A 72,089-nucleotide genomic window follows, 5' to 3' on the forward strand; every position below is an offset into this window, starting at 1 on the left:
ACATGTAGAATCAGTCTCGAGGAGAAAAAACAGTGCAGAAAGCACCGTGCCTTGGCTGTCCCCTCACAGGAGACTTTCTGCTATGCCTTTTGCAGCCACACTGCCTGTCCCACATTGGACTCATCAGCCATCAGCGTGCTTGCAGCAAGTGTGGGGAGAGCCCTTCTTGAAGCTTCGTTCACGGAGCCAAGCAATGGGTGATGGTGAGCTAAGTTCTAAAGCAGCCTCAATGTCTTCTATTTTGACAGTGAAATGACATCACATTCTGCATCTCCAGATGGCTGTGGCAAAAATTCTTCCTTTAAGATGGACCTGGATCTTGAAAAAAGACTTAGAAAAGGACAGGACTGCCCCTATACCAGAGCATCAAGACAGAGCCTTCCTTATCTGTTGTTAATAACTTGTGATTAGAGGATTATTGCTTCAGAATTAAATATTTATAATCAGATAGCTAAGGTAGACAGCCCAGTAAAAATTAGGTTCATTTGCTTTTCTATCTTAATGAGGCCTGCTGTTTCACTGCCATTCCAAAGGGTAGTTCCAAATTTTGGTCAGTTGGCCAGGTGGCTTCTTCACTACACAGTACCATTTTCTCTGGTGGTTATTCTGCACCTTTAAGCCTGTGAGTAGCCATTCTAGATTGACAACCTCAGTACATCTCAGTTAAAAAAACCATAACAAACAAACCTTGAAATTGCCTTAGTTATTTCCAAGAAGCTTGCCAGTGGTATGCTCAGGTAGTTTACAGAAAAGCAGGTTATCTACAGAAATCAAATTTCTGTCTTTGCCAGCACTGCATACTTTCCTTTATTCTGACGCAAGTGGACAAAGTAATCAAAATCTCTTTACAATCTAGAACCTGTGCTGAATGAAAAAAAAAAAAAAAAAAAAGAAAAATAGTTTTTAACCCACGGAGGAGCATCTCAGCAGAATGCATGAAGCAAAAAATGGTTTTCAGGGTACGACTGCATGCATGACATATTTTCTTCAGATTCTTCCTCTTTTCCCCCTTCCCCTTCCCCATAAAACTGTATTCCATAAAAGTCTCAAGCTATTCACACCCCCCTTTTCCATATTATCCTGCAAGAGTATGACTGGTAAGTAATTTTAGTTAGCTGCAATTTTGTAGTTTGCAAGAGTGCTTGTTGAATGAAAATTAAGAATTCTGAACATGTTAATTTGGGCCACTTACCAGCATAATTTAATTATTATGTTGTAAATAATTTAATTAGGTTTAAATATGAGAACTTCCAAGTATTAAACTAATTTAGTGGAAGCTAAAATGCTACGAATCTTCTCCACTGTGTGTTGCTAGCCTTGTAATACCAAGTTAAAGACTGGGATAATGATGTTTGTGTTTACAGCATTAGAGAGTGTTGCCCAACCTAAGCAGCAATTAATCTTCATTTTCTTCTGTCCTCAGTAAAACCTATCACACTATGTTTATTACATATTATGAGCATGCTCTTGGTTAAGTCTTACTTTCATTCTTTTGGAATGAACTCTTATTTGCCATTCATCATCAGCAGACAGTCCATTTCTTTCCCTCTGCCATCAGAAATTCTGCATCAGGTTAGAGTTCCCATGTGACTTTTCAGAAAACTGAAAAGTTTTTTTTCAGAAAACTCACTATCTGCCTGCTTCTGATTAGACAATGCATGGAACCTCACCAGGAAGGGAAGTTATATTTGTGTCAGGTAATATGAATACCCATTTTAAGGCAGGAAACTGAGAATAAGTAAAGAAACCCAGACAATAATTAAAATTCACAGCAAGACAGTTTCAATCTTCTATAATGAAATGTGTGGTAATGCAGCAAAATGTTAGTTGGAAAACTTGCTGTTGCTATCCTTTTTACATTTTTTAACATAACCATTGAATCATTACAGATTTCTTCTCTAGGGCTTCCTGTTATTAGTTTTGATTTTATTATTACATCTTAGATTACTTTGGTTTCTGATTCATCAAGTTAATTGAGTTAGGCATCTTTCGCAAATTAAAAATGGCTAGAAGTTAGTAACAGCGTTGTAAAATCAAATTAAATATAACTTTCATGGGAAGCATGACATCTCATATTCCCAGTGCATAAATCCACAGGTAAAAGTCTTTGTGAATTTAAGGAAACCCACAGCCCCATTCAAAGGTGCATATTTGGGATGTATTGCTAGTTAGTGCAGCAGGACCAATCATCATCACCACAAAATCCAGTTGTGTGAAGTGTCCAAGGATCCTACCTTTTCCTTCTCATCCTTATGAGGATTAGCTGCCCTGTCACTGAGCAATCTTCTATACAAGCATAAGAGAACCCTGGCCCTTTCCTCTTCCAAAACAGTGGCTGCTTACATGAAATCACTTTCATTAACATAAATATTACTGTAAAGCTGTGCTGTAAAGTTTATTATCAAAAATATGCCTCTCAAATATCAGGTCTTGGTGTAACATTCTTAAAAAATAACAGAAGAAGTTTGCTTATATTGAAGTAAATGCATAAATGTTCACGTTTGTTGCCAACATCAGCTTTGAGCCAATTAGTCTTCAGAACGGAAACCTGAGAAACAGTGTAGCACCTAAGTGTTCAGAAAGGACTGCAGAAGTCACATCCCATTGAATCTAAATAAATTTAAGGACTAACTGCACAGGGGTTGGGTGGGGTGGGCAGGGCCCAAAGTATGTAGATGTTTTTAATTATAAGGTTACAAAAACATTTACACAAATTGCGTACAAGTTACTTTACACAAATCATAGCTGATTTCAGGAAAAAAAAACCCAAAACAACAAAAAACCAAGCAGAAATACGTAATTAACATCTAAGTAGAATAGGGAAGTGCAAAGTAGATGCCATCTTACATTGCTGAGACCCCAGTTGCTTTCTGTTGTGCATACACAGTCTGTTGTGCATACACAGCTATGTATCATTCATATCCTGCTCTGAACTCTGAATTCGTAAGAGGAATCAAGGAATTCATAGGACTGTAAACTCTTAAAAAAAAAAAAAAAAAGGAAGAGGAGAGCCTGAAAAAGGCCGAACCACTGCTTAATCATCTAGTAACTTTCCCAGGATGCCAACCCTGAAATGAACTAAAATTGTAAGGTACTGATATTGGCAGAGAAGAGTTAATTGATGTAACATGCAAGGCAGGAGCTTACTGACAAAGAAACTTGAGATAAAGTGTAAAATAAAATGTTCCTTAACATGAAAAAAAGAAGTTAAACTCTTTTACTACCCAGTGCTTGAGGCTGCAAGAATATACCTGTCATTTTCTTGAACAATTCTTACTTCTCCTTTTAGATCTTAATGACCTTAAATTAACAGATTAACATCTGCTTTTTGGATTTGATTCTCTTGATAAAGCAAAGTCTTGAACTGTCCCTGTTGGGCAGAGGTATACAATATAAATCTTCACTGGGACCAGTCTTTCAGGAAACAGGATACCATAAACAGGACACTGAACTAAGGGATCCAAAGAGGCCTGGCTATTCATCCCAACTGCATGGTGCCATGCTCGAAGATTCACAGTACACATCTGATGAGCTTGGTGCCAAAATTGTATTTTGAGATATTCGTATAACACTTTCCACTTTTATTATCAGAAGAGGTACGAATAAAGAAATTCTATATTGAAAGCAGGCCTTAATAATTTGACAACATGAAAATGCAGTTTACATGTGCTAATTTTAACAACTTACATGACTTGAAAAGACCTGCAGCATGGTGATGTTACTTTCTCTGCTCATCACCTCTAATTTGTATCAACCTTCCTATTTTTATCATCAATAAAACGTGTTCAGCTGATTTTTGGATTTCATTAACTGAAAGGAAGCAAATGTATCACTGAACTGCTAAATGATTATGTGGCTCCCCACTGCTGAAATATTCAGTGTGCTCTGCAACAGACTACTTCACAGCCTTGCATAATCCCTTAGTGGGGAGTTTTTGGTGTTTGGTAAAATACACCTTAAGCAGTATGTTTTACCCTAGCCAAGTTACATCTTATCAGCATTCATATTTACTTGGAAAAAAAGAGTAACGATTTGGCTTTGCAAGCAGCAAATATTTCAAAGAGCAAGTCTAATACCAGTATAATACAAGTATATATGGCTCAACATTAAAATAATAAACTCTTTTTAATTAGAAAACTGAAAAAAATGCTTCTCAATCTGAAGTCATGTCACTACATTTTGCTCACGAGAACACAGTTTACAGTCATAAGTTGCACATAAAGGGTTTATTTTAAATGTTTTAAGGATAGAGTTACATCATAATTATAAAAATTACTTACAGAATTAAGGAACAGATTTAAACTGTTTATACTTCTAAATGCAGAGAACAGGGAACTGTCTACATTGTTCAAAATAAAATAAAAATAATGAAACCAAGCTCTAAAGATGAAGTCATTACCTAATTTTAAAATGTGAACACGAAGACCTTTGAACTATACACATACCAAGAACCATCCAAATTGCACTAATGATGTAAAATACAAAAAGCACAGCATTTTCAAGGAACCAGAAACTGTTTGCATCATAATTCTCTTCCCTGAAGCAACTAGTCAATTCTATCTGAAGAGAAAGCCTCCATTTTAAAATAATTCACTTAAAGAGGGCTTCTACTTGTTGCAATAAAAAGGGTTTTCCCCATAGTCTACTCCAACATAGTTTAGGGTTTGGCACTCAAAAGAAAGAAGAAAAAATGTAGTGTTTTGCAATCAACTGCAATTTTATTTTTTCATTAACAGAATACATGGTCCCTTCAAATGCTGCGTGACACATACAACTGGAAAATTACCTTCTGTTGGCACTATGCTTGTCTCACCGGTGCATTTAATCCTACTAACAACCATTAAAACAGCACGATAAGCAAATTCACAAAAAACTGAACACAAAATAAAAACAGAACAAAACAGAAACCTAAACATTTTAACATGCAACTTTAGTTTGTTACACTGAACGTTCTAACCCCTCTAAGCATGCAAAAAAGGATGGTCTGCATTTAAGGTGGTTTTTTTTTTTTCCTTTTAAAAAGTTTTACATGGCAGCCTGACATCACACACACACACAGTATACAACAATACTACAGCAGTAAATGTGAAAGGCTAATAACTTTTATACAAAGATCCATGGCTTGTGCCATCACAAGCCCTGTGTGATTTTGGAAAGCAATGTTGAACCCCTATAACAAGGAACCAACATTTAGTTACCAGGGTAACGCAAGCACTGCATGCAGATCTGAAACATGAGCCTAAAAACAAAGCCCAAAGCAGATGGGCAGGGAGTGGAATTAGTCTCAAGCCTCAAAAAGGTGGTTTAAGCTATCAAGAAAAAAAGAAAAAAAAAAAAAAAAAAAAAAAAGGAAAAAAAAAAGGAAAAAAAAAATGGAAAAAAAAGATGAAATACACAACTGACAACTGGTACATCTTAAAACAACCATAAAATTTACAGTTTATAGATTATACTCTAATTGGCAGAATATGTGGTGTATTCAAGAGGCTTGCAGAAAACCCACAAATGCAAGCCTAATGCTAAAAATGTTCCAGTAGACCTAAACCTCAGATACTTCCTCAGATACACAGCCCAAAGTTCAGTGTACTAGGTTATTCATGTATCTTGTGTATAATCAATACACTCAATCATTCTTGTGCCACAAATATCAACTTGGGCTCATGGAGCCAGGCTCAGCTTTGAGATTTACATGCAGGACTCTTAAGAGTCAATAGGAAACACATAACAGATCTGCATGATGAAAACACTGTTGCAAATCTGCTCACTTTGTTCTAAATATAAGGAACGCTTACGACCGGGTACTTAGTGCTTAAGGACTGCATTGAGAAGCTATTCACTGAAAGACAATAGCCTGCCTTTGGTTGCCCATGATGAAATACTGGACATAATACAATATAGTAGCAATGGAAAAATAATTAAGGAACCACATTTCTATGGAGAGCATTTATTACCATTCAACAGCATAATGAGGCACAAGCCTTAAGGCTGGAATATTAAATCAGGCAAAAATATGGACTTTAAGGGGCTTAAACCACTGAGTCTTCAATATCAAGAATACCCAAAATAGAGGTCATGTAGACCTCTGATCTCTGATTAACAGCCACCTCTCCTGCATCCTTCCACTAATGGCAAAAGGTTGGACATCAGAGTATTTGTTCCTTTCATCAACAGAGTTGACTGTCTTCACATACTGCATTTCTGTGAAGCAGTTCTTCAAAACCTACAGAGCACTGCCTTAATGTAACGTGACAATTTTGTTGCTGTACTGGTCATTGTTGCAATTCTGACACTTTTGAAAGCTGCCAAGCTTAAAAAACCCTAACCTTCATTTAGAACTATCTTGTAAGATTAAAATTGTGAAAGGATTTTGCTGTTGTGGACTGCTATTTACATCCACAGTCCAATGCAGATGACTGAACCACTGAGACTGCCTATAGCTTCCATTAGATAGCACACCACTGCATGCAGAACTCTAGTGTTCATAGAATGAAATTCACATTAAAAGTATACCTCAAAGCAAGTACAATGTACACCACAAAAGGCAACAACAGGTTTAAGCTGTAGACTTGTCCAGACACTCCTTATGTGAAAAAGCCAGAAAAGGAACAAGTTGGGAAGATGCCTTCTTGATCCCAAATGATTAAAACCAAACCAGACCATCAAAAGATTGCAACAGACTGAGCAGAAGGCAACAAATGCTTCTCCTTCCCTAAAGTAAGTCTTCAATGTAAAAGGACATTCCCTCCCACTCCCCTGGCACGGGACTGAGTTTACCATGTAAAATATTTAACAACTGTTAGGCTTTTAAGTCCGCACACAAACATTGAGGTTGCTAGGTTCTGATATTAAATGAAAGATTACTGATTGCCAATGTGTAGTCTAAAATCTTCTGAAGTAGCGCATAGACTGTTAAAGTTGTGGCACCAAGCACTTGGGTTTTGCCAAGAAGTGTGTATAACAAACAAATAAAGTTCAACGTTTAGGATTGAAGGCAGCCTTGTTGCATGTGTTTTACTGGTTTCTATGACTTGTAGATACGGGCCATTAACCTGCATTTTCTCATAATGTGGTTATACACATTAAATATATTTTGATAGCTTAAAGCCTTTTCACTAAAAGGTGCTTAAAGTCGAACACTTCATATCCTACTGCCCTGTGACTAGTAAAAATGCACAAGTACTTCTATGTACTGCAAGTTCTTGAAAAGCTCAGTCTGAAATGAAGTATAGAAACAGCAGATTGATGTTACTTGGGTTAGGCACTCCACAGTGCTGCACAAACTGTTTAAAACCTTTCAGAAAAGTTACTTCTGTCCCAACCCTGAAAACAAGGGCTGCCAGTAGCCAAGAAATTAAACGTTACAAAAGAAGGCATATCAAAATATCAAACTGCAATTGCATGTGGCAGTTGAACAAGTGAGTGTAAGGTTGAAGAAAAAAGTTTAAATCTATGAAAAAATTTAGATTAATGGTTATAATACTAGATCAACTTTACACAGCTTGAATTTGCAGCTGTTCTTTGCTTTTAACTCCCTCCTGCCCAAATATACCAACTTCCTTCAAGAAAAGGAGTTTTCTTACACAAAATGTGTCATGTTTGTATTATTCTGAACAGAACAGTTTTGCTGGCAGAGATTGTGGGTTCGCAGGGACATTTAAGCTTTCATTAAACTGGAAAGCAGTCAAGTCTTTGTCTCTACAAATTTTACATTTAACAGTTCCACAAATTTGGCAAAAGTTCACGATGATATCTAGGATGTCTTCACCAAATCGTAGACATAAATATGGAAATCATCATCAAACTTGATGAAATAGACAGATGGTTTGGCTTCAACTTGATGAATGACCATGCCAGTCCTTTTTGAGCCATCTTCTTTGGCATATTCCACTTGTTTGCCTACCAGGCTGTCCACAACTTCACCTGGTTCCCGTTCTGCAGGAGGTGAATCATCTGTAACACAGAAACAGTGTGCTTTGGTAGACTTTCATGGAACTTTTCAATATGGAAGACAGCTTCAGAGTTGTCTTTGAAACTCACATGGAAAACTGGAAGCTTTAAATACAGATTATGTAGAAAATTAGTTTTATGTAGAAAACTATCACCTAATTTGCCACGCTTCTAGAAAGTACAGTTGCAGAAAAATTTTCAAGTAATGCTGTCTTCAGTCTTATTGATGAGAACAGCACTTTGATTAGCAAGAGAAACAAATCTTTTGATGGGAACTTTTACACAGAAATTACAGAAAATGACTGTGAATAAATGAATTTAAGCCACCAGGTCTCCTTACCAGAAAGGCAGCCAAAGCAAACCTCCCTTTTCCCAAATAAATGATTTTAAATTTCAGTGCAGGTATGCCACTTCAACAAAAACTTCCCATCTAAAATGTCAGCAAGTGTAAAGTCCTTATTAAAAGGGTCTTTTGATTCAATATTGTAATTATGCTGTTGGTAAAGTATAACCATATCATTATCTTTGTCCACCAAAAGAGCTTACCATACCTTCTTTCTCAGCTTGTGCTCATTTTGGAGTAGTTTAGATGAAATTCTGTTTTGTATTTCAGTAGGAAATTTTCTTAGTAATGGTCACACATGATGTGGCTTTTGTTCTAGAAATCCTAAGCCTTTAAATTAGTGTCTTTTTTACCAGTTTCCATTAAAAATCCCTTCCAGGTTTCATTCATTCTATTTTCAGATTTGTTAGTTGTGAAAGAACTCCCAAAGGAGAAAAGAAAAACAACAGGGAATTAATGGACTGGCCAGTGCTTAAGATTCTTGCACAAACTGAAGAGAAATGTTTCTTTTTGTTTTGTCCTATAAATACAGCCGCAGATATTATTTTCTTAATATCAATTTTATGTAAGAGTCTTCCTTTGGAAAATTGCAAGTTAAACTTGTATTTTCTTTTACAAAGTGTTGACAAAATTTTAGTATTGGACCCAGCAATACATCTTCCCCTCACAAGGAAAAGCTTAAAAGAAATTAAATTTTTGTTTCCTCATATATGCAAAGCTTGTCTTTGAGAAGTGAGAGTTCCCTAGAAACTTTAGTTCTAAAAGGCTGACAAGTTGTACCAAAGTTACAGACATATTTCCAGGTATTCTAAAAGCTGGTTTGAAAAAAAACTACGTTTAACATCTACTCATTGACTTAAAAACCTAATTCCAAGGATATGGAAAGCATTCAGATTCAGGGAAGGTAGCAAATACTTAGTGCTTTGAAAGCAGGTAATTAGTAGATCAGTCTTGTGGTGAGCACAGAAGAAAAAGTGAATTAAAACCCAATCAGTACTTCAACAGCAAGTTGAAAGAACAGAAAGTACTTTAGCAGTAAGCACTTTCCCCCACTCACACCCCTAATAGGGTGGAAGAAAGCAAAGCAGACCTAAAATACATTCCACATCCTTTTTAACAGTTAAGAAAACAGATTATTTGAAGGTCTAAATCTGGAAGAGTTTACTTCATTTCTTTAGGAAGTGGAAGGCCACTTTCTTCCTCTAACATCTGTGTCTCATTCTTTACAAATAGCTGACATTTTGCTTTTTGTTAGACTAAGGGAAAAATATATAAACACAGATGACTACTACATACACTATGCAAGTAAGTGCCACTTGTCCATTTAGCCAGAAGAGTAGTTGCAGTAATAGATCTGAAGCAAGACAATCTCAAACTCAACAAATTGTAACTTATATTTACATAAAGCACCACCTAGCCAACCTCTTCAGTTATCCAATTCCTTATTTTCTTCAAAGCCCAGATTACCTCTATCAGACTAGTGTGTTTCAGATACACAGGAGAAATATAACTTTTTTTACAATCTCTTTTCCCCTTTTTTTGTATTGGCTATCCAAATCTCTTGAAAAATATTGCTTCTGTGAAATCCTTCTAAATTAATAGGAAAAGCCCTGATGACTTTCGCTTCCTGAAGGGAGGAAAAAAATACTTCTCCTAATCTGACAAAATACTTTTCTTGTTAGTATGATGCAACGTTGAAATAGACTTCAAAATATTAGTGCTTCTTTCCTACAAAACTTAATAAATTTTTTCAAACTAAAGACATCTAGCCCAGCAAAATTAGTGACTTTATTAGTTAGTAACAAAATGCTATCCGACAAGAACTGCTTCAGAAACACAAATCAAGAACCGTCTCAATGAGCTGTGATACTTCCACAAGAACAGTGAACTTCTGTTTTCTTCAGCTTCTGTTAAAAGATACAAGCATAAACTATTCCACAGTACTATGCATAATTTCATCAGAATTAGTAATAATTACAGAAAAATTATTTCAGCAGTTAACACGAATGTTCTTTGTTGTGCCATAACTTTTGTTACCTATGATACTTAAAATAAAGGGGAATAACAAAACAATCTTTGTCAGCTTTTCTTTCCATACATAAAACACAGCCAAACATTAATATAAAAAGCTGACACTTTCCAGAAGAAAAAAAATAACTGTCCTACTTACTTGAATCAGGCATAATGCGAAGGTCACCTTCTTTATAATCATCTAAGAGTTGGTACATATACAAGACGGGATCCTTCTCATAGGTAATATAAAACCATGTGTTCATAATAGGAGCTCGAGCCAAAACCATCCCCCTCCATTCATCTTTTGAGCCATCCTCTGTCTCAAACATATGTTCCACAGCTTTACCAATCATTGTGTCTGCCAGGTGGGCATCACTAATTCGAGATGAAGCTGAAATGATAGCATTTCTTAAGTTTATTCTAAAATACAGATATAGGTCTTTGTGAAAAATAATCTTTACTCTGATTTGTAAACAAATCTGACTGGAGGTTAGCCAATTCAAATGTGAAACAAACATTGCCAGTTCCAGGGACTTTACTAGTGAAGAACTGCAGAATGTTGTTAAAATAACAACACATCATTGTGCTCCTTATGATTAAACAATCATAGTGTAAGGTAAAGGCAGATCAGTTGAAGTCACAGAAGTGAAGATTCTGTATTTTAACTAAATACTGGAGGGAGAGAGGCAGGCCGGGTACAAGAGGAAGAGAGGCCAGTAACAGGACAATTCTGTGAAATTGATGAAACTTTGGGGCTTAGTGCCAAATAATGGTGAGGAAAAGTCCTTGTTATTTCATTTAAAAAGTCTTTTTCCCCATTATTAAAAGTACTTAGGGCAAGTACATGAAGAAAAACATGACATTATTACTGTCAGACATGCAAAAGAGCCAGCAAAAGATGGCCTAGTTTAAATTTTAACAAAAACATCCATGTTAACTTTACAGATCAAACTTATCCGTAAGACTAAACATAAACTACAGAACATACTGCCTACTGCTTGAAGACAGAATATGGCACTGCATTTGCTGATATTATCAAATCTTTGTAGAACAAAAAAATAAATAAAACAAATAGAACATTTAAGTTCTTAAAGAACATTTAATTGTAAATGTTGGCTTAAATGTATGTGAATTCAGGAGAAAAAATCAACACCTCTTACCAACTCTGTCTGGAAGAACTTCAAGCGCTGAAACTCTTTCATCTTTGTGCAGTTCTAGTCCATACACACAGTCAAATCCATCATATTTGATAAGATAAAGAGAAGGATTTACAGGAACTTGATCAAGAACTGTGCCCTTCCACTGTGTTACAGGTCCACTCCCCTCTTTCCATCCATGCTGTATTCTGCAGCCTACAATATTTCTTCGTGGCTGAGTAATAGGTTTGCTTGGTCCCACATTGTTTCTATGCTTTCTGTACACAGATACAAACATAATATTAAACAGGTACAAAAATGGCAATGTATTTTATAGCTTAGTGCACCTTACTCAAATTATGTATAGCACTGTATAGGAAAAAAGAAAATTACACTGCAAATGAGTGGAACATTCTTCTTTGCTTAAAATAGGCCAGTTTTCTACTGGTCATTTCTATAACTAGTTTGCTTAAGCCGAAAGAGCTAGACTAACTGTAAATCTCACTCAAGTTTCAAAGTACTTACTTGCCAGTATTAAATCCTTTGTTACCTTGTTGCTCTCTGCATAACACTAAAAAGAGCTATATCCCAGGAGGATGTAGTAAGTGGCTAACTAAAATTCTTCCAAGATATTTGTTTTCCCCAGCCTGTGTTTTCAGCTGAAGGAGATCTGGCTTCCTTTTCCATTTACAGATATTTTTGACTCTAAGACACATGGGAGCAACATTTCCCTAGCACTCCTTTTAAATATAGCAAGAAATAATTGTAAGTAATGGTAATGGCAATAGAAGGGTACTCCTTAAACGAGAAAAACGAGAATTAAATATACTTTTTTGTCCTTACTCTGTTTGAATGAAAGATGCATGGAAATTACAGCTGGTGAATAACAGCTATTGTTCCGATCAATGGTCATGAATGCTACTTGAAAGTTTCAAATGAAATACAAGTTTTGTTCTATTCAGTTATTAAACACAAATTACAAATTCTTAATTCAAATGGAAGAAACTAAGGAACATTATAACAGTATACTGGTGACAGAATTAATGTATTTTAGCATGTTAAGATGAACATATACATTCCTAAAAATATTAAATGGTTGCTTCATTGAAATTGTAACGAATGCCAACTAAATGTGAAATTAATTTTTGTGTCACTCCTTGCAGCATATTTTAAATTGCAGTAAAATTTGCACAACAGTATCACGCTTAAGAAAAACACCTAAAAGGAGCACCCGTTACAGAAAACAATACTCTTCCACAGATTACAGACAGTGACCAAAGAGAAACATCTCCAGAAATGATGAATGGTCTCAGAGGACTCCCTGTGTGATCCAAAAAAGACAATCATACCACTGCAATCCTAGAAGCAGTCTTTGAGAATAATCCACTCACTACATGACACTGGAATGCATAAAGGTGAAGAAGTAATTCTAACTAAAAAATAGACGCACAATTCCTTCAGCAGCTTGTCACACCTCTGGACTTTCATTCACCATGAAGATCTTAGCAGAGGGTTTTGACAAATTTCACTGTTGCTACCATTTGGCCTTTTCAGCAAGATCAAATTGCAGGTTTTGTATTCCTAACTGTGATAACACAGACTACAATAAGATCTCCAACTTCTTCCATGTAAAAGTCACTCTCCCACAAAGTTGTTACTAATTTTATGAAGAAACAAGAACAAATTCTGGTTCTACTCCAAATTCAAAATTCCCAATTCCAAATTCTACTTCTTGCTCAAATACCATTCTTCAAATTTTAATGGTCTCAGTAACGGTTTACTTTTACAAAAATGAGATCAGAGATGCGGTTCTCAGCACAATAAAAACGTGTTCCTTTTGCGTGCAAATAATTTGTTTAGTCCTAATGAATCATAGTACCACTCTAAAGCAGAATAAAAATAACTAAAGAAAGTTAAAAGAGATAAAACGATAAAACAGTTTTAGAATTTGTCTATGCTATTGATCATCATATTACTAAAAGAGGTAGAAATAACACTAAAAAGTTATCTATGCATAGGTAACTATCCATGGAAAACTATCCATGTTTAACGTAACAATGTTATTTTCTGCCTATGAAGCATAATCCACTTTAATGGGAACTGGAGTTACTTAGTCTGAAGAAGGGAAAGCACTGGGGAGATCTTACTGCTCTCTCCAGCTACCTGAAGGGATGTCGTGAAATGGCTGGTGCTGGTCTCTTCTCCCACTTTTAACAGCAATAGGATGAGAGGAAATGGGTTTTTATGTGCCAGGGGAGGTTTCGGTTGGATATTAGAAAAAATCTCTTTACTGAAAGTGGTGAGGAATTGGAATAGGCTTCCCAGGGAGGTGGCGGAGTTGCCATCTCTGGGGCGCTCAAGAAGGATTTAGATGTGGTGCTTCAGGATATGGTTTAGTGGTTGTTTGAATTGGAGCTGTTAGCAAAAAGCTTAGCACTCATTTTTGAACATTATGATGGGAAAAAGCTTCATAACTGAATTCAAACTGGTAAGTACCTTTAAAATGCCTCAGGGAGCAAAATACATTACAAATCAAGTATTCACCAGGTATACTTGCCATTCAAATTTGGGTTTGAAGATTGTACTACTGAACACCCATTCATGCTAATTTGTAATGGCTCATACTGTAAGAAATTAGATTTTCAAACTAGGAAGTTGCAAAGAAGACCTACTTGTAACTGCATCTGAACATGGAGTAAGAAAGGAAGTGTAAGTTTTGAGCTATCAGTAAATAGTAACTACAAATACACTTCCACTGAAGACAATCAAGTAACCACACAAACCTCTCCTCTCCTCAACAATGTGTTATTTCTGTGATACATCAAGAAATACAAATGCACATAATCTTCTATGACACTAAATCCAGAAGGAACAGTACTATTTTTTCCTTATGTTTCATTAGTATTATTTTTATAATTCCACAGATATTTTCTTTTGAAGATTGGGTAAAATATTCCTAGAAAGGCGGAGTGAGGAAACCCAGAAAATAGCAAGTCCTAGAAATAGCTCCTCACATATCAGACACATCCTCATTGTAACAGGCCCTTCAGTCCCCAGAAGTTTCAGGTCTGTTTCCTTATCCTGAAGGCAGTAAGCTGGTAAGTAAAACCTAGTTATGTGATAAGTTTTATTAAAAGCAGATACTTTAAAATCTTGAAAAGATTCTTCTGCTTTGTGTAGTCCTTAAAAAGTTTCTTAAGTCCTATTTATTCACACAAACTTCTTTGGCAGCTGCTACCAGGGAAACCAATGTGGTGCCAAACAGCACAGGAATAGTAGCAGAAAAAGCCTGTGCTTTCAGAGTTGTGCTTAAGATACAAATTAGCATTTATAAAAAGGAAAAATGGCAGCTGCCAGTAACCTATCATGTACAGTTATCCATTTAGGTTTGGTTGTTAATTTGCTGGAGTTTTTTTCCGACTTTCTAAGCTCAGAAAACCACCACATGGTAGAATTAAGGAAAAAAAAAAAGGGTGAAAGAAAATCATACCCTTCAGCTGTGAAAAAAGGTACAACTGTGATAAACAGAAGGAAAACTATGAAACAGTATAAATGCAGTACAGCTCCAATGATAGGTCAGTTTCAAGTCTTCTGTGGTGCTAAGCAGGAAGTTATTTTTATTAACACTTCATTAGAATTGTGATGTTATTACAGACTACCATTAATAGCACAATGGTAGTGAGAAATTTTTAAACTACTTTCTAACGACTTCCACAATATTCAGACTGTGAAGCAAAAGTTTTAATGTACTCTGCAATCCTTTGCAAGCTATCATTAAGTTGTGAAATTCATCTTCAGATGCTGCAGGAATCAAAATTACAAGTCAGCTTTAAGTGGGATCTGAATTTTAAAATGCTAAAGTTCACTTATAGTTAAACTGCAGATACAACCTGTGCCTCAGTCCCTGAATTGCCAACTAACAAGATTTATGAAGAAAGGATTGTTTTATACTGCTGCTTGGTACTCTTTCCTTATGCATCAAGGGTAGAAAGAACGAGATCCAAGAGATTGCTGACTGATATGATGTTGGTGATCAGATTCATATTGGCTGAGATCATCCCTACATCACTTTGAAGAACTGTCCTATAAGCATGGAATAATTTCCAAAAGGGTCAACAGTTAAATACCAAATGCTGGTAAAGAAGAATTCAGGAGACTCATCCACACTATCATTCTATCACATCCTCAATCACTGAGTCATGCCCAGTTCCATCCTCTTGGTTCCTTCCTCTGCCAGAAATCTTCTAAAGCTAGTATAAAATCTCCTCAATGACCTTGAAGTGCCTGTAGGCTTGTTCCTCTTTTTCTTTAAATGAGGACTAATTAAAAAAACTTAATCAGTGATATTAGTGATATCAGTAAATATTAGTAACTCACAGTCTACCATAACAGCTCAGAGTAGTATCAGCATATATTATTACAATCATTCATATCCTGCTCATTTATGGTAAACTAAAAATAAAAACCAATTCCCTACTATTTTGTCTCACTTTTGGACAGGTCAGTGATCAGCACACAGGAAAACATCTCGGTTTGGTACAAAACTGCTTTACTACATAATTAATAAACCACTGAACTCAGTTAATTAACATAAAACTAAGGTGGATGCTTAAATTAAATGCCTCAAAATCATGAAGCTTACAATTAAAATGTCTAACATCCCATAAATACCTTTATGCTAACAAGTTACAGCCTGTTTAGGTATTTAAATAAGTGTATATCGACACAACAATAAAGACAAATCTAGCCACCCTCAAGTACAAAAGGCAACCCACCTCTGATAGTCTTCCCATCATACACTCCTTTCTCTGAGCGGTTGAAAGAGAACAAGAGAAATTAAGTTTTAACCAACTCTACCTGCCCCTAAACAAATAAATGTTTCTCTTTGCCTTGTATGAAGATAGACAAGAATGGATTATGATGAGCTGGTGGAAGGGATTAGAGTAATTTTACATCAAGTGTTGTTTCTAGGGAAAGTTAACACTGTTAGCAGCGATTAACTATGTTAATCGTGGAAAACAGACTTGCCAAACAAATTGCTTTTCATTGATGCACCACTATAGGAGTTAAAATACATGTAGTAACATTTCAAACTTACCCAGCTCAGATTTCTCCCACCAGAGATGTATCCAGATATGGTATCTTAACTGTTGGACACTAAGACCAATTACACCCAGAACATTACCTCCCTTTTCACACAGCTACTCACCTATGTTCAGCTACTAGTATTTAAAAACATAGTAGAGGGAAAAATATATGCCATGAACGTGAAGGACAAGTAGGTATGCTTTACATACAAACAGCGGCCTCCTTACAGAAGTATGTCAGTGTATTCTGTATTTCAGAAAACTGGAAAGTCCTTTTCAAGACTACAGTTGTAAGGAATGCAAGATTAGGCAATTTCTAAGACAAGTCCAAGACTAGGTTACTTGTAAGCACATTTGGCAGTTTTTATTGGCCTGGTGATAATACATGAACTCTGTGCCAGGGAACAGAGATCATTCAGTACAAGGGGCTCATTTCTGGGTTGCAACTCCTCTCTGAATTCTAAAAAAGAATCACAAAGTTGTATCCAAGGACCATTTCACATTGGCAGCCAAAACTGTGTTTAAAATTTTGTGGGGAGTATTCTTTACAAGAATTAAAAGTCTGATACTACGCACATATACAGACTGAGTATTATTCCACATTATTTTCAAGAACTAAGAGAGTGGAACAATACAAACATAATTCTAGAACAGTACTTTCAGTTACTGAGAGCTATACTTCAGTAAAAATACTAAGAACTTACTTGTGGGAAGTTCTTTTCTTCATCATGCTGGCAGACACTCCTGCATGACCTACAATATAAATGATGTTCAAATTATTGAAAAATAAAGTGTGTATACAATGCCAAAAACCCCATCTTAGATAAAAGTCCTTCTTTTTAATGTCAAAACATAAAGATTCCAAACATTTCATGACTGATGATGAATGAACTGCTGAAATGGAATATGGCTCTGCAGAGACAGACAGAAACTACATGCTCATGAAGCTCAGGGATAAAGATAGGGAGTGACCACAACAATTAAAAACAAAGCTGAACTTAAAAAAGACCTGTGTAGTCTTTGTTCTAGGAAAATGTATATAACAGTTGAGATGATCAATCAGCTATGACAGCTAAGTGAATCAACTGGTTGTGTAATTTTCATCCCTGAGTTAATCAAACAGGTGTAATACAGGTCTTCCTTAATTAGCCAGACCAGCACTGGGGAAGTACATACACATCTCTGCCTCATGTAGTGCTTAAAACCCCCCAAAATAAACAGAATAATGCTTTGGGAAGAAAAATATACTCAATTGTGTTCAACCCATGTATTCTTTCCCAGCAACTAGAGACATCCAGTGTGTGATGATAAAGCATGTTAGAGATACCAGATACTACCGAATAATATTTGTAGTGAGAGGCAACTGTGTACTGAAATTATTACATTCTGCTAACTACTAGTGACTTTACAGCTGTAACACTTTGCTAAATGAAAAACGAGTGCAATGTAACAAAACAAAACAAAAACAACCTTAAAAAAACCCTACATGACAAAAATAAACCCTCCTTTTTTGCATTATGCAAACGAACCCAGTCAGAGTGGTGGATTCTTGATACTACCAGGCATTGTGGCCATGATAGTCTGTGATATGGTAGGGTGAATGTTATTTGTCAATTATGTGCCTAAAGTTAAGTAATACTGGAAACTCTGATTGAGTACTTTAGTAACAAATAAGAGGTGACCTGTGCTGTAAGTAAAAAGGTAATAGAAAGACAAGTAATCTGCACAGGCCCTTTACTACTTACAAAGCGTAAAAACATTGTGAGTGCTAACACAGGCATTCAAAGGTAGTTAGTGAATTTGGAAAAGAAGAATGGAGAATATTTTTTTATTATTAGAACACTGAACTGATCCCAGTGATATTCAGGGATGAATATAAAAATGGAAACCTTCTATCAAGTTGGAAAGAGTCAAGGAGAGAGCAAAGGCTACCTGCAACAGCAGTGACTTGTGAGCAGCAGTGAAGAAGTCAGCAAAGTAGGCACAAAAGAACAAGACGATAGAAAAAACAGTTTCAAAAAATAACATGATGTATAAAAGCTAATGCGCACAGCTAGAAAAAAGTAAGCTCTTATAATGAAAAATGCAGCCTCAGATCACAGCCAATGCCCACAGATGTACGGATCACTTACTGAGATCAACTCAAATAGATCGTGCTAATCTGAGAGCTGCTGTGTATGCTGACCATGGTATGTGGCAAGATACCTGGCTTGATCCCAGTTATCCCAGTCTTTTTCATTGCAGTGGTTTTGGCTGAGATAGAGTCAAATTTCTTCATAGTAATTAGTATGAAAATATGTTTTGGATTTGTGCTGAAAAGTACTGATAATGCAAGAAATGCTTTTGTTACTGCTCACCAGTGCTTACACATTCAAGGCCTTTTCTGCTCCTTATCCCACTACACCAGCAAGTAGGTTGGTGTGTAGGCAAGCAGCTAAAAAGGCACCCAATTAGAACAGCTGATTCCAGAAGACCAAAGGGATATCCCATACTACATGACATCATGTTCAGCAACACGGCAGTGAGGCTGCTGCTATGGGACTGGTTGGGCATCTGCCAGTTGATAGTGAGCAATTGTTCTCATTCGCATTACTTCTCTTTGTCGGGTTATATTTTCCTCTCATTGTTTCCCTCTTTTTCTTACTATCATATTTTTATTGTATCTCTAACTGTTAAACTGGCTTTTGTCTCAACTTAAAAGGTTTTTTTCTCACTTTTACCCTTTCAATTCTCCCCTATCCCACCTGGTTCGGGGGTGGGGATGTCTGGTTGTGTGGTGTCTGGTTGCTGGCCAACCAGACACCAGGGTAAAACCACATTCAAGAATAACAGAATGGTAGGGGCTAGAAAGGACCTCTGGAGATCATAGAGTTCAATCCCCCTGCCACATCAGCATCACCTAGGGCAGGTCACACAGAAACACATCCAGACAGGCTTTAAACATCTCCAGAGAAAAAGATTCCACCACTTCCCTGGACAGCCTATGCCAGTGCTTAGTCAGCCTTAAGGTATAAAAGTTTTTCTTCATATTGGGGTGGAACATCCTTTGTTTCAGTTTATGTCTGTTGCTCCACGTTGTATCACAGGGTACCAATGAAAAGAGACCAGCCCCTTCTTCTTCACACCTACACTTTAGATATTGATGCAATGTAATTTCAAATTATTTCAATTGGTATTAAAACACTAATCCCTCCTTGTCTGAAATAACTAAAAGACTCTGGTCAGAGTGCTGGACTAACAGGTGTGGAACTAATATCCTGTGTATGTAAAAAAATACCCAGAATGTCAAATACAGTTGGTTAAATTAACATTTACAGAGAAATAGTTAAGTGCTCTACAGGTCTAAATAAACCAGTTCTTTCAAATTTAACACTATTAGCATGTTCTAAGCACAGCTTTGAAAACAGCCAATAGCAATTGCACCACACAAGAATCAAGCTAGAAATACTAGAAGTACCATTAACCTTTAAAGTATTCATAAATACTTTAAACTTTCCATTTTCATAAGAAAAATCCAAGACTACACAAAGTTGTAGAAATTGCAGAACTAAAATAATATTTATTTTATAATAAAGCATCTTACATTTGCAACACTTAAGCTCATGACAAATCTTTGGACACCTGCATTTCCAGCTGTAATGACATTTGAAATTTCTGGGTTTCAAAAATGGAGCTTTACAAGCCTACCATTACAACAAAGATCCTACAGGCAATTTTTGACTGTTGTAATAAGAAATAATTAAACTGTCTGTTTCTTCAAAATATTAGCTGGAAATTAAAGGACTGTATCATGACAAGCTTGTTTAGAAAACAGAAGACTTGGACACTTGACTATGACCACTAAACAAGCTTGATCATAATGTCAGCTACCTCTTCTGTAAATGAGGTGGCTGCATTTTATGAATACATATATTTGATTAAAAGACTGATGGTTTATTTGAAAAAATTCTTAGAAAGATACATCATTAAGAAGAGGAACTGCATTATCAGTACATGAACCAACACTACTGGCGTATGAGACTTAAGTTTTTGGTTAAATTGATTCCAGTAGTTAAAAACACTTTAGAAATAACATTCAGACATTCTGCAGAACGGTTCAGCAAAAAACTTCCTTTCTGTTCTCTGTTCAAGGGTTCTGAACCTGTGCATAAGACAAGAGGTCCTAAGCATTAGTCTTTCCAAGTGAAGAACAGGAATGCTGGAGGTTCACAGACACAAGGTTTGCTACAGAAGCTAAAATTAACGCAATGCAGACCTCTGGGAATCAGTGTTTGCCCTGTTCATCAGTTTCTCACCTTGGGAACCTTTTATTTTTCATTGGATTCAACTTACTCATTTATGCAGTGAAACCAAAGGCCATGAAGATGACTAAGCAATGCTCATATTCTTACGTCAATCAGTACCTGAACCTAATACACAAAGGTATGCTATTTGTATACTTAATACAATTATAACAAGATTTCAAGGAGTTACAAAGGCAAGCATTGTAAGATCCTAGGACAAACTCATTTTCTCACTGACTATAAGCCTATAATGTCAGAATACATCTTTGTTTTCTGCATGCCCTGAATTCAGTAACAACTCACCAAAATGCAGACGCCTTTAAAAAAAAAACAAAAAACCAAAACAAGTCAGGTTAAGCTATTGAATTGTGTAGCACTTCAGCCAGACTTCCAGAGATATTGCAGCTAGAGTTTACTAAATCATCAACACTGCTGTCACCTACAGCAGCTCTAAATACGGGGTCAGAATAGTGCAGAATCCTTACTTTAACTTACTTTCAACATATTCTAGTAACAAGGTGAAAATCAGAACTATCTGATAAATCTGCCTGCCAGGTTCTTTCTTGGTCCAGGAAAATTCCTTCAACAATAGCTTTTCCACTGCTACTGGAAAGCTGCAAGAAATATAGAAGCTACTTGCAGAGCCAAAGTTCAGCAACATCCAGAGTTTGGTGATGCATCCAACTTCTATAACAGAATGGTGCACATGCACTGTCCCTCACCATGTTAAATGGGTAACTAAGGAGTGACAATTAGTGGCCTGGAAAGGACTGTTAGACAGGGTTCACTACAAGGTGCAGTCTTGCATGAATTGTCAATTGGACAGATAACAGGATGTGATCATCATGGTAAACTGCCCTTACTCAGTTTTAGCCCTGACCCTCTCTACATCAATCAAGGACAACAGGCAACATTGTAACTGAATCTCAACTTCTACAATGTGAATACTGTCTGCTTTGTCAGTATGGTGTGCTAGTTTTTTGGCACTAGTCTGCTGGCAACCAAACTTGTGCAAAGTTGTAATAAACTGTGTATCTGGTTTGTGTGGACTAGACTTTGCACACTGCCTAAAAAGCTTATTTTGGAACAACTAGACACACAAATTTCACTGCCTCATCCCCTTTCATTCGTCAAAATGCAAAATTGTGTCCAGCTAAAATAACAGTATATGATACCATAAAATTTGGTTAATAAAAGAACGCCCTAACTTGTCAAAGTTTTAGAAGGCAAGGCACTCTTTATTACAGTGGGAATTACACAAGAGAGTTCTTGAAGTTGTGCATGCCATAAATTACATTAGGCAAGACTTATATTGTCCTACTAGATACACGTATGTATGAAACTTTGTAATATACATCAGATTTCATAGAACTCATTGTAATATTTGCATTCTTAGGTGGGGAGGTCTTCGGTGATCTTCCAGGAAGTCACTCTGAGATGCCCTTTTGATTAATCCCTTCTCAGTTACTCCCTTCTCTGACACATGCAAAATGTTGGGAGCGATGTCCAGTTGGTCTCAGACAATTTCCACCTGCAAGACCCCTAGCTCCTTGAGCATCTCTTCACATGCAGAAGGCCTGCCTGGTGACTGCCTAGCTGGGCCAAAATCCACATTCTATTATGTAGTGTCAGAAAAGAAAGTCTTCAGGTGCTACTGGATGGCTCCCAGCACAGCTGGACTCACAAGGATTACTGTTATCTCAATCTATAGGATGTTCCTGCTGCTGATAGTCATTTACCAAAGAATGCAGAAGTTATACAAAGCACATTGTTTCACAAAGCAGAATTTCATTTCAGTACATTCATACTAAACATACAATAAAACAACCTGGTCAGCTAGCATTCAGCTAGCTGTACATAAAATCTGTACATAAATGCGTAATTCCAATAAAAACACATGAGGTTTAATTCTATCTTAGTATACACTCTATAAAATTCAATAAAGAATATTCTACAGCAATCAGTAACACACCAGAACTGTTTCAAACTGCTTTCTAGCCAATTTATAATCAAAAGCATATAGATCAAAGAAATGCTTTAAAGTAACTCCTAGAATTATTACAGGTATGACTTATAAAAAGTCATATAAAGCAAATAACATCTTCATACCTTAGGAAACTAGCTCTGCACTTAAGACCATCATTACCTAATGCTGTAACCCTCAAAGATGCATCAGTGAGATGTACACACTCTCATCTGTTTAACACCACCATGTGATCATTTCCCCAGCAGAAGCTTTACCCTGTCCAGCAATGACAAAACCAGTATGTTTCAACTGACACAAGCACCAGTAGTAAAAATATAAAACATGTGCTGAAATCCCAGCCCCTATCACCCAGAAGAACAGCTACAAACCCCAAACAACTCTATACTTATAATCTCATTCTTGCAAAGTATCAGCTGATCCATGCCAAGATAAAATGCTTGTTTCAAGCAGCTAAAGTGAGGTAGTCTTCGAATGGCTGCTAAGACTCTTCATTCCATCAAAGTGGTAAAGCCCATTCTAACCAATGCACAATAAAAGCAACTTACAATGTTCAGTTTTTCTTTTTCCCTACAGGAAACCCCTACAGGATTGGAAGTATTTAGCTTTTTTGCAAGGTTAAAGAAAGTAAGGCCACCACAAAACGAGACTTGAAACCTCTTTATAGTAAGCTCAGCAGAAAGACTCTTTCCCAGTTGAGAATTGCCAAGACCTTGTAGAGTTTCTTTACAGATACTTGTTTCTAAATGCATGACATTTTAATGAGTGATATATATGATGTCATACTATTGTATCTTAGAACCTTGACTTAAAACCTTTTTTTAGAGAAAATATTTTTTTAATGAATATTTAACATATTTATTGCTGACCAACTTCACCTAATGATTGCAGAACCTAACAAAGCAGTAGCCTTATATAAATTTTCCTGAAAATTCAAGTACTATGTAAAGTGTTTTGGGACAAAAGCCTAATTAGCCTTAGCCATTCTCTGTCAAGTGCCCAGTTCCAAGGAGATAGGTAGTAAGAAAAATCTCAGACATTTCAAGGGTGTATCTTCATGCAAATCTTTCAAGAGACAAAAGAACATTTGCATACCAAGCATTTTTTGGGTCTAGCCCAGATAGGCCAAAAAGGTCATTGTGACTCCAAAAATGTTAATCCTAATTAAAGAACAATAAAGAAGAGTTACTTCACTCTATACAATATAAATGCCATTGACTAAATGGGATTAAATCCACAATCTTTACCTGCTTTCAACTATGGAAAGTAAGAACTATAACTCTCCATGAAATTTTGTGCAACACTTGAATTACTAAACTGCTAACAACTAAATTGCTCTGAACATACAAATAAAAATACTGAAGAAAAATAAAAATAAATGGATTAGTTTCAGTTGTCTTTGTTATTATAAGAAGCAAAGACTCAAACTTTGATGGATTTGAGGAATGAGAAAGTATTTGTCTCAATCACTTACCTCAGAGCACAGAACCACATTTTGGTAACAGGGAGTGAACACAAACTCCAGCTCCCAGTCAAAAGCAACAGAATTAAGCCTTTAATAATTGTCACATGGTCTATGTTTTTGAGGGGCAATTAATTCTGCTCATAACAGATCCTTAGATCCTTAAAATTTAACAGCAAAAAGTACTTTACTCTTGACAGACAAGGAGAGAGAAAGACACATTGTAACATTGTTTCAGGACATTGAGTCCTAGGGAAGCAGCATTTCAACTGGAGTGTATAGGAGTAAAGAAAGTTACTGGCACAGTTTTTATTAACGTCACATGAGCTCACACCCTGCATTCAAGACAGGAAAATCAGATAGGCTCTTCAGAAACATGCCACCAGCTCATCTTACTTCTCTGATATCCCTGTGTTTATAACAAACAGCAAAAACGTGACATTTTAGTTCTGACATTGTACTTCAGAATCTTCTGTGGAACCAGCAGGCACTTCCTGAGATCACAGGAATTATTCTGCATCTGGAGGCTATTTCAGAATAACTTTCAGGGACCATTTAATATGGCGACATGTTTATCCATACCTCGTACTACCCTACCTCAACTTAGAAGTATTGGGGCAATCTTTTAATGTATCTTCTTTCATTTTCTAAGAAACATAATATTTTCAAACGACCTCATAAAGACACTATATGTCTTTATGTACAGCTGACCATGCAGCTGTTTGGTGGGATTCTGTACTGGCAGGTAACTGCTACAAAGAACTCTAGAATACCATTGCCTTTCACTTCACAGCACTGAACAGGTGAACACTAGACTAAAAAAAGGTCAGTTATTAACACAAGGGTGATCACAATGTAGTTTACAACAATTATAGTATACATAATATTAAAAAATCAAAACAAAACTGTATTGCCCTGTGCTGGACACAGACACAGAACTAGAATCAAAAGACAGACACACTGACATGCATGGGAGCACCTGGCTGGACTACCGAAACTATATCCCAGAAAATGACCCTATACTTTGACAACTCAGAGGCTGTAGCTATGCATTTTTGTGAAGTCTAGTTTTCCTTCTTCTCTGCATCTTCAATCTTACCCTTTATTTCTCAGGGTGGAACTATGAAGTATGATTTCCATATTTCAAAGAGCCTAGATATTTAAATCAAATGTACTTCTTTGTTTACACCTGCTTCACAGTAAATGAAAGCATTTCCTCTGTTGGCATACATACAGGACTGAAGAAAATTCCTGTTTTGACACAAGCATTCGTTACACCTGTAGTGTCACCAATGAGTCTCTACAAAGGGATGAAATAAAAATCAAATACGAAACGTTTTGGTAATGCACTGAATTTAACAGTTATTACATTGGCCTATATGAACACCTAACACAAGCACTAACTTTTCTATACCTACAGATAGCTTTTGTAGCCAGTACATGACCCAAGAGTCAGGTAGGATTCTAGGTTTTTATTATTTCCATAGCTGAAATGTATAGTTGGTAAACTAGTTCCATGCTCTTACCATGTCTTTTAACTAGGAGGAAAAATGAATAATAGAAAAAAATATACCAAAGCTGCATTATTTACAGTGATGATATAACTAATAATGATGTAACACATGACAGCAATTTTATAGGCAAGCCTTTAAAAAACTTGTTTTTCACTTGAACTACACATGTTCATGTAGCTTTTTGGAATTGTCAACCAACTTTAAAAAAAAAGATATGTCTAAGTAAGCAATGCCAAAGTAATATACTTGCATCAGCAACACTGAGAATCACCGCAAATCCCATTTAAAAGTTACTTAATGTACAAGATTTTCTTTTACAGCTGTTGTGCTGAAGCACAGAACAGAAAAATCACCCCTTCTGCTGGGAGAAGGAGACTTCCACAGGAACAGTCTGCTTGAAGTTTGTCAAACCTGACTTTGAACATTGCCAGTTACGGGGTATCTGGAACTTTTTGGGCAACTTGTTCCAATGTCTCATCACCCTTGCAAAAAAACTCATTCCATTCAACCTAAACCTAACCTCTTTCCATTACCCTTTGGCCTGTAACTACAGGCCCTGGCAAAAAGTCTCTTTCCCATCTTTCTCATAAGCACCCTCTCACAAATGGAAAGGCTGCAACAGGTCTCTTCAGAGCTCTCTCTTCCCCCAGCTGAACACTCTATGCCTTTCTTCACAGGAGAAGTGTTTCAACCTTCTGATAAGTTTTTGCAGCCCTCCTCTGGATCCACTCCAGCAGATAAATCTCTTTCCTGTGCTGAGGATCAGCTACTTGTTAAGTATTCTATGTGGGATCTCAGCAGAGTAGAGAGTAAGAATCATGTCCCTTGATGTGATAGCCACCCTTTGATGCAGTCCAGTATACAGCTGGCTTTCTGGGCTGCAAGCTCACATCCAGTTTTTTCATTCACCAGTACCCCGAAGTAATTTTTACAGTCTCTATGGATATTGAGGATTCCCCCAGACCAGGTGTACGACCCTGCTCTTGGCCTTGTTGAATTTCATGTGGTTTGCACAAGATCTACTCCTCAAGCCTGCAAAGGTCCCCCTGAATGACATCCTTTCCCTTCAGGCAATCAACTGCACCTCTGAGTTTGGAGCCATCTGCTAATCTGCTGAGAGTGCTCTCAATCCTACTGTTTCTGTCACTGATGAAGGTACTAAATAAATAGTACTTGTCCCATAGCAGTTTCTCCAGGTGGACACCGAGCTACAGTTCATCGATCAAGTCTGAGCCTCTCCAATTATGTAGCTAACAAGTGTCATACACTTATTGCCATTACTAATTATTTCAAATAAAGTAACTGTCAAGTTCAGCCAACACTTAACTACGCTAAATCCTTAACTTTCCTAAGTAAAACACTCCCACCCAAACCCAACCCAAAGTATCACCAAGACCAGTTTCAAAGCCTACGAAAGGTCACAAGGATCACTGACATGTAGTTAATTCTAATGCACAGAACATTGCCAGTATTGCAGAAGTAAATCATCCCTCCCTAGCAAATAAACTTTTAACATAAAACTGAGGAAGACTATCTCTTCACCTGTTTGTAACTAAGTTCTCCTACTAAAAAGAAGACAGCTGTCACCTGAACCACTATGTCCCTTTACCTGGTTGAATTTTTTTGATAGCTTTCTCTCCTAGAGACACTTCTAAAAAATTAAAAACCATCCCAAACAGCTAACTTTCTATAATAGTACTTTACATCACATTGCAAAGCCATCACTTTTCCAGCCATCAAAAAAACCCACCAAACTTCACAAACTCTGATGAACTCAATTACTCTTCTTTGATCTTTTTTTTGAAAGGAGGAATTCAAACCACTATCAGTCAAATTACTATTGTGATAAACAAACTTTGTCCTTTTTGCTCAATAGCTGCCTTTAGAAGTCGCACACCCAAACTCAATTGCAGAGTGCCTAACTACAGCTGCCTGCCGCACTCTTTCTTAATGCATATCTACAATCAAGAAAAATATCTGATAATTCCATATCTCCTCTTACCTCTGGCCTCCTGGCACTCCTGCCTGCCTTCCTCTTCACTGGGACACATTGACATTGGTCCTTGGCATGTATCACTGAATGTGGACCAGCTTTTCTGAGCACCCTTCCTGTCTGGGAAGGGGTTTTTTCCCATTTTCTCTTACCAAGCAGATCTCTGAAGAGAAAAATGTCTGCCCTTTTAAAATTAAGTGCTGTCAGCTGACTTTGCACTTTTCTCACTGCCATAAAGTCTTGAATTCTACAGCCTCATGTTCACTGCAGCCTCGTCTCCCATTAAGTTTTATGTTGCTCACCAGCCCATCTCTGTTGGTGAGTGTGAGGTTTAGCAAAGCACCTTTTCTGGTTGGTTCCTCTACCATTTGGAGGAAGAAATCATCATCAATGCACTCCAGGAAATTCCTGGAGAGCTGGTGCTCTGCTCTGTTGTCTGTCCACCAGATGTTGGGGTGATTAAAGTCCCCCATAAGAACCAAAGCTTACAAGTATGAAGCAGCTTTCATCTGTCTTAAGAGGGCCTCATTCACCTGCTCATCCTGGTTGGGTGGCCTGTAGCAGACTCACACTGTGATATTGCTTGCCCCTGACTTCCCTTTAATCCTGACCAACCCGGTCTCTGTCAGTTTCTTACACATCCCCTAGTGGAGCTCCATGGACACCAGCTGGTCACTGATGTAGAGGGAGACATGTCCTCCTCTTTTGTCCTTCCTAAACAGTTTATACTTGGCCATTGCCACTCTTCAGTCATAGAAGCTGTCCCATCACATCTCCATGATACCAGTAACATCACAGCCCTGCAGGCAGACATCCGCAACTGATCTTTATTGCCCATGGTTAAGAATTCACCCAGAGGCATCTGAGATGTGCCCCCTTCAAAGCAGCCTTACTGGCAGGGCTATCAGTACATACACTTTTTTGCCCTGTCCTTGTTCTCTTCCAGGCCCATGGCATCTGTTACTAGGTCTGTCCTCAACACAGTGGGTATGGAGTGAATTGAGGAATCCCTACCCCAGCACCCCTAGTTTTAAGCCCTCTCAACTAAACTGGACTGCCTCTGGCCCAAGGCTCTAGTCCAGGCAGAAGATGAAGCCAGTCTAGCTTAATTTATACAAGACCAAATATCAATTTACAGAACAGTTCTTCATTGCTCACTTGATGCTTCTTTTGCCTCATTGATAATAACCCTTACTACAGAGCACACAAGACTAAGATCCATTATTCTTTCAAGATGCAAAACTTTGAGTATGCCTTATTAAATGTAAGAGGATGAATGCTTACTCATATGTTTCATTTCTTTGAGTAAGAAATCTGCATTTAAAAAACTTCAATTAACCTACTTCAGTTTAGAAAGCACACAAAGTATGAACAATATCTGCATTTTTGTAGTTTTAAAGGGATTCTCTTTGACAGTTATTAGGCTGATCACATTTAATTAAACCATGAAGAGTTTCACTCTAAGGTTATACTTACTAGTGAGTAAATTTGTTTAGTTTCCACTACTTTTGAAATGAACAAGAAACTCTGACCTTAATGTATCAGTGTAGTTTACATTTATTTTGTTCCTTTTTTAAATTCATTTACATGCCTACTATTAAACACTACTTATGTTCATCTGTACTGCTAAATTTATTTCTACCTTTTCAATTATTCACCTTCTGTAACAGAAATAAATATTTTAAAACAGCAGCGATAACAATTTCATAAAGCCACTAACATATCTAAAAAAAATTCCGTAAAGCAGGAACACTTCTTACCCAGTGAAACAAAAGACAAACAAACACACAAAAAACAAACCCAAAATCACCCACAAAAACACCTTACCTGCATCAGCTCTGGACCGCTGACCTGGTGATTTTCCAAATGGGGTCTTCATTCATCTGTGTTTATGTGAGCAGCAAAGCTGCTGGACTAGGGTGAAAATCCAGTTCTTCCCAACACCCAGGGTATCTTCTTACTTTTGGAAGAAGACAGCTAACCTATTAATCCACCATTCAAACGTGAATTTTTCCTTCCTCAAATGTAGAAGATGCACAATTATAGTAGTCTGAAAAACAAAACAGGTAAAGTATGAATAGTTTGATTTGCGACTTGGTTAACATAAGCATTAATTACCTTTTTTTTAATTATAATATACTCAACAGGAAGTTCCTTCATGCTCTGTTACGCCAGCAGCAGAGGGCATACAGACAAGAACTCAGCAAAATAAACACTAGGGATGCTACTTTTCCCCCATTAACACAGTCCAGTTCCATATGATACCAAAGTCAAATGCATACAGAAAGGAAAGCCACTGAACTCAGTACAGGGAAGAATGGTTACTTAGAAGAAACCATACTACTTCCACCAGAGGTGAAGCACAAATCAACTATTGCCTTTTACTAGAAACAAAATGCTCTCACACCCACAGAGCGGAGTAACTTTGCTTCACAGAAGCTAAAGAAAAGACTGTTGAAAAAATCCACCATATAAAAGGTATCAAAAGCACTGATTCCACTGCAATGACTGCTCAAGCCACCAACTTGTTGAGGAAGTCATAGAAGATCTGCAGAAGTTCTGGTAACTCTCTACACCTAATATCACCACAGATTCCTAAAACTTCTAGTCATTAAATTCTTCTACATGACAGAGGTAACTGAAGACAACTTTTTGAAGTATTTTTCTGGATTTAATTAGAGATGTGTGATTACCTGAAAATCTGAAGTATTACAGTTTAACTTATTTCAGACTAACGTTTTTGAACATGAAACATGTATCCAGGCTAATCCATTACTTCAATGTTGCACATAGCTAAGACAAGTGAGGCCACATCATCCTTTTAGCGTCATTTCCTTAAGAAATGTCATTGCTGGAATCATGTTCTCTGCAATCTGTTAAATGACATGCTGGTCTTCTCTCGTTTATTTCAGGTTTGGAACCTGCTGTCTATTTTCATGCAGCAGATAAAAGCAGAGGAATGTCTATAACTAGTGGTCCAACTGAGAGAAAAAGTGTACCTTATGCTTGTGCCTTACTGAACAAAGGAACATACAAGGACATGCCTTGAGATTTAGTAAAATTGCTATGCATAAAAATGCATTTACACCTAACAACACTTGCCAATTCTTCTATCAATCGCATCCATCAACTTCCCGCACATTAGCAGCACACAGATGAATAGTACTCCTAAGGAAAAACAACAACAGGGAGACAAACATTCAGTAATTTGCAGTTTTTGGAAAGACCCATACTATGTTTGTAAGAGCTAACTTAAGACATGCACAGATAGAAATCTGTAAAAATTTGTGAAGTTAAACTCAGATTTGTTTACAGAGGCTTACTAGTTTTACCACATTTCACCTCTTCCTGAAATCTGCTAGTGTCCACACAACAGTGCTGAGTTGTATCAGGGCAACAACAGTCAACTTTTAAAAAGCACTTAGCAATGCAATAGGAAGCAATTAGCTTGCCTATCTACTTTACTAGAACTCAGCATAAGAACTCTTTTTTTCTACTAAAACTGAAATATTTTACTATAGATTAAAATGGACTTCTACATCCTAACCCTAACCAGATTCTGAGTATTGCTGTGATATGCTACCGTACTGTCCTCTGCAGTAGTATACCAGAGAGATCTATTAGTTGAGCATCAGATGTAATCTAGTACAATAATCTTCTGCTCAAAACCTGCCCAACAAAACCAACAAAAAACTCCCAAACCTGCAAAAAAAACCAAACCAGCATCCTCCCTCAGCCAAAAACTGTGGCAACCCTTCAAAGGTTTAGAAACTAGCATATCATCTTGCAGTAAGCCACTGACCTGTTATTCAAGAATGTGTAAATATTTCATAAAACCTGTATTACATAATTTTCCCCATCCCAAAATTTCTAATTCATGGCAAAAAAAAAGAGTAATATATGATATTATAATGTCACCGGTTGTTAAGTAGCTATGTTCACAAAGATAGCTAACATCACAAAAGCTATGGTTTTCTAACAGTTAACTTTTCTTACAGCATGTCGCCAGTCATCACTATGCCACAAATTTGGTCATACCTCTTAAAAAAAAAAAAAAAAAGAAAATTACTTCCTAATCCTTTTAGTCACAGTTCATTTTCTAACACTTTCTTACGTCAAAACCTGACAAGCCTCAAAGAATGTCATATTCCACACAGAAGCAGAAAAGTTCATCTTGCTACATACTCAGTAGCAAAAAGCTATACTGTTAAGGAAAAGCAAAAGCTACTTATTTGGATGTATTTAAGATGATGCACAGAACAATAAACTTTTCAAAGTATTTCTTTCTGCTGACAGCAGCAGATACAGCAAAAACTACAGAAGCAGCTTTTCTGTATCCAAGCTGACATATTAAAAACAAGTTACACTAGTCTTTACAGAATGCCAGTAACCTTTGGAGAAGTGCCACTGTTGACCAATTAGGCACTGATTCCTTTAACACCTGACAGTATCTGTCACCAGGATACTGCTGCAAGTTTCACTTAAGGACACACATTCTTTTCACTTATCATTACTGCAACTACCCACCAGCCCAGGTGATTTGCTTGTTTGTTTCTACAAATGTTCACAGGTAACAGTACACTTTTAAAAAAAACCAAAAGAACAAACAAACCAATTTGAAAATTAGATTATTCCTTTGTCCATTAGTGTTTTAGTTATTTTGAGAGTTTCACAAAAGCATAGGACTAAAACCACAAGCCCTACAACTTACGAATCATACCTGTTTTAATAGGAATAGTGTAAACATACTATCAGAATGCAGAGGAAGACACAATCCTAAGACAGAAAAAATAAAGTTTTGTTAAAAAAATGTTTTTTTCAGTATAATAGCAAAAAGAGAAAACAACCCAGCATGAGCACATCCTGCAGTTTTCATAGAATCATAGAATCATAGAATTGGCTGGGTTGGAAGGGACCTCAGAGATCATCGAGTCCAACCCTTGAACCACTGTTGCGGTTGCTAGACCATGGCACTGAGTACCACATCCAGTCTTTTTTTAAATATCTCCAGGGACGGAGAATCCACCACTTCCCTGGGCAGCCCATTCCAATGACGGATCACTCTTTCCGTAAAGAAATTCTTTCTAATATCTAACCTAAACTTCCCCTGGCACAACTTAAGTCCATGCCCTCTTGTCTTGTTGAAAGTTGTTTGGTAAAAGAGCCCAACCCCCACCTGGCTACACCCTCCTTTCAGGTAGTTGTAGAGAGCGATGAGGTCTCCCCTGAGCCGCCTCTTCTTTAGGCTGAACAACCCCAGTTCTCTCAGCCTCTCCTCGTAGGGTCTATGCTCGAGTCCCTTCACCAGCCTGGTTGCCCTCCTTTGGACCTGCTCCAGAACCTCGATATCCTTCCTGAACTGGGGGGCCCAGAACTGGACATAGTACTCAAGGTGTGGCCTCACGAGGGCTGAGTACAGGGGCAGAATCACTTCCTTGGACCTGCTGGCAATGCTGTTCCGGATACAGGCCAGGATGCCATTGGCTTTCTTGGCCACCTGGGCACACTGCTGGCTCATGTTCAGCTTCTTGTCGATCCAGACTCCCAGGTCCTTTTCTGCCTGGCTGCTCTCCAGCCACTCTGTCCCCAGCCTGTATCTCTGCATGGGGTTGTTGTGACCAAAGTGCAGGACCCGGCACTTGGCCGTGTTAAACCTCATCCCATTGGAATCAGCCCAACTCTCCAGTCTCTCCAGGTCCCTCTGCAGAGCCCTCCTGCCTTCTAGTTGATCAACACTCCCCCCCAGCTTAGTGTCGTCTGCGAATTTGCTGATGATGGACTCAATCCCCTCATCTAAATCATCAATGAAGATGTTGAACAGAACTGGGCCCAACACTGATCCCTGGGGGACACCACTAGTGACCGGCCGCCAACTGGATGCAGCCCCGTTCAGCACCACTCTCTGGGCCCGGCCCTCCAGCCAGTTCCTAACCCAGCACAGGGTTTCTTTGTAAACCAGCTTCGCCCTTGCAACAAACTTAGTTGTTTGGAAACGTTACAATGTTTTTATATCAGATTTTAAATAATGAAAGTAAGTGCAGCCATCTAAAATAATCATCTATCTTTTCAGTTTCACTTAACTTTGATGCTTACTTTCCATCAAATTATAAGCATTTCATTGTAACACACAGCACAATGCTGTTTACTACATTCTAGTGAAAGCTACTATCCATGGAAGAGGATGCTAGTAGCACAAAACCATAGCTATGATAATTAATAGGTTTAAGTTAAATGCTTCACTCCTAAACAGCATATATAATCTTGTTATGGTAAACACAGAAAGAATTGTATCAAAACAATTGCTGACATTACTTTAGGGGTTACAATTTGGAAGAGGCAGAGTGAGAGCATGTGTTGCTGGTATTTGACACAAAACTCTCAATTCTGGTTATACACCCTCTCATGCTAACTACAGGTCTGCACCTTCCTTCTCAGCTTTCAGACAAACCAGTGAGCAAGCCTTCTGGCACCACCTGGCGGACTCAAGCATTTTCGCTTTGATATCTGAAACATTGCTCAAAGTTTGCACTACTAGCTGTACAGCAGAGGACCAGCATAACACACAGGACTGTTCAATGGAAGGAGTCATTTCGAAATAAAATGGATCACAGAATGGTAGGGGTTGTAAGGGACCTCTTAGAATCAGAGTCCCTCTGCCAAAGCAACAGGATCTAAGGCAGGTAACACAAAAATACATCCAGACAAATCTTGAAAGTCACTACAGAGAGACTCCACAACCTCTCTGGGCAGCTTGTTCAAGTGTTCTGTCAGCCTCATATTGGAAAAGTTTTTCCTCATATTGAGGTGGAACTTCCTGTGTTCCAGTTTATATCTGGTGCCCTTCATCCTATGACAGGGAATCACTGAAAAGACTGGCCCCTTCTTGACACTCACCCTTCAGGTATTTGTGAACATTAGTAAGATTCCCTCTCTGTCTTCTCTTCTCCAGACTAAACAGCCCCAGGTCTCTCTGCGTTTCCTCATATGACAGATGTTCCAGTCATCTGATCATGCTCATAGCCCTCCACTGGACTCTCTCTACTATATCCCTGTCCCACTTGAACTGGGGAGCCCAGAATTGAACATAATACACCAGATGTGGTCTCACTAAGGCAGAGTAAGAGAGACGAGACCCTTGATCTGCTGGACACTCTCTTCTTAATGCACCTGAGGATGCCATTGACCTTCCTGGCCACAAGGGCACACTGCTGTCCCATAAAGAACTTGCTGTCCCCCAGTACTCTAAGGTCCTTCTCCCCTTATCTGTTCTGGTTCATGGTATCCTTCCTCCCCAGGTGCAGAACTCTACACTTTTATCCTTGTTGAATCTCATTAGGTTGCCCTTTGCCCAGCTCTCCAGTCTGTGTAGATCTCACTAAATGGCAGCACAGCCTTCTGGTATATCAGCAAATCCTCCCAGTTTTGTGTATCAACAGGCTTGCTGAGGATATACTATGTCCCCTCATAGAGATCAATGATGATGTTGCTGAATAAGACTGCACCCAGTACTAACTCCTGGGACCACCAGGAGTCTCTAACCAGACTCTGCACTGTTGATCACGACCCTCGGAGCTCTATTGTTTAATCAGTTCTCAGTCCATCTCGTTTTCCATTCTTCAAACCAACACTTTCTGAGCTTTCTGGGCAACAGTGTCAAAAGCCTTGCTAAAATCAAAGCAGAAAACATCCACTGCTCTCCATGCATATACCCATACAGTCACACCATCATAGAAGTCGAACATTCTTTCCCATGTAATCTCGTGAATCCATGCTGGCTACTCCTGACCTTTTTTTCCATGTGTTTAGAGATTACCTGGAAAATGAACTTCGCCATCATCTCTCCAGGGATGTGGGTGAGGCTAACTGATCTGCAGCTGCTACATCTTTCTTCTTGCCCTTTTTAAAGGCTGGATTGACAGTGTCTTCCCTGCAGGCCTCAGACATCTCTCCTCTTTTCCACGATTTTTCAAAAATGATGGGAGAGTGGTAGAGCAACAATACTACCACGCTCTCTCAGCAATCATGGGTGCATCCCATTGGGGCCCATTGCTTGGTTTATATTCAGTCTACCCAAATGATCTCTAACCCAATCCTCTGGCTTGTGAAGTCTTCCTTCCCTCAGCATTTCTCTCTTATTTCCAGGGCCTGGGATTCCCAAAGGCTGGTCGTAGCATCACAGCCTGAAGCAAAGAAGGCATTCACTAGTTCTGCCTTCCCTGAATACTCTGGTACCAGGGCTCCCATCTCATTCAGCACCAGGCCCACATTACCCCTATTCGTCCTTCCTTTTACTGCTGCTGTACAAAGAAGCCATTCTTAATCTCTTTTACGTTCCTTGCTACATTTAATTCTAAGAGGGTTTTGGACATCCTTGTTACTTTCCTCCATATCCTGACAGTATTCAGGGTATCATCAGGGGATAACCAAGGGAAAAGAAACTCTGGTAAGTAGCATTTTGATTTCTATTGCTTGGAACTTTTGGTGTATGCTTCAGCTGAAGCACTACTATGGTTTCAGCATTTACAGATTGGATGAACCATGTATGCTATCTGAACTCCATAATTCTTACCGTATCAACAGAAAGGATCATTGCATGCACATCTTCTGCAGCCCTCTCCCTAAATACACTTTTAATGTTAAAACATATAAATAAAAATAAAATAAAAATATGTTCCCTAATAACAAGTTTCTAATACTACTTTTTTTTCTTTTCTTTTTCCCTAATAAAGCCCAAACTCTTTACTATGGTATAAGAACTCAAACACTCAAATCCTAAATTTGTTTTGAAGTATCCCACAGGCTCAGCCAGCATATTGGTTATGAGAACATTTGTTTATTCTGTCACTGAGATCTTGTGCTGATAGTAATATCTGGTGACTGTAACATATGTAAACTCTGAATATAAGTGATTGACAGATGAGAACCATGAAGAGAAATACATTTCAACTATAGATTTGAGCTGAAATACCCCAAATCAAATAAGTACTACCAGTTCTCCTCTATGACTGCCTCTGAACTTTACCCATAGATGTGCTGGTTGTCTACAACCATAGAGATTCTAGCAGCACTGGCATGCAACTGTGTGTGCATATATGCAATCATAAAAACGCAAATGCACGTTGGATGTGACTCTGAGGAACCTGATCTCGTAAAATATCCCTGCTTATTGCAGTAGGGCTGGAGCAGATGATCTTTAAAGGTCCCTTCCAAGACAAAGCACTCCGTGATTCTATACAGATGTACAAAGACAAAATTTTAAGATACCCTCACACTACAATGTTATAGGGTGTCACAGTTTAACACTGGCCCGGCAATTAAACCGAATAACAGATGCTCTCTATTAATCTCTCTCTCCTCCTTGATAAAGAAAGGAGTGAGAATAAGGGATAGAGACTTATGGGTTGGAAACTAAACCACACAACTTTAATGAAACAGTAATGATAAATAAGAAAAATTACTAAATATATACAAATATACAGGAAAATGGAAACCACATTCCTCCACCCTTTTTCCCCCAATAACTCTCACGTCACCACCGAGGCTGCAGGGCAGCCCTGGGAAAGTCCAGGCTGGACTCCTGGAGTCAGCAGCAGTTGGGAACTGGAGGCAGGAACACACAGGTATGGGCTGGCACGGATCAGGAGCACAGGCAGAGGAATGGACAGAATCCTTCCAGGATACCGGGTGAAGGAAGGGAATCAGGAAATCAGGAAATCCGGCTTGGCCCTCAAATTTATACTGAGTATGACGTGTATGGGATGGAATACTCTGTTTGGTCAACTCTGGCATCTATCTTGTCCGTTCCTCCCCAAAGGAAGGCTGCAGGGGGGACCTCTTTACTCCTTCTGGAGGGTAAAAGTTTTCCTCAGAGCTGAGCAGTGTCCTTGGCTCTGCATACCAGTCTCTAGCAGTAACTATAAACATCAAGTGTTATCAGTTCTAGAAGCAGACACTGTCTGAGAAACCTGCTGTTAATTTCAGCAAGTGCAACTACTTAAAGAGACTCAGCTAAAAGCAAAAGTACAAGACAGAAAATCACCTTTATCCTGGCTCAAACCAGAACAAGGGATACAACTGTATGTTATCCATCAGAAAGCTGGAATAATCTGAAATTTGTGGTAACTCTCTTGTTGATTGGGTGTCTTGCTCAAGTGACTGTTGTTGAGAGTAGGACTGAAATACTGTACAGTTTCTGCTAAAGACAAAGTAGCACACATGTTCACTCAAATTCTAAGGGCAGACTATGATAATTCATGATGATTCTGAGATTCGTCATAAAATGTATTGCAATACTTAAGCAACAAAAAGCATCATCTGAAAGAACACACAAACTAAACACATAGCTAAGAAGCACTGTACAGTTCAGTATATCCTGAAAAAAATATTTGAACCTTATTTAAAAATTACATTAAAGTATAATTCAGAAACTAAACACTGGAAATAATCAAAGTTAAATTCAACTTTTTTGCATATAGCCACTGCTTGCTAAGTTAAAAAAGGCTTCCAAATTACATTCAAGTTTTTTTGAAAGTTTTTATTCTACATGGCATTTAAGTACATGCATAAGAATTGTAAGAGAGGTCAGCTAAGCCTCTTCTTAGTGAGGACTATTTATCAGAAGTAACTTTTAGCCAACACCTCTGAAAAACTCTGCATTTCAGTTAGTAACAAAGCCTCTAAAGAAAAAAGCATAAAACAGCACAGAATACTAAGAAAAGAAAGTTTCATGTTCTACTTCAGCAGCAGCACAAAAAATGACATTACTGAATTACGCTTTCAATCTTAACTAACTCATATGATGGACAGAAAGAAAATATACATGGTGATTTACAAAGCAAGGCTTCCAAACACCAGTAATTATTTGCTAAGTATACATGAAAAAGAACTGCTCAGTGCTAATCTGTTCAGAGCTCAAGCTTTTCATTAGCAGTTCAGCAGGCATTTTTTCCAAAAAGCAGAATACTGTCTGTATCAAAGATATGTATATATGCTTAATAGTCTTCAGTTTCACCTCTATAATCAAGAAGGTCACAGCTGCTTTTTGCAAAAAAAAAAAAGTAACATTATTTTTCCTAGTTGTATCATCATTAAGACAATTAAGCTATTCTGACTGAAGTTTTAGTAGAATTTCACTACAACGAGCTTAAAGAATCACAAAGAACATCCAGAATAAGAGATGCTGAAGTTGTGCAAACACAACCCATAGAGTTATTCAGGTTGGAAAATGCCTTCAAGACCTTGACGACCACCTGTTAACCTAGCACTGCCAAGTCCACCACTACATCAGAAACTACATCCTTAAGCACATCTATGCATCTTTTAAATAACTTGATTACTTGACTGCATCCCTGGTTTCAGTGCCAGACAAGCCTACCAATGTAGAAATTTTTCCTAATACCCAATCTAAGCCACCCCCAGTGCAGCCTGAGTCTATTTCCTTTTGCCCTATCACTTGTTACTTTGGAAAGGAGACCAAGATCCACCTCCTTTCACAAAACTGTAGAGCCATAAAGTCTCCCCTCAGCCTCCTTTTCTCACAACCAAACATCACCACTGTCCTCAGACACTCCTCATAAGGCATGTACTCTAGAACTTTTATGAGCCTTTGCTGCCCTCCTATGTACACACTCCAATGCTTCAACTTCCTGCATGTAGTAGGGGCCCAGAACTCACAGTACTTGAGGTGCAGCATCACTAGTCCCAGCTAAAGGGGTACAATCAATTCCTTAGTCCCACTGACCACACTGTTTCTGATACAAGTCAGGATGCTATTTGTCTTCTTGGCCACCTTTGCAAGAAAGCCCAATCTGAACACAAAGTAGCTTTGTTATGGTTTGAGGGGGCACAGGACAATTATATAGTATTAATACAAAGACCTAGAGAGATGGTATTGTTTAGAAGCCTAAGGGACTCGGGGATATAACAGAGGGGTGAGTATTCCCTCCCATTTTCTGTCATACGCTATGAAATCCAGTAGGCAGAACATCCACCCTTTCCCATTCATCCTTCCTTCCTTCCTCCCTCCATTTGCTTTTTTGACAGACATTCTTAGAGAGAGGCTTGTGCTCTTTAGTCTTCAGCTCACCACATGCTCTGCAGGATCTTACGCCATCAGTTGCTACAAAGAGTGCTACAAAGAGTGCTGGCCCCTTTTACTGAGTCTGTTCTGCCACAAGGGACTTCTGGACACTTATAGCAATGACCACTGGAATATGGTTTTGTATGTACTTGTACAGTTTTCATTACTATCCCACGTCTTAATAGTCATTCCATTGTCTAGTGAACATGCTCAAGTTTTAACCTCCAACCTTGAAGTCTCTTCCTTACTCCTCACTCCCCTTTTCATCTTGCCCTGGGAGGGAGAGGGGGAGCAGCTCAGTTCTGTTCTTTTAGTTTGCCCTGACCAGCTTCCAGAGTAAATAGAACCACAGTCAGACTCACAGCACCAGTCACAAAATTCTTGTCTTCTTTAGAAGCATTTCCCAACCGTATTATCATCCCAGCAGTCCAAAATGCAGAAGTCCAAAAGAGAACAATTTTTATTCCCTACTCTGAAACCAATGTATTGTGAGCAGCTCCTACACATTCTTTCCACCGTTTTATTAGAAGATAGGTGTTTCTCCACAAAGTTTTAGAACCAGTGGTCCCTTTCCACCTTTCAACTAATGGTCTCTCATTTACAATTAAATTATTTAGGCCATCCAAATTACTGAAAACCCTATAGCAGAAACTCAGTTCTTCAGCTGGTACCTTAATGAAAATCTAAATATGAGTAAGCTTTCTAAAATATTGGCAGCTCTTAGTTCATAACTCACTCCAGTGAAGAACTGAATCTTCATTAACAAACAACATCTGACAGAAAACTTCTGACTGATAGTTGTCAAGTCATAAATAATTTCCACTTGAGTCAATCAGCCAGCAGCAAAATGCAGGGTACATAAGTAAACAAGTAGACTGCAGTTTCTTATTTTTCTAGCAGTAAAACAGGTAAGCTGCCCAAACCATTGTCTCAGTACTTTAAATGCAAAATGTTTTCAATTACAATACACAAAACTCAACAGCTCATGTACTTGATCTTATATTACAAGCCACGACTTTTAGAACAGAAAAGGCAGCATGGATTTGAAAGCATTTTTAAAAATTTCCTTAACAGTTTAAACTAAGTAACCTTACCAAATTCTGCAAATGGACAAAAATTATTTAATATTGTTAAAAAACAAAGTCTTGCCAAATACTTTACTAGCCCTCACTTCACCAGACTTTCTCTCTTGACGAGTGAACATGCAACTGGAAATAGTTGACTTTCCTCACTATTCAGGAGCAAACACTTGGGAAAAAAGCTAATGAAAACAAGCACTGGTCAGAATGAATTTCAAATATGTGTATCCATGCATGCACTACTGTGTGCAGCAAGAGAAAGAACTATACTGGTTATTTCAAATGACCTCTTCACCTTATGGCAGAACAGCTCTAAACCCAGAAAGAACTTTACCCTCTATAGCTAAACACAAAACGTAATTATTACACACAAGAGATAAACATGTTGCATACATTAAGCAAGGGACAACCCTGAGGTATACAGGCTGAGTAGCAGCCAAAATTTCTAGACAAAGAGCAAAAAGTTGTATTTTATTGCTAAAGTCAAAGTAATTCAGGTTATTAGTTGTGTATCTACAGGAAATTTCTTCCTCTTCCATGTACACAGGGAATGCAGTTTCCTTTTCACAAGAGACAATCAAAAAATAACTACTTTTTCATTGTAGTAACAGCTATCGGGTTTGGTTTTCTTATTTCCAGCAGTATACTTTATCACAATTAACATGCCTTTTCTACTTTGCATGACAATGCAACCTGTGACAACAAAACTACTACTATTAAAAATACTTCAATACCCTTTTACAGGCCAAATATTCCAGTTTTGAGCAATGCACTGAACATGTGGCCCAATAATCCAGCAATTCAGCATCTCCTTCTCACGCTGTTTTTAACAGCATCTAAGTATTGCAAAATCCGTCTTGAGCTTCTCTACACATACAGCTGTTTCTAGAAAGCCTACAGAAGCACAAGTACTCCTCACAGTAGCTAGTTCAACTAGCTATACACTGATTTTTTCTAAAATGAAAATACATTACAATTCAGCCTTAGGCATAGAAGTTCTGTGTCCTTACAAAATAGATCATACTGTCAAATGCACTATAAAGGGTGCTTTTCTGTATTGGTTGACTTGGAGACTGAACTTATGTCTCTTAAATAAGATTTGGTTAAAAAGAAATCTCTGCTTTCTCTTTTAACTCCCCAGGATACTGGCAATTAAATTACAACTTCACTGACATGTTGGTAGATCTTATTCCCTCTGTTACAAGCCTTAACACTTACGCAAATATGCCAACTGTCCAGCCACTTCATACAGCATGATAATCCTGGTCCTCGAAGCAAAATTTATTTATCACAACACACAATTCTCTACATGTGGCTTAAAAAAACCATTGTTCTAGCTTTATTGGAGTATAGTAGAAAACCAACAATTTTTCCCTCAACAGTAGATGATGTGATCCATATAGCACTACATCATTAAAAACAACTGTTCTAAAAAAAAACACCAAAAAAACAAAAACCAAACAAAAAAACCAACTGAATTCAAAGCACCCTAAACTGAACACCCAAGTAGTATGAGTTTTATCAGACTTTTCTTATTAGCTTAATAAAAGACAATTTATTAAGTCATACAAAACAGAAGCAAAATTTATCCTAAAACTGTCTGCATTAATAATCTATAGTTTTTCCAACTATTCCTGTCTGCTGAAGGCAGATAAGTGCATTCATGTAAAATAAAACAGCGTGTAAATAAAATAGTACCTTAGAGAAGCAAGCCTTAAAAAGTCCCCAAAATTATCATCTATTTAAAGCTGTTTCCTTGATGGTATGTTAAATTGGTTATAGTGAAGCACATTTTCCGAATCTTGTGTTTTTATTTACTATTCCTCTATACCTTTTATTTTTATTTCCATTTACTTCCACTACTGTGCTACAGCCTAAAATTCTTCCCTCAGATTTTGTATGCATGCTTTCATTTTATCTTTCAAATCACTAACTGGATTTGAATGAAAACTAATCTTAGAACGTGTTAAGGATGGCCAACCAGACCTCTCCAGGTGACCACATGATAAGTTAGTCTTCTACAGCTGAAGAAACTAACCTTTATAACAAAAACCTCTCTGCTTATCTATAATGTATTTTTTATACATACAGCTTCCATTTAAATTAAGCAATTGTCCTGGTTTGGGCCAGGATAAAGGTGATTTTCTGTCTTGTACTTTTGCTTTTAGCTGAGTCTCTTTAAGTAGTTGCACTTGCTGAAATTAACAGCAGGTTTCTCAGACAGTGTCTGCTTCTAGAACTGATAACACTTGATGTTTATAGTTACTGCTAGAGACTGGTATGCAGAGCCAAGGACACTGCTCAGCTCTGAGGAAAACTTTTACCCTCCAGAAGGAGTAAAGAGGTCCCACCTGCAGCTCTGCTTTGGGGAGGAATGGACAAGATAGATGCCAGAACTGACCAAACAGAGTATTCCATCCCATACACGTCATACTCAGTATAAATCTGAGGCATCACGTGGGCCGAGCCAGATTTCCGGATTTCCTGATTTCCTGATTCCCTTCCTTCACCCAGCATCCTGGAAGGATTCCATCCATTCCTCTGCCTGTGGTCCTGATCCGTGCCAGCCCATATCTGTGTGTTCCTGCCTCCAGTTCCCAACTGCTGCCGACTCCAGGAGTCCAGCCTGGACTTTCCCAGGGCTGCCCTGCAGCCTCGGTGGTGACGTGAGAGTTACTGGGGGAGAGGGTGGAGGAATGTGGTTTCCATTTTCCTGTATATTTGTATATATTTAGTAATTTTTCCTATTTATCATTACTGTTTTCATTAAAGTTGTGTAGTTTAATTTCCAACTCATAAGTCTCTCTCCCTTATTCTCTCTCCTTTCTTTATCAAGGAGGAGAGAGAAATTAATAGAGAGCATCTGTTATTCGGTTTAATCGCCGGCCCAGTGTTAAACCATGACAGCAATGTTTTCATCTGATGAAAACTAGCTAATTGATGAACTCAGTCTCTATTCTGATTAAACTCCTAACCACAATACCCCATTTAACAAAACCACTTCATTCTCAAAACTCACAGAAGTGCCTGTAGCCATTAATTCAGATCCTTATGGAAGAAAAACATCAGTAACAAAAAAAAACCCCAACCAATCAAAACAACACAACAAATACAAATAAACAATGATGAGGTAATGACAGATTTCAGACAGGCAATCTGACAGAATCAAATAATGGCTCCTGTTGGAAGGAAACTTAAAAGTCCACCTAGTTCCAAAAACCCATCCAATCTGGCCTTCACAACTTCCAGGGAGAGGACAGCCACAACTTACATGGGTGACCTGTTCCACTGTCTCACCACCCTCATATTACAGAATTACTTCCTAATGTCTATTGCCCTCTTTCATTTCAATTTCTCTTCATTACCCACCCTACATCCTAGTTTTCTTATAGGCCCCCTGAAATACTGGAAAGACACTATAAGGTAACCTCAGAGCCTCCTCTTCACTAAGCTGAAGAACTCCAATCTCATCATTCTATATTCACAGAAGAGGTGCTCCAGCTCTCTGATCATTTTTGAAGCTCTCCTCTGGACATGCTCAAAGAGCTCTGTGTCCTTCTTATTCTGGCGACTGCAGAACTGGACACAGTACTCCAGGTGAGGTGTCACAAAAGCAAAGCAGAGGAGAAGAATCACCCCCTCAACCTGCTGTCTGCGCTTCTTTTGATGCAGCCCAGGACAGAGTTGGCTTTCAGAACTGCAAGCACACATTGACAGCTCATGTTAAGCTTCTCGTCCACCACTGCCCTCAAGTCCCTCTCCTCAGAGCTGTTCTCAATCCTTTCTCCTCCCAACCTGTATTTGTGCATGGGATTGCCTCAACCCAGGTGCACAACCTTGCACTTGGCCTTGTTGAACTTCATGCAGTTTGCATGAGCCCACTTCTCAAGTCTGTCAAAGTCCATTTGGATGGCATCCTGTCCCTCCAATGTGTTGATTTCACCACACTTTCAATGTCATAAGCAAACATGCTGAGACTGCATTCAATTCCACTGACAGATGTTAAACAGCACTGGTCCGAGTTCCAACATTTGAGGAACACCACTCGGCACACATCTCTATTTGGACACTGAGCCACCAATCATGACTCTTTGTGTGTGACCATCCAGCCAGTTCCTTATCCTACAAGTGGTCCATCCATCAAATCTGTATTGTCCAGTTCAGAGATCAGAATGTTGTGTTGAATGCTTTGCACAGGTCCAGGCAGATGATCTCTGTTGCTCTGCCTTTGTCCATTGAGGCTCTGACCCCATCATAAAAGGCCACCACATCAGTCAGGCAGGACTTGCCCTTAGTGAAGCTGTGTTGGCTGTCACCAATCACCCCCTTATCTGTATGACTGTGCAGAGCCTTCAGGAGGATCTGCTCCATGATCTTGAAAAAAACCAAAACAAAACAGAAAAAACAACCAGGAAAGGCCTATAACCCACTACTAAAGGAATCATATATCAGCAGCTGTGGAATTAAGATCCAAAAAGCATTGATATTTAAATACTAAACCTCAAGTCACATGGGCTGACTGGAAGCAAGGGATGGTGGTAATACAGGTTTCCCTGAAAGAGAAAGGAGCTACTGATCAATACACCCAGGCAAGAAAAAAGACTGACAAAACCAAAGTAACCAAGTAACTAAAGACAAATTAAAATTCCTGAGGTAGAAGGGTTTGGGAGTGAGAAATAACATACACATGCCATATCAAGAATGCAGAATGCAAGGACAATAAAAAAAAATTATTAATTACAGTTTTTAAGTTTAGTCTCACACTGAATACGATTAAGCTTTCTGAAATTCCCTTCAGATTTCAGAGGGAAAGGACAACTATATGCCAAGCACTTTAAGAATACATTAATAAATAATGCAGAAAACAAAAGAAAGTTAAGATCTCCAAAGATGTGTTTTAGAAAGCCTCATAGGTTTAGTCTGGTGTTAGGGCTATCAACAGTAAAGCTATGTACTGAGCATTTGCACAAATTGACTTGGTTTAAATGAAATAGTTTCTTATTTAATCTACCTCCTACCTTTTCAGTCATTACCAGATTCAGTGTTACTTGGCTAAGGTGACACTTCTTTACTGAAAGGGTGGTCAGGCATTGGAATGGGCTGCCCAAGGAAGTAGTGGATTCTCCATCCCTGGAGATATTTAAAAAGAGACTGGATGTGGCATTCAGTGCCATGGTCTGGTAACTGCAGCGGTAGTGGATCAAGGGTTGGACTTGATGATCTCTGAGGTCCCTTCCAACCCAGTCGATTCTATGATTCTATGATTTTGCCATATACTTGAGACTTTTTTCCCAGTCGTCCAAATAATACATAAAAAACACTGAACTCAAGAATCCAAAACACGTGATCTGAAATGGGGCACCAAAACCATACAGACTGTGTGTCAAAATTTAATGCTGCGCTGGCAACTAAGCAACTGATAGATGCTCTTTATTAATTCTTCTCCCACCCCCTTAAGAGATAAAGGGAGAGAGACTTGCAGGTTGGAAACTAAACTACATAGCTTTCATGAAACAATTATAATGAAAAAGAACATAATGAAATATGTACAAATCTATACAGAACCAATATGGCACTCATGCCCACTATTAACCATCAAATCACCACTGGAGCTGCACAGCAGGACCTGGAAAAGTCCTGGACTGGGGTCCTGATCAGATGGGAGCTGGATTCAAGAACACACAGACTGGTATCAAAGGTACATGAACAGAGTCCTCCCAGGACAGCAGTCACACCAAAGGCTGACTCTAGTGATTCCTCAGCTTTATAATGTATAACGCACACTTAGTTTCATCAATTCTGGTCACCTGTCTGGTCAACTTATACCCTCAGGAGGGCTGCAGATGATTTTCCTCCCTTTTCTTTCTGGAACAAGAAGTTTAGCAGAACCAAGCAGTTCTGTGGTTCTGCTTACTGTTCTCCATGAAATAACTATAAACATTAAGCATTATCAGTCCCAGAAACCAACACTGTCTGAAAAACATGCTGTTAATTTCAGCCTGTAGTTAGAAAAGACTTAACAAAGTAAAATTACTAGGAATAAAACTGGCTTTCTCCTGGCTCACACCAGGACAACTGGGTGTTCTACTAAACAGGAATGAAGCTAAAGATGAAATAACAGAAGTGCTAAGTGAGCTTACATTAGCTTAATAAAAATAAATAGAATGTGCTTGTCAAAACAAAATTTTAAGTTCTAAATTAATTCACTTATAAGTTTTTAAATAATAAAAGAAAAGTTTATAGTCTATTTCCTTTGAAACAGCAGAGAAAAGCAAGTGAAACATTCATATATACACAAGCTTTTCAGGCATTCTTTGGCACAGGAAAACTAATTTTGAAAAAATAACTTGTCCTAAAGGATAAATAACTGCAATATTATGCACATGTTTGGTATTAGAAAAATAGACACATGCATGAAGAACATTAAAAGCTGTTTCAGAGCTCTGGCTTGCACTTGCCTCAAGCAGCATGGGTAAGCCAAAAAGCCTTAAAGACAATGGTAAAATTTATCACTTTGTAATAATAAAATATGATTTAATTTCTTTTTACCACATTCCTACAATTCTCCCTTTTTCTTTACACCATACCAGGCCTCTGAAGCACAATGACATTTTAAAGCATTCGCATAATTCCTCTTACAGAACATGCAAAACTACTTAATCTAAACCTTGTCTATGTTTCAACTTACTCGTTGATTATTTAGTAAATGCACGGCCTTCCACAATTAAATAATTCTTACAAGATAAAGCTTTTATAAAAAATATGAAAAAGAGACTTAGTGTTTATGCAAAGCCAGGAGAATGTTCTCATCATCCCTTTATCCAAAAGTAAACTGTATCTCCTAATTGTTCAATTCACTGCAAATCACCTTAGACAGGGCACGAACATGCACGGACACCAAGAAAGAGTGATCACAGGCTGGTGCAATTATCTTGAGTCTCACACTTTTGCATCACTGCAAACATGAAGCAATTCAGAGTGTCTCCTTATTTATAGGTAGCTACCTTCCCTATCCTGAATTGAAAAAAACAAGCACAAAAATAACTCTGCCCAGGATACAACAGCAGCATCTTATTACTTTACAATGTATAAGCTTGCTACCATATTATAGTCAATTAAGTGAACTTTTAAGTTCACTTAATATGCAGGTATTGCATACTATAATGCAAGTATTTTTATCTTAACTCATGATTTTACAGATGGAATTGACCTAAATAATTAACTGTAATAAACTATTGTATTCATTAATATAAATTAAGAAGTAATTTATTGTAAATTAAGTTAATATAATGTAATAAATTATAATAATAATACTTTCTTGGCAAGCAAGCTTACTTAGTTTGGTTTGCTACTAGTTAAAAAACAAGAGTCTCTGGAAAACAGAGAAGGAAATGTCTATTTGAAAAAGGCATTGCTCTGCTCCCTGCTTATGCCTCTCTTCACAGCAGACACTTAAGTCAGCAGCCTCTATTTTAACCTACCTTTAATTGCTATTTTGTAAGCCTGAGTAACATTGTTTCAAGTAAAAGAAACAACGCAACTACCTGGAAGAGCAAGCCCAGGGCAACCATAACTAACACTGATATTAGAAGGTAATGGAGTGGTTAAGTTACTGCACTTAGCTAAGTCCGCTAGTTTAATAAATCATGGCAAAACAAACTCTTCAGGAAGCAGGATGATTTTTTTTGAAGTGTCACTAAGTGCATAATAGTCAGTTCTCCACAATCCAGGCCAGCAATGCTGCTACATGCTTTCCCTCCGTGTTGGAAGGTGTAAGTTTTGTATCATATTTTAAACTGGATGGGAAAAAAAATAAATTAATTTGCCACTTGACAGACCACTTTCAAGCTTTTTAGCTCATCCATAGTCTACTGACTGTAAGACATTAATTCTTGGACATACATTCTGTGATCACACAGACAGTTTTGCAAGAGCAAATACTTTACTGACATACTTTTAACCTCTTTCTTCTCTCTAATGTAGCAGGATTCTACAACTTTATTAATGAAGGTCCAAAGTAGATTGTCTCCTGTGTTCAGAGATGACAGTTCGTGCTTCAAAAATCATTGATTCTTAAAAGTTTTATATCCAATTCCTGCAGTTGTATGATTCAGTCATGACACAATCACTGCTAGTCTTCAAGATGAGCAGTGGCAGGCCACCAATTTGTGGAGAGTGACAGAAGGAACCAAAATCAGTGTGAAGGGGAAGTAAGCCAAGTAATTAGACAACTTGTGCTTCCTATCAGTCTTAAAAGCAGACAAAACACTTTGATTTGAAGTTCATATTAGGAAAACTACTACTGACAACACTGATTAGAAAGTCAATATGTAACTGTTATATGCCTCAATCTTAGTAACCAAAAAGGATATTGACATCTAAGTAGTAATTCAGAATTTAAAACAAACAAAAAACAAACCAAACCAAAAGGAGGCCACAAAATACTCAAAAGAGCCAAGTTACACACATTGGATATGTAAACAGCCAGAACTACGGTAAGCTGTGCTATGAGTCCATTTATCCATGAATTTGAGACAGGCGTGCCTAAACTTCTTCCATAATGAACACCATGGCAACTACAATCATAACAGTGTTTAATGAATCTGAGGTATTAACCTGGGTCACTCTTCAATATAAACACAGACCATTTCCTTTCTTAGACTTTGATAATACGTTCTTATCAAATACCCTGCTCTGAAATTATGCACACAGCACAAATTTATGAGATGAGAATAGTCAAGGTAGGACATCAGAGTGAAAACTTTCAGTAGAAGCAATGGTTGAAGGTAGACTTTCTAGCTTCATAATCTAATTTTCTCTCCAGAAAACTGTATCTGACCTGAACTTGATTAACTAACATTTAATTGTATGTCCTTGCTGTTTGATAAGAATATTTAAAATACTTAATAATAAATGATAATCAGCAATAGTTGCTACATTAATAGACTTAAATAGTGATTAATAGTAATAATACCACCAATACCAGTTAGGTATTGGTAGTAAGCATTCCACAAATATACCCATTCCTTTTGGAAATGCAGATACGTATTTGTAGAGGACTAAATTGTATTATAGTACTTGAAACAAGGTTGAGTCTATGCAATGAAGGAGCAGAGAAGATGAAAAGAAATTCAAAGAGTGAAAAGGTGATCTATCTTCCAAAGAAAACAGGATGTCAAGGCAGGATGTTGTTCCCCATAAAAGCAGGTTAAGCTTTATAAAAACCTGCCCTACAGATAAACAGACCATGCCCAAGAACAGACAACTACACTGCTGCCTTTTATGCTGATTTCAACTTCATATTTAACCTTGTGTCACCATCACCCAAAGTCTCATAGAAAGCCTAAGTGTGACAGAAAACTAGGATGTTTATTCACAGCAAAGCCTCATCCCCCACTTTTCCTCCTTCAATTAATTTCATACATATGGGCAAAACAAAACAAAAAAAATCCAGATAAATTTAATTCTTCAAGCATCTAGCCTTGAACTATTTTTACTGCAATGGCTTTTTCACCTGTTTCCTCTCCGAAGTCACAGCAAGATATTACCACTTAAAAATATAATTTTCATCCACTATTATTAGAGACACACGTCCCCTGTGATTTAACAAATTTATCTCATCTTTTTCCATATAAAGCACAGGATACACACAGGTGCAACTGAGGACAGAATATCCCCTTCAACCTCAATAGTCAGGAGACTTAAAAGGCCACTTGCCCTTTCTGTCTCTGCACCTAACAATAACTATGCTTTTACTGACAAAACATGAGATGCAGAAAAAGGTGATGTATGATTCATCCAAGGTGCCCTTCAGCTGTCTAGGGACTAAAAGATGTTTTTATCCTTATTCAGTCCTGGAAAAGCCTTTTCCTCCAGCAGCTGAGAGAGAGATGGACAAGAACAGCAACTATGAATGCTTCCTTCCCCAACCAACATGACACCAATCATAAGTATCCAACAGCCTGTGGTTTCCAGGTGTATCAAACACCTGCCTTCTCCTTAACCCTAAATGCATTAAACAGTCAAATTTCCCTGAAAGGCAGCTTTTACTGTTAAGCTATTTTTAAAATACACTCTAGTCAAAGCATGAATTTCAACCAAGCATCTCACAAAACTGCAGTTCCACTGATGGCAAAACAACCATTAATGAATTTGTGTCATCTTTCACCATTAAGACAATGGCTTTTTTTTCAATTACTAGATTTTGTAATTCAATCCACAAGGCTCTCCAACTCTATCTTCCCAAGTCTCTTCCCCCATTCCCCAGATAGTAGGAGAGAGTGTGTGAGTGGTATGAGTAGGAGAGAGTGAAGAGAACGTGTGTAGTATTTATCTGCATGTTGGGTTAAAACCATAACATAAATACTAAATTAGGAAAAATAGTTTGGCAATAAAAGAAACTGGTCTACCTTAATAAATACCAGGAGTCTGACCTCTATAATCTTTTAGTTCTTGCTCACTTAGGGTAAGAGATTATGACCTAGCAAAGTTCATTTTTACATCTTAACTGGATTAATACAAGTTCAGAGGAAAAGAAAGGAAAAAAAAAAGGTTCTGAAAGAAAGTCCGATTAAAGTTTACGCAAGTGACATCTCACAGACCTCTGCATGATGGCACAAACCAGCTAGACCCTATAGTTCAGCATATGTAAAAAATATTACTAGAAAAATATCAAGGTTATTACTCTTTAATTTTATCTGGCCACATCAGAGTACAGTAGTATTACTCTAAGAAGCAGGATCAGTGGTGGACATTAAATTGTCAGGTAATGTTACACTTTGTCACCTAGTAGACATAGTAATCTTAAGCAAGATTCAAGTTCACTGTATTTATTAATTGCTCTGCTCTAACAAGGATCTAGGAGAGAAAACAAAACACCACCTAGAGAAAAAAGAAAAACAAACCCAAAACAGGCTCTTAGGTACACATTCAGATGGAATGTTTCTTAATAGGCTACTCCAGGAAGTTCCTATCACTTTGCCAATACTGGGATCTCAGGATTCAAGACTACCTCTTAACAATTAGTAAGACTCTCTGAAAACAGAAGGATGGAAGACCCTCCAGTGACCTTAGAGAAAGCAAAACATTTTACAGAAGCACTTTTATTCTAAATCACTTCCAAACTTGCAGGACTTCACCAGGCAGGCTCCCCAGCAACCTCACACTAAAAAGCAACAACTCTGGAAACCTGCATTCAGAACAGTTAGGTTCCACACACCACCAATCACTCAAGAAAGGCACTGGACTCAGGGCCCTTCAGCTGAGGTAGCTGGCACTCACAGAAGGGCACTACAAGCTACAACACAGTCAGAACAGGACTTGGATTCAGCTAGGCCTGTGGTGAAGTGAAACTTCAAAGACTGCAAGAACTTCAAAGACCTGTGCATAGCAACTGTAAGTCAGCAATGTGAGAACTGGTGAGCTAATGAAAAACACAAAACAAAGGAATAACTAAAATACAGTTTGTTGAAACCGCCATATAAGTTCAGCAATGATTGTGTTGGAAGTATTTACTAAATCAGTGAAATCCACAGAACTGCTTTTGCAATAAGTATCTACTCCCACTAGTACTTCTGGGTGCAGACCTTGAGTACTGTACATTCAACAATAGTATTTTGAAAATATGACAAATAACGATGGAAACAAAACACCACAAAAAAAGAGCTAATCAGTACTTTGGGCTTTGCACACTTCATAGTATTCTTAAAGAGTATAAAAACCTACTTGAAAGAGCTTACTGTACACTTGTTAGTAGCTTACTCTGCAAACAGATCTCAAAAAAACCCAAACCAAAACAAAAAAACCAGAAGATACCTCTATAACTTCTTGCAGTAATGGTAAAGATTTAGAGGACAGTTAGGTAACAGTTAAGGCCAGCAGTAACTACAGGTAATGACAACAATTTCTATATACTTCAGCATTTTGTGGAACCTTTTTCAATAAAGGTTTTAAATAAGCAAGTCAAACATGACCTTACGCAGCATATTTTAAGGCAGTTCTACAACATACATTACAGGAAAGAAACAAAGTTTTTCTGGATTTGTAGAACCATTCCTCAACAACCTAAGAGGCAAATCAATTTACCTCCTGAATTCCACATGCCATCAGTGAATTTAGTTTACAACAGAAAGTTAGCTGCTTTCAACATATGGTGCTTGCAGTTAAGTGGGAACTCAATTATTTCACCACTGTTTGAAATGTAAGTGATGAGCCTGGTTTGTGTCCAAAATCAACTGTTCACAGGTAATAAAAATCAGATAACTTTACTGTTTCAAGAAACACAACACTCACTCATGTCCCAGACATATAGATGAAGCAGTGCATATTTATACAAGGAAGGTCATATTCTGTATTCCTTAAAGTCACATGGCATGCTGACACTTATGCATTATCTGGATAGCAAAGGGGGTGAATCTTGATACACAGAAAGTACTCATTTCTTGACCAGTTCCAAGAAATATCAATATTGACCTTCCAATCATAAAACCACCCAATAGTAAGAGAAGGAAAATGTGAAAACCAAAAATACTCTCAATACCTGGTATGAGAAATAAGCTATCTAACCATAAAAAAGGAAATAACTTCCTGTAATAATTATTACCTCTCTTGCTTCACCTTAAGTGAACAGCTTTCAAAAGATGTTTTTTAAACCATATTATTGCATTGTCATCTACAAAACATATTCTTAAGCCATATCATCTGTCCTAACCTGTCTACCCTAAGGGGTTATTCATTGGTAAAGGTTCAGGCTGCAAAGGCTGGGTTATCTTCCAGCAGAGCAATTATAACCTTGGTGTGATAGCCAGATGTGGCCACCCTAGTCCTGCTCAAGTGTTTTCAGTGGGTATACATGATACCAAAGCCATGGCCACAGAATAATGGTTGAAAATGGGACACAAGACCAAAGTACCCACTGGGATCCAGCAGGATGAGAATTAAACCAGTGTAACATTACCATTACCAATACATATATAGGTTTATTAGCATCTAGACAGATAGTCATTAATAATGGCTACGTTAGATCTAATTTTATTTAGATATTCCTGCATAAGGATATATAAAAACCTAACAGTAGAAAGAATTATAACAATACAGAAAACACTCAAGATTGCCATTATGGCAACTGGCAATGTCATAAAGCCAAGCATCTCTGATCAGGAGAGTATCACTGCAGTAATGAGAGCCACAACTACCTATGCCCTAAAATCACCTTTTATAGAGAAAGGCTGCTTTACCTATGCACAATTACTTCCAATTGTGATCCAAAGTCAAACTATAAAGGCCGACTGCTTTTTCACCAAGAGCACTTGATTTCCTCTTTTGGAGTCAGACACCCTCTGTGATGCATGCTTGCAGTTTGAGTCAGTGATGTTTACATGTTTTTATGGTGCACAGGCCAGTGTGCATCCTGTTGGTGCACACCACAGGGTCAAGAACTGCTAACAGGGGAAAGGAAGAGTGGTCAGTCACCACACCATGGAGTTAAGTCTGATCTTTCTAATACCTGGGGAATGGAAGGAAAGGAGGCAAGGAAAACCAAAATGAAAGAATGACAAGTTTACAGCAACAGGCTAAATTTAGAAAAGTCTTTTTCAACAAAAAAATTGAATCTTACTGAAAATCATTAATTCATCAAGCATTAAGCAAATAATCCATTACATTATAAGAAACATTGAAACAGCTATTGCATCAGCTAGATGTTTACAGATCTGAACATGTCAAAGAGTGCAGCTTGGCAACAGATAGCAGAAGACAGGGTAAGAAGTCAAATGGAAGAATACTACTCAGATCAAAAACATATACAAAAAGTATCAAAGTACAAATTCAACTGTAAGTATTTACTACTATTGGTACTTTGAATTTTACTTAGTAATTACTAAAGTGTTTAAAATTACACTGAATCATTAGTGACTTGATTAAAGATTGATAAGTTCTTATAAAAAAAAAATTACTCAATTCCTAACATCTGGGAGTGACCTGAGCACCAAGAATGCATTTTTTGCAGTCTTCTTTCTCAGTCTCACCTCCCATTGTGAGAAAGTGAACAGTTCCAGAAAAGAAAATTTTACTAGTACCTGTTTGTTTGTTTTTTTTTAATTTGGTTAAACAGTCTAGCAGCATCCACAATGACAAAAAATATGGAGGTACCACTTAGTGGTACCAAAGCCACAAAAAGTGGCAAATCCTTCAACTAGATCAGCTTCTAATGGAATACTAAGAATCACAATACTGATTTTTGACCAAGTAATAAACATAACTGAAAAAGAAAGGAATACCTTGTAAATGTCATAGAAAGAAGCAAAATTGCAAGAAGGTACAATAAACTAGATGCTATAAACAAGAAATTTCAGGAAGCGGATGATAGAAAGATGTATTTACATAGAAAAATTCACTTCCAGCAACTAAATTGCAACATAGAATTAAGAAACATGACTCTTCCTAAGTGATTCATTATTTAAACAGATCTGTTATAGATGACCCGTTTATTTTAATTTGCACTTAGCCAAAGGATCAGCTAAGCATCCAAAGGCCTGTTCTGAGGGAAGAGAACCCTCATATTTCATAGCTGTTTCACACTTTCAGTAAGAGGGCTGTAATTTAAAAATTTGTTGGCTATCATAATGAATGACTAATTAGCTACAACTGGTAAAAACTGTTCCAGAAACCTTACCAATCTTGCCTTCAGACTGCTGAATGAAAAAAAACAAAAACAAAACCAAAAATAAGGTAACTGACTGCTACAGGAATCTACCAGTAGTTGCTTGAACTCTTCCATCTAGAAGTGGTACAGCTGGTTCAGGAGGCATGACGTAGATACACATTCCAAAATGATCTTATAACTCGGGATGACTCCCTTCGAAATTTACCTTATTGTAAGCTCATTATTATAATTATTTTCTCCTCATCTCTGGTTAATCAACACTTGTTAAAAGAGATGGGGAAAGTAGCAGAAAAAGGTATTAATATGTGATCCTCAGAAATAAATACTATGCTTCAGTGCTAGAACTCTCTCAGTTAAAGCTGGATGATTTTTGCTATGTGAGTGTTTCTCCACTAGAAGCTTCCACAGCAAAGCAGACAAAGACGACAGGGAGAACATTTGTTACTTCAGGGCAGTGTTCATATAGTAACAGCAGCTACAGCAATCCATATGAATACGACTAAATAAAGACTGTGTCTTTCCATATAATCCTTGAAAAAGGAAACATTTAGTATGAGATATAGTAACACTTCTAAAAAGCAGCACAAAGCATTGCATCTTTGCACCTTCTGAATTCATTCAAAGTTACAACCTATATATAAATCTATTCCACTGGACAGATCACTGTAGATATGCCCAACAAACTACCATAAAATGCTTTTTTTGTTTTACGTCATAAGCATGCAACAAAATAAGCCATATTCATCGAAGCCAGAAGAGGGTGCTCTGAATAACTGAGGCGGGGGGGTACTGAAGCAAACATTCGTCTTGCGTTAGGAGGTCAGAAGCACACTCCCTTGTTTCACTTTGGGAGCTCACGAGTTCTGATGCCAAGCCTTTTTTACAAAAACCAAATCTGAGCAGCTTTTATTTTCAGCAAAAAGGAAATGCTTCCATTTGTGCTATTGTCATCATAAGGGCAAATCAATCTGTGACAGAAAGCTAGCAACACAAAGACCTGACAAGTGTTAATTCCAGTTTTTTATCTCATGATGTGCGAGCAGTTTAAGATCCTGACAAGGAGGTACAGGGAATACAAAGAAATCCAAAAAGCCTGTACTACGGTTTTCACCTACACAATGCCTATTCTGACATGGTTTCAGATTTTTTTAATGTGACTGTGCTGAATTTATACTTTATACCGAACTAAGTCCTAAAATTAAAGAAACGGCCCTAGATCATTCTGCAAGTGTAATTCAGTATTCAATCTCTGCTAACACTCTGGTGCATCAGCCTCCCCCCACCCAAAAAAAGATCCGCACATTCCAATCAAGCTTTTCTCAGCGGGGCTTACCCAGTTCCCCCCTCCTTGCCTCCCTGCCTCCCTCGCCCCAGGCCTTGCCAGGTTTCCCAAATCCCCTCTGATTTTAGGTTTCATTTTGTTTTAAACAGCAAAACGAAAGGAGAAAGCTTCCAAAGCGAGGATCCTTACCCTTCAAATCCCGCCATGCGCGCAATAAGAATGGTGAACTGTTTTTTCCTCTCTTTTTTTGTTGTTGCTTTGGGGTTTTTTTTGTTTGGTTTGGTTTTGGGTTTTGGTTTGGTTTTGGGTTTTTTTGGATGGGAAATGACGGAAGAGGTTGAAGAAACAAAAGCCTAAACGGAGGAGAGGCTAAGCAACGGAGACAGAGGGAGATGGCGGAGACCCTGGTGAAGGAGCAGGGCGAGCGTCAGCCATGTTGTGTGTGTGTGTGTGTTGGTCCAGTATTTACAAACCTGCAGCTGCAGCAGCGCTTGGAGTCTGGGAGAGCGGGGAACGGAGGGAGGGAGAAAGACGAGGAGGGAGAAGAGGCAGGCACGGAGAGAGGGAAGGAAGGGAGGGATGAAGGAAGGAAGAAAGGAAGAGACAGAGGGAGGAAGGGATGGACGGAGGGAGGGGAGGAGGGAGGGGAAAGCGGCGGCAGCAACAGACAAAGGATCCCGGCGCAGCCCGAGCGGAGACCGCACACAGGCGCGCGCACACACACGCGCGCGCGGACTGCCTCACGCCGCGGCAGCGCTGCCCGAGACCCTGCGTCTGCCGGACCGGGCAGCGGCCCCCGCAATCCCCGCGCCACCGGCCCCGCCGCCACCACACTGACGCCTTCCCTCGTCCCGCTGTCCAGCGGCTGGGGAAGGAGGGCCGAGGCACACGCTTCCCCACCACCACCACCACACCTCCGCCTTTCCCGGCGTGTACTATCGATGGGGGGAGGGCTTACTTGCCGGCGGCCCCTCAGCGGGCCCCAGCGCACATACAATAGCTCCGCAGTGGGGAGAGAAGGGGGGGACTCCGACCCCTCCCCTCTGTCAGGATAGAGGGTGGATGCCGACAGGGATCCCCCGTGCCAGGGGAGGGCGGGAGCCCCCAGATCCCAGAAGTGTGGGGGTTGCCAGGCAGCCGAAGCACTGCAGGCTCCGCTGCAGCTCGCCTCCCGTGGCTTCCCGGCAAGCCACTCAGGCAGGAGGCAGGGGCGGGACGACAGGGACGCTACACCAGGGTGGAGGGGGTGGCGCAGGCCAGACACGCCGCGAGTGGATACATAATGTCAGCCCCGGGGGAGGGGGAAAGGCTGGGCTGGGAGCGGCGGCTCCGGACCCGACTCCCCCCACAGCGACTCCCTCTGGCTCTGCCCGGTATTGGGCCGGGCCAGGCCAAGGGCGGCGCAACGCGCTGCGCTCTTCCCCTCCCCCCCCTCGCCTCCGCTACTTGCTCACCTGCCGGCGGGACAGGGGCCCGGGGGTGCCAGGCAGGCGGGCGAGCGGCCGGCCGGCCCGAGGGGGCCAGCGCTGCAGCCGCTGCCGCAGCCCCCTGCTTCGCCGGGCCACTCAGCTCCTCCGCAGCAGCGGCGGGAACGGCCGCTCCCCTTGTCTCGTTTGCCCCCCTCCGCCGCCACTGCCTCCTGCTCGCCTCTGCCACATTTGGATCCCCCTCTCCCTACGCGAGCTCCGCCGCCAGGATAGAGGCCTCCTCACCTTCCTGCCAAATAATGAGCCACCGCATCAAGCCGTTCAAAACACGGGGCCCGGCCCCGCCCTCCTCTTCCGCCCGGCCCCCTCCGCCAGCGCGCGGGCGCACTGCGCCTCCCGAACTGCGACAGGAGAGGAGGACGCACTCCCCCGCCCCGCCCGCCGACGCCGATTCTAGGGCGCCTGCGCCGTCACAGCCGCCGCCGGCAGCTGACGCTTGCGGTTCCCCTGATGCCGCCGCCACCGGGCTGCTACTCACCCTAAGGGCCGTCCCGCGCGCCGCTCCGGAGCCTTCTGGCGGGCGGACAGACGAGCGAGGGAGCGAGCGAGCGAGCGAACGGACGAACGGACGAGTGCCGTGCTGCTTGGGAACACGGCCTACCTGGCCCTGGGGCGGCGGGCGGCTCTCGCGCCGCCCCGCCCGCTCACGCTCCGCAACGCGCCCAGCGCCGCCTCACGGGCGGGCCGCAGCGGCGGGGCCGCGCACCACCGGCGCCTCCTCCCCGGGCGGGACTCGGGGTCCGGCGCCATGGTGGGTGGTGTGCGTTTCCCAGTGGGTTTCAGTGTTGTCCCCGGTCCTCTTCCGACCCGCGGGTACTGTTAAAGTGATCTGAGACAGTGGGGGTGGTCGTATTTCTACAGAGAAGCCAAGTAGCGTACAGGCTCTCAAAGCCATCTAGCATTTCACCCGATATGTAAGTAGGAGGCTCTCGATCGTGGTAATCGAAAGAAAAGCAAAAGATCGCACTTTGCACTAAACCTGTCTTACTGTCGCAAGGGAGAGAGGCGGACACTGAGATGAGGGAGCAGTTCCTTTGAAACCTAAAAGGATTCCTGTAAATTCTTGTGTTCTTGTCCCCTGTGGAAAAGCGAAGCAGAAAAGGGGGTTGGGGATCACTGAAAAAAATTTTATCTTAACAAAAGCACTGATTACGTGCTCTCTTCGTAGTCCTGTTGAACTGGGTACTCCCAGATTTTGGCTTCCAGTGGGCTGAGAGACAATGGCTGAGAGGGAAGCTTATGGAAAACCTGCAAGTATTTAGAACTGTTGTGCAGCAATCACTGCCCCACAGATAGATGTCATCTTCAGAGCCAGCAGTGCTAAATCTGCAGAAACCTAGAGGAGAAGCAGGAAGAAGATTAACTGTCATGGAAAAGCTTTTTTAGTTAATGAAAATAACGTGAGTAAATTTAGTAATGCGGATCAGAACTTTTCAGAGGAAGCTCTGCTTAAGACCACAATCGTAGGAGAGAATAAAGTAAAAACTATCTGTAGACATTGATACAGTGCTACCAAATCCTACATCAGCAGTTTGGTACATCATCCAATCAAAGGGCCATTCACACCTTAAGACTGACAGCAAAATGAGTAACAGTAGAATTCTGCACTCCTCTGTTAAGTAATTTGTTTAACAGTGAAAATGTGTGAACAGCTGTGGCCTGATCTGCCTCAACGAATCAAATGGGAACTTCTTCAAAGTAAAGCTTGGCAAACATAGTACCATAACATGGTATGGCTTTTCTATTACATTGTCATGATTTTAGCCACTAACTGCATGACTCTGTTACCCGCCCACTACCTTCCCAGAGGAACATAGGAAGGGAAAGGAGAGACAGACTTTAAGGAATAGAGAAGGTTTAACGGAGTATGCAAGGACGTAGTAATAATTATGGTGACTGTGAATTACAAATATGTAAATATGGAGCCTGCGCTGCTCCTTAGTTGGTAGCTCCTTTCTGACCAGAAAAGTCCCACAGTGGGCCTGGCAGCAGATGGATGTGCCTGAGTCCAGGGTCTCTGTGACAGTCCAAAGGAGTCTTGGAGCAGCTGCACTGGTCCTTGGGGAGGCAGAAGAAGGTGACCTATCTTCATGAATTATGTTCTTTGTTGGAAAAAAATCCCTAGCAGCACAGGTAAAGATGGCAAACAAACAAAAGCAAACCTGGCCATTCCACCAGCCTGAGAGGCCAGAAAAGGATTTTCAGTGGACATTTTATACTGAGCACCATGGGAAGAACAGAATACTGTGATTGTTCCTTTTTGGGTCATCTGGCCCAACTTTTCATAGTTTCCTCCCTCACACACATGTAACTGTCACATCACCAGGCTGGCATCCTAGGTGAGCTCAGGTTAGTATGGCCACAGGCATACTGCTCCTTTCAAACCAGGACAATCCACACCCGATTCCTTACCATGTTTAACTATAGACAATATAGTTATAATACAAAAATTTACATTATTACACAGTTGTACAATTTGAGATGTAGCTTTCTCAGCCAAATTTCCCTGTAGTACACACGGAACCTTATCCTGCTGTGTTGACATGGAAGTCGCGGACACTGCACACGACCAATATGATCAAGCAAATGCGACTTCATTGCCAAGATAGTTAAGTTTATATATTCTTTCTGGCTCTTGCTCATATGTAATCTACTTGTTGATTGGTTAGTATATGCTATCCAGCGCCTAAAGCAATAATTCCATTGGATAAGGTCTTCTGATAATACAAAGATTCTCCCTGCCAATATTCTATCTTAAATGCTGCTTTCAGTCACGTATACTCAACTTTATTCTGCTTTTTTGTGCTTGCTTCATCAGACTTTAACAACTTTGTTCCTTCATTACATCCTTGAGGCCTGCTGTGCTTGTAACATCCTTGAGGTTTGCTACTTGCACAGGCCTCTCATTCACAAATTAATAGTCCCATTGTTTCTGGATTGTTCATTACGTGTCCATTGCTTTCTAAATATCCCACACTGTTGCATCACCCACCATGTGTGTCACAGAACTGCAGAATAATTTTGGTCAGAAAAGTCCTTAGAGATCATTGAGTCCAACCATTAATCTGGCTTTACCAACTATTACATCTAACTGTACCAAGTTCAGTGCTAAACCATGTTCCTAAACACCCCATCTACATGGTCTTAATCACCTCCAGGGATGGTGGTTCAACCTCTTCCCTGGGCAGCCTGTCCCAGTGTTTAATAACCCTTTCTGTAAAGAAGTTTCCTCTGATACCTAAGCGTCCTGTGGCACACCTTTGAGACCATTTCCTCTTGTCCTGTTGCTTTTCACTAGTGAGAAGAGGCTGACCCCCATCTCCCTTAGACCTTTTAGGTAGTTGTAGAGAGCCAGCCTCCTTTTCTCCAGATTGAACGATCCAAGTCCTGCAGACACCCCTCATAAAGCTTATTCTCCAGACCCTTCACCAGCTTTGTTGTCCATGACTCCCCTCCAGCACCTCCACAGTGGGAGGCTTAAAACAACACAGCATTCGCGTTGTGGCCTCACTAGTGACAACTGCAGGGGGACAATCACTTCACTACTCCTGCTGTTACTATTTTAAGTTACCTCTTGAAACACAAGGAGGCAATGCTGAGGAAGGAGACATTGTTTTTTACAGGTTTGTGCAAAACTGGGTGCTTAGTGGAGTCACACAGGTCAAGCAAACTTTCCTTATGAAACAAGGCTTGTTTTATACACAAAAAAATGCAAATTTAGCTTATCTACTAAATACACCAATATTATCATCTCAATACTTGTCTGGCAAGTTCTTTTGTGAGAAGGGTGTCCTTCTCAGTAAGCTTAACTACTCATTGTTATTGGTTACTTGTGACACCCATTTCCTGTGGCCACAGGCATACACATCAAGATAAGCTGATCAAGCACCCCCTTCCATTGATCATGCTGGCTTGTCTTTTTTGGCATCATTTCCTCCCTTAAAGATTTGTTTAAGAATATCCTTTAAGTAAGTCTACTTCTCTCATCAAGTACATCAAGTTACTCACCCAAATGCTGAGCAACACTTACAGCTCAATTCTAGAAATAGACATAAACAAAGAAAAGCTAGCAAGATTATTATCAATAACATCAACAAATTCTTGAGCCAAAGACTCAGGGAACCAGGAAATTAACCATATCCGAACCTACTCCTAGAGGTGCATCATCCTTGAATTTCTTGTAGGATTTTAGTCTGTAGCCAAATTTCATTTAAATTTGGATCAATTCTCCCATTCTTACCTGTGTATACACAACAGCTGATATTAATCTCCATGCATAGGCCTCTTTGAGAAGCCATCCTATTTTGTGTAGCTGTTTTTGCAGCTTTTTCTACCTCTTCTTGTAAAGCAAAGACCACATCAGAAGTTCTGTTTCAAACTCATTCTAAAAATGAAGAAATTTTCATGATGACCTTTTCTAATTCACTTACTCCAAGCCAGGGAATAAACCGCCTTATGAAAGGAGTGAAAATGTGTGTGTCTTTTAAACCCTTTGAAGGTCTTTAACAACCCTTTTAAAAGGTTATCTGAACCATGGACTCTGATCCTCATCATTTTATCTTTTTATTACTGTGATATTTGGAGGCATTGCTCTGTATGTACATGTTCCTGACTAATTCACAAGTAGAGCCTTTACTACTTTGTTTTCACATAACCAATACCATTCACCACCTTTTGGAACATTCTGATAGCCATCCTGCTGGTGGGTTTTTTTGTTTGTTTTTATTTTGTTTTGTTTTTCTTTTTTCTTTTTTCTCTCGTTTCTTTTGTTTCTTTGTACTGCATTGACCAATCACACTACAGATAATGGCTGAAAGATGGGGATCCCAGGTATCTCCATTTTGAAAGTAATTTACTCCAGGATGTTTTAAAAGAAATTGGCATCCCTACTAAGGGTCCTACATTATTACTATGTTTTGGAAAATAGTCACACACCCAGCAATTTGTTTAATTATCTATTTTTCTATCTTTTCCAGTGATTTCCAAGTAAAGATTGTGATTCCAGGAATCAAAAAATCCCTTCTGATTCCCTTGCTTTCCAGTTGTGCTGAAAATCGATGCTTCAATTGTACTTAAATGTCCCTTATGACTAGTAATTACTGCATGTGCAGCTTCTCTAATAAAAATCTCAGTTATGTGTGTGGATTGCCTTATTGCACATTGGCTTATGGACTTCGCTTTTGTGACAATTTCAGAAAAAACTTAGTAGCTGATTTGGCTCATTTTATACTCAAAAAAAGCAAATTTAGCTTATCTTCCAAGTACACCAATATTACCATCTCAGAACTTGCCTGGCAAGTTCTTTTGTGAGAAGGGTGTCCTGGTAAGCTTAACTACTCATTGTTATCTGCTACTGGTGATACCCGTCTCCTGTGGCTACAGGCATTCATATCAAGATAAGCTCATCACGCACCCCCTTCCATTGATCATGCTGGCCTCTTTTTTGGCATCGCTTCCACCCACACTGTTTCAGATACACACCAGGATGCCATTGGCCTTCTTGGCCGCTGGTCCCACTGTCAGCTCATATTCAGCTGCCTGTCGGTCAACCTCCATATATTCTTCTACACCTAGCACCTTTCCAGACACTCTTTCCCAAGCCTATAGGATTGCATGGGGTTGTTGTGGCCCCGGTGCAGAACCAGACACTTCAGCTTGTTAAACTCTGGACAAACTGGCCTCTGCCCACTGATCCAGACTGTCCAGGGCCTTGAGCAGAGACAGCCATGTGGAATGGGTTTGCCTTTCCCAAGGGATGAAGAAATCCACGCAGCCTTTCTCAACAGGTTCCTTTCATGTACAACGGGGACTTTATCCCCTTCTACTTTATGTAACAAATGTGAGTGGGCAAGGCTAGCGTAATTCATCAGTCCCCTGGTATTGACTAGCCAGGTGGCTTGCACTAAAGTTTTGTCCCAATCTTTGAAAGTTCAACCTCCCATTGCTTCAAGGGTAGATTTTAGCAAGCGGTTATGACTTCCTGGAATCTGGTGCATGATAAGGGATATGATAGACCACTCCATACCATGCTGTTTGGCCCAATAAGCTACTAAGTTGTTACTGAAATTGTCACAAAAGCGAAGTCCATAAGCTAATCCACACACATAACTGATATTTTTATTAGAGAAGCTGCACATGCAGTAGTTACTAGTCATAAGTACAACTGAAGTATCAATTGTCAGGACAACTGGAAAGCAAGTTTTAAAGGCATTCCTGAAACTGATGGAGGCACAATTGGAAATAAGAAATTAACACATTCATTTTTCTATATGCCAGAATGCACCCTGCCATTTTTACAATTTGATTTTTTGTGCAGAATGCTTAAGTAACCTTTTCTGAGAACTCTGTGCAGTTACGTATTTCTCAGAAAATATAAGTCATGTATTTACCTAACAGAGGTATTAACAGAGGCATCTTCTGCTGAAGATCCCGAAAACAACGTTCCTGACACAGTGATAAAATCAGTAATTTCTCTGGTATGAGCTTTGAAAGAATGAGGAGCAAGGACCATGACCTCTGTTAAGATATTGGTGAGGCCGCACCTGGAGTATTGTGTCCAGTTCTGGGCCCCTCAGTTCAAGAAGGACAGGGAAGTGCTTGAAAGAGTCCAGCGCAGAGCTACTAAGATGATTAAGGGAGTGGAACATCTCCCTTATGAGGAAAGGCTGAGGGAGCTGGGTCTCTTTAGTTTGGAGAAAAGGAGACTGAGAGGTGACCTCATCAATGTTTTCAAATATGTAAGGGGTGAGTGTTAGGGAGATGGAGTTAGGCTTTTCTCAGTGGTGACCAGTGATAGGACAAGGGGTAATGGGTGTAAATTGGAGCATAGGAGGTTCAAGTTGAATATTCGAAAAAATTTTTTTACTGTAAGGGTGACAGAGCCCTGGAACAGGCTGCCCAGGGAGGTTGTGGAGTCTCCTTCACTGGAGACATTCAAAACCCGCCTGGACACGTTCCTATGCGAGGTACTCTAGGTGGCCCTGCTCTGGCAGGGGGGGTTGGACTAGATGATCTTTCGAGGTCCCTTCCAACCCCAAGGATTCTATGATTCTATGATAGAGTTAATACCTGGAACTCGTCCAGTAAGAAAGAAACAGTATCCCATAAAATCAGAAGCAAGGAAAGGGTTGGAACTATTAATTAACACCTTCTTAAAGGTGGCTTTTCCTTGCCACACCAATTGGGCTAGGTTGAAAGATTATCTTCTGTCTTTGTTGAGGATTTTCTTATCCCATCACAGGTACCTGAACCAACAAAGTCCTCTACCTTTGCATTTACTCATGCATCACTTCCAACAAAGAGATCAGTGGAAGGGACACTATACTGCCTTTCTGACCATCTACATCACACTGAAGGTGCTCAGGATCCAGTCCTTGATCCATTACACCAGAGTGAAGAATGCTTCTCCTGAGGAATAGCAGACATTAATGCCCACAGAAGGACGCAAGAAAAAACTCTCTAGAAATTAACTTCAGTTTATGAATTGTGCTGGGAAATGAGTAGTACTTTTTTAGAGGTCAACAGCCCCAGGGACTATGAGTATTATTCTGTGTGGTAACTGTATTTAGCTTAGTGGTTTTACCTTATTTATGTATAGAATCAAAGATAATCAGAGGTCATGCTCATCCAAACAGTATGGGTCTGTTGAACTTGACAATACAAATACTAATGACTAGGAACATATGCCATGAACACACCTCACGTGTCTTGGGAAAAGAACATGTACATCAGCTTGGCTGAGGAGATAGCTAAGACAAGCATGAAGTCCAGCTGCTGGATTTGTACTCATTTCCCTGAACACTGAGAACAAGGGATACCTATGATTTGTGGTTTTGTTCCTTTCTATATCTCCTGGACCAATCTGGATAAACACAACCTCTAATATAGCTCAGAATCAAAGAATCGTAATGGCTGGAAAGGATCTCTGAGATCACTGAGTCCAACCAGACATCAAATGAAAAAAACCCCCAAAACCTACAATCAGTCCCTAGAGCATGCCCTGAAGTGCCACATCTACACATTTCTTAAATACCTTCAGGGATGGTGACTCAACCACCTCCCTGGGCAGGCTGTTCCAGTGCCTGGCCATTCTTTCAGTAAAGAAATTCTTTCTAATATCTAATCTAAACCTCCCCTGCTACAATTCAGACCACTTCCTCTTGTCCCCTTATTATTAACTTGGGAGAAGAGGCAAACTCCCACCTCCCTGCGACCTTCTTTCAGGTAGTAGAGGGCCATAAGGTCTTCCCTCAGCCTCCCTGGATCCTCTTTCAGGCCCTGGAGGGGTGTCACATTAGCCACCCTTCAGTCATCTGGGACCTCTCTTGTTGACAAGGATTGTTGATAAATGATGGAGAGAGGCTTAGCAAGCTCCCCCACCCTCAGCACTCTTGGGTGAATTCCATGCAGTCTCATATACTTATGCATGTCTAGGTACAGGAGCAGATAATTAACTACTTCCTCCTGGGTTATGTGGGGGTTGTTCTGCTCTCTGTCAGTATCTTCCAACTTAGGAGGCTGAGTACCCTGGGGGTAGCTGGTGTGACTATTAAAGATGGAGGCAAAGGCAGCATGAAGTATCTCAGCCTTTTCCTCATCTTTGGTTGCAATGTTCCCCCTGCATCTAGTAAAGGATGGAGATTCTCCCTGGCTCTCTTCCTATTGCTGAGGTATTTATGAAAACTTTTTTTTTGTTGTCAGAGGCCAAGTTGAGCTTTTGAGGCAAAAGCCCAGCTGATTTTTCTCTCTGCATAACCTCTGTGCTCCTTGAATTGCCTGTCTCCTCTTCCACAACTGGTAAACCCTCCTTTTTTTTTGCCTCAGTCCCATCAAAAGCTCCCTGTTCAACCAGGCCAGCCATTTTACCCATCCTTTAATTTTGTGACTCATGGAGACAGCCTGCTCCTGGGCCTTTAACATTTCCTTCTTGAAGAGTGTCCATCCTTCCTGGATCCCTTTCCCCTTCACCCTTTCCCCTTCAGGACTGTCTCCCAAGGGACTCTCTCAACCAGTGTTCTGAAGAGGCCAAAGTCTGCCCTACAGAAGTCCAAGGTGGAGGTTTTGCTAACCTCCCCTTTACATCACTAAGGATTAAAACTTAACCAATTGATGATCACTGAGCCAAAGACATCCTTTGACCACCACTTATCCCACTAGTCCTGTATTTGTGAACAGGAGTTCCAGGAAGGCACCACCCCTGGCCGCTTCACCTACCAGTTGTGTCAGGAAGTTATTTTCCATTCACTCGCAGAACCTCCTAGCCTGCCTGCTCTCTGCTGGAAAAGACCTCCAAGATCATGAAGTCCAGCCTATGACCTAAAACTACCACATCTGCTACACTACGGCTGGTGATCATGAGACCTTAGCCAGCTGCTTGTAGAGTACTTCATCTGCCTCCTAATCCTGTTTGGGTGGTCTATAACAGACTCCCAGCACATTATCTTCCTCATTTGCTTTCCCCATTATCCTTACCCATAAACACTCAACTTTATCATCACTGGAATGGATGGAACTTTATGGAATCATGGAATGTCAGGGGTTAGAAGAGACCTCCAGTGTTGGGAGTTTTTGGAAGAAAACGGACATGTGAGCAATCCTGACTATTTAGCTTTAGCCAGAGTGAGCTAAGGGCCTTGAGGCCCAGCTGCAAGGTTATTAAAAGATCAGCTATGTGCAAAAGATAAGGGAGTTGTCATCAGAAAAGAAGAATAACAGGATGGGAAAGCAGCGCATAGACAGCACATAAACAGTTGTATTTTACCAGTCCTGAGCCCCTGAGAAGAAGAAAGTTACGGCAGATAAAAAGTTGTAAACAGGATGCCTGCGGTCAGCAAAGCAGGACAAGGACGATAAGCAGCTCCCAATCGCAATATGACAACAGGTGTGTGGACAGCAACACTCAACCAATCAACATGAGCCACGAAGATGCCAAGACCATATAAATGTAACACTTTGCTTAATAAAATCGAGCTTTATTGCTAACTCATATTGAGTTGTCTCTTTGCTCCGCAAGCCTGCCTCCCCACTCCAGGGATCACCTAGTCCAACCCTGCTGCCAAAGCAGGATACCTAGGGCAGGCCACACAGGAACACATCCAGGTGGGTTTTGAAAGTCTCCAGAGATGGAGACTCCACAAGCTCTCTGGCCAGTCTGTTCCAGTGCTCTGTCACCCGCACGGTAAAGAAGTTTCACCTCATGTTGAGGTGGAACTTCCTATGTTCTAGCTTAAACTCATTATTCCTTGTCTTATTATTAGGCACCGTTGAAAAAAGGTGAGTCTCATCCTCTTGACACACACCCCTCAGGTATTTATAGACATTAATAAGATCCCCTCTTAGCCCCAGTTCTCTGTCTTTCTTCATAGGAGAGTTGTTCAAGTCCCTTAATCATCCTTGTAGCTCTTTGTTGGATTCTTTCCAGTAGATCCCTGTCTCTCTTGAAATGGGCAGCCCAAAACTGGATATAGTATTACAGGTGTGGTCTCACCGGGGCAAAGTAGAGGGGAGGAGAACCCTAGATCTGCTGGACACTTTCCTTGATGCACCTTAGGATACCATTGGCCCTCTTGGCCGTAAGGCCATATTGTTGACCCATGGAGAACTTACTGTCCATTAGGACTCCAAGATCTGTCTCCATGGAACTGCTTTCCAGCAGGACCCCCTAATACCCCCTTTATCCCTGGGCTCCTCACTGGTGGTTTTTATCCCCTTCCTCCTTCTAGTCTAATTTAAAGCCAAGAGATTGGAACTGGGGACAGACCTGACATCCAAAAGGATGACATCTTGCTTGGATTTACTGAAACATAGAATTGGATTATTTTTTAGTTCCAAGAATCAGTAGATTGTTAAAAAAATTTGCACAATTAGAAGTAATTTTTATATTAACAGTTGCGTGTTTATATATAGTTATGCAATGCACTTCAAATACTGTGTAGCCAAGTTCTGTTCTCAAAAAAACCTCCAAGTCTTAAGAAGGAGAAAATGCAATTGGAATGTAATAAAATATTATTGAGAAAAAAACCTCCAAGCATGAAAACATAAGTAAGACATAAATTAATGGAAGTTTAAATATATATGTCTCAAAGGAGGGTCTTGATGTCATTATTAAGCAAGTAAAATTTTAGGGGAAGAAAGAAACACATTTGGGGAAAAATAAGAGGAAGCAAAAGAGATGCAGAATAAAAGTAAGGCTCACATAACAATAAACCAGTAAAAACTTCAAGACACCTACTGGATAAATGAAAGGGATGGGAAAAATAACTCCCCTGAACTCCTCACAACCTATCATGATTACAGCCTTGAGCACTGGCCAGCTCACCAGTCAGAGAGGCTGAAAGCAAAGGGCTCTCTTAGTGGCCATTTTATACTGAGCACCATGGGAAGGATGAAATACTCTGATTGGTCTGCTTTTGGTCACATGACCCACACTCTTCTCCCCATTGGAACAGCTTTTTCCTACCCCATATTAACTGCTTGGTGGCAAGGCTGCTGTTGGCATTCCAGAATGTCTCTGGTTAGCAGAGCTGGAGAAAATGTTTTTTCTTGGTTCTCTCAAAGCTGGCCACCCTTTTATTCCCAAGAGCTGGATGTCTTGAGCAAGTCCCTTGCCTCCATTTATCTTCTTGTTAATCCTGTCTACCATCCTGTCACAACTTGGCAGTTTGGGTGGACCACAAACCAAAGGACAGAATTACTCTCTATTCGCCCCACCCTAAAGAGGGAAGATAAAAGTGGAATAAAGACGGGACACTCAAAGTTGGAAATTGAAAAAAAATTGAAAACCGATTTACTAACACAGGAGAAAGGCAATAATGTAAGAGATAAAGTAACAAAAATATAAATATATACTAATACATATATATATATATACACACAACCTGATCTTGATGGTGGCAGTGATAGGTGCCTGAGGGCCCCTTATGTCAGGGCTGATTCAGGAGGAGGGCTCCAAGGTTCTTCCCAGCACCTGATAGATGTGGATTCTGAAGAGCAAACATGTCGAGCTGGTGGTAAACAAGCACAGGGTAACACCAGTGACACAAGGAGAGGGCGAAAAGGAGAGCAGTCTGCCTGAGCTTTATGGAGTATGGGCAGGAAATGGAAGGGAATAGACGCCTCTGTGTGCCTCCTCTCTCAGAGTCCAAAAGCCCTCCTTTTTTAGTTCCTCCTGTTCAAATGGTGACATTCTGTCCCTTATTCCATTCCATTTCTCTTCATGCTCATTTACCTGGCGATGCCCTGTCTTAAAAAAAGACTTCTGTTAAGTCCAGGCTTTAGATCTTCATTATGGCAGTTTCTCAAAGCAAGACAGATGGTTCAGGATCTGTCAGGTTTTGTGGCTGCATGTGCTGCAAGCTCTTCCTGAGACTCTTGGATGCCACTGCATTATCCCAGGGAAAAAATACTTAATACAACTAACTACTTTTATATAACAATTAAAACTATACAAAGTGAATCTAAATGCTCTTGGCTAGAGTTAGGTTTCCCTGTGGTACCCAATGGACTTCCCCATCCTCCTACATAACCCACCAAGTAGTTCCTGGACCTTGAGCAGAAACAATCCTGTGGATGGGTTTGTCTTGGCCCAAAGCAGGATAGATCCAAACAGTTTTTCCCAACAGTTTTTTTTTCACACACAACAGGGACTTTATCTGCATCCACTGTATGTAGAAGGTCTGACTGAACAGGACCAGCTCGACTGATAGTATTATTGGTATTGATTGACAGTATTCCTGGTATTAACTAACCTGCCAAATGCATACCCCAATTTTTGGAAGTTCCACCACCCATTGCTTTCAGGGTGGTTTTCAGCAAGCCATTGTAGCATTCAGTTTCTCCCGATGCTGGTGCATGACAGGGAATCTGGTATATCTACTCTACACCATGCTCTTTAGACCAGTTTTCTATGAGATAGTCTTTGAAATAAGTCCCATTGTCTGACTTGATCCTCTCTGGGGTACTGTGCCACCACAACACTTGCCTTCCAAGTCCCAGAACAGTATTGTGGGCAGTGCCATGAGGCACAGGGTATGTTTCCAATAACCCAGTGCTTGCTTCAACCATTGTGACAACATAGTACTTACCCTGGCAAGTCTGAGGAAGTGTAATGCAATCAATCTGCCAGGCCTCTCCATATTTGTATTTACACCATTTGCTTTTGAATTTACACTTGTAGGCATTTTCTGTTGTGCTGAACCCTCTTTTGTCCAGCATTTTGCTGTAGCTGACCATTTTGAGCACAGCTTCTCTCTCTTCCAAGTTGGACACCCAGAAGGGAATATTCTGACAGTCTGAATTCCCAGCAAAGTGGAGTGACAATACCATATGTCCTCTGCATCACTCCAATGGGAAATGCTGATCATGTTTCATGGGTTAGCAGTTCAGGCAGACTAGAAAACTAGGACAGAATTCCTCTCTATTCCTCCTCCCACCCCCCCCCACACAAAGAGAAGATAGAAGGGGAATAAAGACTGGAGACATTAATTTGGAAACTGAAAACAATTGGATACAGATTTTACTAACACAAAAGAAAGGTAATAACATAAAGAGTAAAGTAAGAAAAAGATGAGATCCTCCCCATGAACATCTGCTTCAGAACTGGCAGGCAGGGTACCAGGAGGAGCATTGCCTTGGTATCAATCACTTCTGAAGCAGCTCAAACTCCTTCAGAAGCAGCCAATATTTCTCTTTCAGTTAGAGTGTAATTGGCCTCTGAACCTTGATACTGCTGACTCCAAAA

The 72,089-nt window shown here is 39.6% G+C and overlaps 1 protein-coding gene across 5 annotated transcripts; it reads right to left on the minus strand.

Annotated features, from left to right (window-relative positions):
* Window positions 1-4,202: 4,202 nt before the first annotated feature.
* Window positions 4,203-58,918, minus strand: SPIN1 (spindlin 1). Of its 5 annotated transcripts, none has more exons than XM_030466946.1 (6): window positions 58,830-58,918; window positions 29,590-29,812; window positions 17,231-17,279; window positions 11,464-11,717; window positions 10,461-10,694; window positions 4,203-7,950 (listed from the first exon to the last, which is right to left on the minus strand). In XM_030466946.1, exons 2-6 carry the CDS (start codon window positions 29,639-29,641, stop codon window positions 7,751-7,753), a joined length of 789 nt encoding a protein of 262 aa, XP_030322806.1. In that variant the 5' UTR covers window positions 29,642-29,812; window positions 58,830-58,918; the 3' UTR covers window positions 4,203-7,750. The 5 variants fall into 5 exon arrangements, with proteins under 5 accessions (XP_030322806.1, XP_030322805.1, XP_030322807.1 ...); XM_030466945.1 differs by lacking the exon at window positions 58,830-58,918 and adding an exon at window positions 58,319-58,645; XM_030466947.1 differs by lacking the exon at window positions 58,830-58,918 and adding an exon at window positions 58,577-58,636.
* Between the last annotated feature and the right edge of the window lie 13,171 nt (window positions 58,919-72,089).

This window comes from Calypte anna, chromosome Z (assembly GCF_003957555.1).
Source record: "Calypte anna isolate BGI_N300 chromosome Z, bCalAnn1_v1.p, whole genome shotgun sequence".
Taxonomy (NCBI): Eukaryota; Metazoa; Chordata; class Aves; order Apodiformes; family Trochilidae; genus Calypte; species Calypte anna.

What these genes read in the sequence shown, in the direction of transcription:
- SPIN1 (XM_030466946.1), bottom strand. Translation starts at nt 29,641, where the DNA reads ATGAAGACCCCATTTGGAAAATCACCAGGTCAGCGGTCCAGAGCTGAT. An exon ending in GCGGTCCAGAGCTGATGCAG is followed by an intron (nt 17,280 to 29,589) that starts GTAAGGTGTTTT and finishes TTTATATTGTAG; the next exon opens with GTCATGCAGGAGTGTCTGCC. An exon ending in AGTTCTTCCAGACAGAGTTG is followed by an intron (nt 10,695 to 11,463) that starts GTAAGAGGTGTT and finishes CTATCATTTCAG; the next exon opens with CTTCATCTCGAATTAGTGAT.